General features: G+C 45.7%; 1 protein-coding gene, 1 long non-coding RNA gene and 1 other non-coding gene across 8 annotated transcripts; 2 read left to right on the top strand and 1 right to left on the bottom strand.

Moving 5' to 3' along the window:
* The first annotated feature begins 30,373 nt into the window (after positions 1–30,373).
* On the top strand, positions 30,374–59,955 carry LOC120681644. Of its 6 annotated transcripts, none has more exons than XR_005677981.1 (4): positions 30,375–30,681; positions 32,603–34,232; positions 40,708–40,757; positions 40,871–41,129. XR_005677981.1 is itself a non-coding variant. In XM_039963235.1 (2 exons), exon 2 carries the CDS (start codon positions 32,728–32,730, stop codon positions 33,910–33,912), a length of 1,185 nt encoding a protein of 394 aa, XP_039819169.1. In that variant the 5' UTR covers positions 30,374–30,681; positions 32,726–32,727; the 3' UTR covers positions 33,913–34,553. The 6 variants fall into 6 exon arrangements, 1 of the variants encoding a protein (XP_039819169.1); XR_005677980.1 differs by having other exon boundaries at positions 40,647–40,757; positions 40,871–41,053; XR_005677984.1 differs by lacking the exons at positions 40,708–40,757; positions 40,871–41,129 and adding an exon at positions 59,940–59,955.
* Positions 49,753–52,054, bottom strand: LOC120681645. Its single transcript, XR_005677986.1, has 2 exons — positions 51,199–52,054; positions 49,753–50,537 (listed from the first exon to the last, which is right to left on the bottom strand). It is a non-coding gene; the product is annotated as an uncharacterized LOC120681645 (long non-coding RNA).
* A 2,610-nt stretch (positions 59,956–62,565) lies between the features above and the next one.
* On the top strand, positions 62,566–62,672 carry LOC120684138. The gene has a single exon (XR_005679120.1). It is a non-coding gene; the product is annotated as a small nucleolar RNA R71 (small nucleolar RNA).
* Positions 62,673–72,089: the final 9,417 nt, after the last annotated feature.

Here is a 72,089-nt window from a genome sequence, read left to right as displayed (position 1 = left end):
GCTTACCGATTACCATATTTCTCGACATGTGGCTAGTACTTTCAAAAGCTTAACGAAATGTGCCACACACCACGACCTTAACATTTTTGCCACTACACAGACAGGGAATCACAAGTACCACATCCCTGCCCGTGGTCCTTATATTATTGCAGAATGTAAAATCATTTCAACTCCTATAATCTCGCGACTAGCAGGAAACTACTCGACTTTTACCGGTCCTATTAGCCATGCATCTAGTCGAGATAAACCGATTAAACATTACATCGGGAACCTAGGAACATGCATCTAAGGTTACAAACAACGACTGAAACTTAAATGCGCAGGTAAATAAATTATTACAACACATATATATACATGAATGAATAGGTAAAAATAATAGGATTTAAATGTACCAGGGATTGCCTTCTTGAGCACCGTTAGCCTTGGGCTCTTCTGGGACTTGGCCTAGGTCTTGATTCAAGACAGTACAATTAAGAGAAGCACTCTCCGAAGTGATAATGTTCACGGGAACCAACTCGTAATCACCGTCGATTAGATTTACCGTTTCTATATGCATGCAGAGATGATGTGTTACAACATGATATAACTTGTTCTTTCCTTCACTATAAAAATGTAATCCAACAAAATAGTTGATTTCAGTGATTAACTTTTCAATTCAATTTCCTGGGCAATCATTTATGGAGTAGTAATTATATTTACTTTATTTCATAAAATGAGCTGTGTTGTGGTTTTTAATTTTTCTAGACTAGAAACATAAAAATATGTATAAAATTCACAACAGAAGCTATTGACATGAACTGTTGCTGCAAATTTTACATCTAATAGGTCAGGTACTGTAGAGTGCTCAGTAAAAATTTCAGCACATAATAATCATGTATCTAAGCATGAAAATTCATTAAGTTAGAAAATGCTAGTATGATCATAATTTTGTACTGACAGCTATGCATGGATTCTGGAGCTCAAAATTTAACAACAACAACTAGACATGATATTCTCAGTATTGTAATGTTTCCAGAATTAATCAAAACATATAACAGAAGACATAAAATCGACAAAGTTAACATGCAGTTATCAAACTTTAATTCCACAGAGAGTTCTTCAATGTTTCTGGGCGTCAAATTTTTACCAGATCTTAGTTTCTATCTAAACATGCTTCATTAAAAATATAAAGCATTATAACCACCAGTACATTTACTTATGAATAAGACTATGCATGAGCCTGTATAAAGATTCGAAAAATGAAAAGTCTAGTATAGCATATCAAACTTTTTCTACAGCATCTAGTTATACTTGTTAAGCATGGAATCAAATATCAGGGGCATTCATGCATGATTTTAACCATTTGTATCTACTGTTCTGTTCATCAAATGGATCTCAAACTTTGCAAACATGAATATATAACAGAAAGGAAGTGCTACAAATATTTTCAGATTTTTCCAAGTTAAAGAGCTATTTATCATGAATAAAGCTTACTCAACAAGAATTAAATCAAATATATAGCTAACTAGATCTAAAATTTCTCAAACTTGCGCAACAGTAAGGTTTTAGTGACATGCATGCACAGAAAAAGTTTCAGATCTAGAACTCTAATATTTTTACCAGCATTAATACATGAACAATACTAGTAGATCTGAGAATCTTGGGGTTTTGATCTAGTTACTGAGGTTCAAATGGGTTCAAAAATTTTCCAAGGTATAGAAACAGTACAAGTTACAATCTAGCCAAAAACCAGCTATAGTTACGGAGCAAAAGTCCTAGAACAAATATTCTCGTTTTAAGCTTCTATTTAACCTAGTGATAAAAATATCCAGAATCTGTCCATGGGTCTGTGGACAAACTTGTAGTTCTTGTCACAAGGATTCCAAAACATACAAGTTTGCATTTTTTCGATTTGTTTACGATTTTATAGGCATTTTTTATGTTCACATGATTAAATCAAAGAGTGTTCATGTACTTTTGCGTTCAGGCCCTTAGAAAGTTTTGAAAATGTTACAATCGGGTCCCTGGGAGCAGGGGCCGTGGCCGTCCCGGCCAAAATCCAGCGGTGGTGGTCGCCGACGGCGAGGGGGAAGTGGGGCAAAATGTTCATGGGTCTCCAGCAAACCTCTGGGTGGTCAAGGCTGGGCCGGAGGTGGTCGAAGGAAGCGGTTCGACGGCGGAGCAGTGGTGGCGGCAAGGGTTGGCCGGCTTTGGCGCGCTCGTGCTGGCATGGCGGGGTCCAGCAGCTTCACTGGAGCTCGGGGAAGAAGGGACGAAGCTCGGCTGAGGCAATACGGGGGCGGAGGGAGCTCGTCGGCGTGGAGCAGAGCTCGCCGGCGATGGAGGAAAGGGGCGGAATGGCGGAGGAGGCTTGAACGCACGCGAGAGGCCCTGGGGTGGTCTTTATAGGCGACAATGCTTAGCGTGGGGGGTAATGCAAGCCTGGGGGACGCTAGACCGGGGCTGGCATACTCACCCGGCGAGGTGGTGCCGCAGGGAGGCCCGGCGACGGCCGGCGAGCAGCGTGGCGGCTTGTGGGGTGGTCGGGGATGCGTGTAGGCGCGAGGAGGGGCCAGGGCGACGTGCCTGGTGGCGAGTACGGGCCCTAGGGGTCCAGTTGGCCGTGCCCGCGCGGTGCAGGAAGTCCACCGGCGGCATACGGCGCCGGCGAGTGGAGGCAGGTGGGAAAACAAAGCACCGGACTTAGTTGTAATTTCTAATTTTTCCAGGGGCCTCACTATAATCTAAAATTTTCTCTAACTTAATGGACTCAAATGAAAAACTTTTCAATACCAAAGTTGTGTAATTTTTCAAGATCTACAACTTTTGTTTCAAGCACATTTTTAACTATTTTATAAATTCAATCTTGCATAAAAGGGCTTCATGTTTCGCGTAATATTTAATTGATTTTGGCTGAAAGTTCAATTAAGCACATGTCATTTAAAGCACCAATTTCAGCCTACTAATATTTTTGTACATGGTTTGAATCATGCTTTGAGTTGAATTTGAATGTTTTTGCTCTCACATAAGCTATTCAAAATTGTGTTTTTAATTTAATTTCACCTTTATTACTTAATTTAAAACCTTACCTTCACCTTTATGTGGTATTTTGAATTGGCTTTAATAACTTTTACATTTTAAACACCTAGGGTGTCACAACCGCCTTCGCATGGGAGTCTAGCAGGTTTGTCCACATCGTGATTCTGTGTGTTTTCCATTTTTGTAAGTCGGTCTAGTCTGTCTTGTGGGCCCTCTTTGTAAGTGTGACGCAGGATGAAGTCTTTTGTGTGTTTCCGTTGCGTCTTGTGCTTGTTTTCTCCTTATGCCGCATATGGGTGACTGCAAACCAAGAATCACCAGAACTCATGGAATTGATTAGAATTAAGTCCTACAACTATGTTTGGTGACTGAATGTTATGAAAAGGTGTAGGAGTTGACGGTTTCATTTCTGACGTAAGGACCGTCAACAAGCAGCCATCACCATCTCAAGTGCACTAAGAGCATCTCCATTCTTGCAATTCACGTTTGTTACTCTTGGAGCTTACTACTAGACGGTTTGGCATCGCCCGTGGAGCACCCTCTCATGTGTGAGTGCCTCGCGAAGTTTGTATCACCCTGTCCTTTGTGGACAAGAGCTAGTAAGTACTCAATCCTCCTAAGTGGTTGATTGGGTGATGAAAAGGGTTATAGGGCAACCCGGCTCTATGTGAGCTCCTCAACGGAGACGTATCTTCCTTTGTGGGAGTGAACTTCGGGAACAAATCGTGTGTCACTTGTTCTTCATATTCATATCTTGTTCTAGTTGACCTTTGCGCTTGTTTTATTCCGATCTACGTCTGTGTAGTGTTTCTTTGTACAAGATCACTTGCAGGTTGCTCTAGGACACATTTGTGAACTTTTAGTTCAAACACAATCCTAGGTTTCTCTGAAAACTTTTGAATTCGTTCAAATTATTATCCTTGTCAGAACTTCCTTCAGTGGGTCGAAAGTTCTGACAGACTAATCCGCTGTGAAAAATTTTAAGATTTTTCAGGTTCGCCTATTTACCCCCTCCCCCCAATGTAGGCATCACCAAGACTGGTATCAGAGTCTAATCTCTTGATTAAGACTTAACCATTAAGGGATTTCAATGTCTCAAAGTGCGGATGGCGCCGACACTGTCGAAATCGCTGCTCAAGAAGTGGCGACAATTCCATGGGTCGTCAATGCCGGAGCTGCTGGTAGCTCCTACAACCCTTTCTCCGGAAGCCGACCTCTCTCCATCCAAAATGCGGAATCAAGCGATGATTCAAGCTCAAGTGATGAAGATGAAGGTGAGATGTCGGAAGCACGGAGAAGAAGAAAAGAAAAGATGAACGCCAAGATTGAGAAGAAGGCAAGGAAGTTGATGAAGGAAAGAATCAAGGAAGAAAAGGAGAAGCATCCTTTCTTCGGCATGCATCAAGTTCCTCACAACTACGAACAACCACAGTATTCTTCTTCTCAATTTCAATCCATCCACTTGGGATGTGCTCCGTACTTTGATGGGACGGACTATCCCAAGTGGGCCTTTGATATGAAAATGCACCTCTACAGGCTTCACCCTTCAGTATGGGAGGATGTGTGTGTAGGTGTGACTTCACCCGTCAATGGTGTACCCACGGCCGAACAAGCACAAGATTACTTCCGCAATGTGCAAGCTGTGAGAGTCATCACCAGTTCCCTATGTATCCAAGAGTTCAACGAAGTCCGCAATGTTGTGATTGCGAAGAAGATTTGGGATACATTGAAGGAAGCTCATGAGGGAACGGATCAAGTTCGGGAAGGGAAGAAGGATTTATTGCAAGGAGAACTTAAGAACTTCATCATGAATGATGATGAGACCGTGACTCAAATGTATAAGAGGCTCATGGTTCTTGTTTCAGACATTGCCGCTCTTGGAAGCACTGAATGGGATGATCACAAGGTCACAAAGAAATTGCTTAGAGCTTTCACTCCAACAAATCTAACTCTTGCAACAATGATAAGAAGAGATCCGAAGTTCAAGACCAAGACACCAAATCAACTTCTTGGTGAAATTCTTTATCAAGAGCTAGTTGAGAGGGATGTGGAAAAATCACTTAGCCACAAAGTAACCAAGAGCATTGCACTCAATGCAACTCCAAGCATTTCGGTTGAATCAAGCTCCAAAAGCCCTCAAGTCAACCAAAGAAGTCTCAAGTGATGAGGGTTCAACCGATGAAGAGATGGCGCTAGTCATGATAAATTTCAAGAAGTTCATGAAGAAGAAATTTCACAAGAAGGATGGCTATGACAAGAAGAAGCCAAACCATAGAAGATACTATGAGTACAAGGAGTTGGGCCACTACATTGCCGATTGCCCAAAACTCAAGAACAAGGAGAAGAACAGAAGAAAGATAAGAAGAAGATCAAGGACTTCAAGAAAAAAAATCAAGGTCGTGCTCATGTTGGTGAAGAGTGGGAGTCAAGTCATGAGGGCTCCGATAAGGAAGGAATGGCATCCCTTGCCATTCCCAAATCCACAAGGCAGCTCTTCAACAACATCTCTGACGATGAGGATGATAGTCACTTTTGCCTCATGGCAAGAGGCGACAAGGTACAAGCCACATCCTCCACCTCTTCTTGTCCTTCCTCTACATCTAGTAGTGTAGAAAATGATTTTGAGAATGAAGAAAAACAACATAAAGCATACATGATTAAAGGATTTGAAAAGAAAGGTTTTAAAGAAATTAAAAATCTTATGGAGAAATTGGAGAAAAAGAAATAGACACTCGATAGGCAAGAAGACTTGCTCATCCAAGAAAAGAAGAGAAACCTTATTTTAGAGAAGTCCCTTGCCGAGGAAAAAGCTAAAATGGTGAAGTTATCCATAGACTTGTCTTTGGCTAATGACTCTAACAAGAGGTTGATGAAGGAGAACATCGTGGCTAGTGATTCTCTAGCTTCTCTAAAGGCCACTAATGGTGAACTTCAAGATAGCTTATCAAGCTTGATGGTTAAATACAAAGAACTTGAAGTGAACTATAATGTCCTTTGGGAAAGCACAAAAACCCATTCCAAGGCAATTCCCAACTCCAATGTCTCCACAAGTGAAGCTTGCTCCAAATGTTATAAAATTGATGTACAAGCTTGTGTTACTAACTTGGCAAAGCTAGAAGAATTGGTCAAAGCCAAGGATGTTGAAATTAAGAGGCTCAACATGATGGTCAAGAATGGCTATGAAGGTAATGTGAAGTCCAAGCCCAAGGTCAACTACAAGGATGGTAGAGATCCTACCATAAAGGACGTGCTTGGTCATTGCAAGGGAGCCAAAGTAATTGAGAGAAAGGTGGTCAAAGGCAAGGAAGTTCTCTTGATGAGGACATGACATCTTCGGACATGACCATTGATTATAAGGTGAGATCGTTCCTACATGTGCATGGTAATTTCTGGTATACTTCACCTGGTTCCACATGTACATATCATTATTTGATTGTAGGTACAAATGCATCTCAAAGTGCAAATCCATCAAAATTGAACATTTGGTTCGCCGGCAGCCCGATAGTACTTCATTGGGAAGGGGATAACTCTTTCATCTGGAGTGAGTTTGAGGTCAATGAGAACTTGATGGAAAGATTATTTGATAAGCTTTCCAATGCATCTAATATCATCTCAATATCACATTGGGAAGGACTCCAAATCATCAAGATATGTTGCTGCTGTTTCTGGTGGGTGCTACGACATCGTCGCGGACATGTTATTCACACTTGGGACCCTGGCCCAAGTTGGAGAACGCCCCAAAGATTTTGAGAGGAGTTTAAAGATGCCCAAGAACATCCTCCTCCATGGCCACCATATTAGGAGACCTGCAAGGCGGTCCAAGTCAAGTTGGAGGCCCAAACCAAGTCGACTTCGAGTCCGTTTTGGAGTCCAGGAGCAGTCTGTACTAAAACGGGTGCCAATCTAGAGTCATTGGTAATTGTCCGAACAAGTCAACGTCCAGAATCTGTTCCGATGATGCGTCACTGTTTTTGGGCCGATGGTCCGTCTATCATGTTGAAACCCAATAGGGGTGTATCCAGGGGTCCCTCCACGACCCTAGGGTCTTCATTAACAGCCGCCGCCACATCATCTGGGCTTGGGTTTTTGTTTAGATTCATTCTATCTAGAACAATTGTCGCCGTTCATCGGTTTGTGAGACCTCAACTTGAGATTAATCTTTGATCTGCAGAGTCACTTCAATTGAGCTGCATTCTTTCGAGTTCTTGCTTGTGTTCTTCATTGCGCTTGCAGGGATTAGCCTTATTTGCGAGGTCAACCGGGTTGTGACACGGTCGATAACCAGAGGAGTTGTGGTGCTAATATTGTTGGATTCGGTTCTTAGGATCTGAAGCCGGATCGGTGTGTCGTGCTCCGCCTGCAACGGGAGTTACCTAGAACCTGACAGAAGATCGGGAAACCACATCCCCACTATTTAGTATCAGAGACTCAGGTATACCATCAAGTTCGCATCTTATCATAGTTTGAGTGCTTTCGCCTTCATCCCATAGTCCACCGCCATATTTGTTTCCTACCTAAAACCATTAGTGCCATAGCCTTTGCATAATTTAGTTTCAGAGTTCGTAGTGTTGAGTTTTTATTCTAAGTCAAGGTCTTGTTGCTATTTAGATCGTGTTTCAGTCTAATTTGTGTGATCCCCCTTTGTTTTCCATCAACCCTTGCCATCACCATCTACTAGATCCACATCTTTTGTCCATATAACATCCTGGTTCGAATACCTTCCATAAAACAGTCATAACTTTTGCGTCCGAACTCAAAAAGGTGCAAACTTTATATCTACGGAAAACTACAAAAAATTTTGCGTCCAACCTCAAAAATGTGCAAACTTTTGCTAGGTTCACAAAAATTAGAATTGCGAAATTCGATCAGAAAAACTGAGTTTCGATGCCGACAAGTTTGGCATGCATTTGAGAGCACAATTCTGATTTTGTATAGACCACATCTTTTATCCAATTGAGCTCACATTTGTTTGTGGTTTGTTCTTGTGTTCTCCTTGCTGAAAAAAATATATATCAAAAGTATAAGAGCAAAGAAAAAGGTTGAGAAAAAAATAGTGAATGAAAAGACAAGAAAAGAGGAGCACATATGCAACAGCCAATAGCTCTATTTATTTGTGGTGCCTTTTGCCTTGTCCTTGTTCGTTGCTACCTTTCATACTTGTTTCCCTCTCTTGTTTATCACAAATTGGTGCTAGGAACACGTATAGACCAGCTACTAGGACAAGTGCTTTGGACATTTATTCAATATTGCTATCTGTGACCGACTTGTGCGCTACATACAAATATTTTTGTTCCTTTGTGTGCCTTCCAAGCTCCACATATATACGTCAGATCAGAACAGCAAAGGACCCATGCAATCTTGGTTCCACTCCCTCTTGGTAAGTATCATGAACCAGCCACTGGTTGTATCATCTCTTGCTTTGTGTTAGTAAGAACCTTGTAAGAGCTTGGTAAGACGCTTGAGAGTGTGTGCCTTTTGTATAACCACATCCTAGTAGATTATAGGAATGTGTTTTCTTGTTTTCCACTAACAATGGCAGGTTACACAATTTATGGAGATGGAAGAAAGATGACGAATCAAGGCCTTTCAAACATTGCAGCACCAAACCATGTAAAACGAGGTACAATTCATATTTCTATTCCTTCTTTTGATGGTGATTGCAATTATTCTGAATATGCTAAGTGGGAGCTTGAGGTAGAGAAGGAATTGCTTTCAATCAATAATGTTTCTGAACATGAACGAATTAGAGTCATCACTAGTGCTTTCACAGGGTATGCTTTAACATGGTGGCAGTTTCATTGTGAAAATTATGAGACACCTAAAACATGGATGATGTTGAAACAATTTTTAAGATATGACTATGTGCTTATATACCACTCTATTTTGTGTGAAGAACTTCAATTTCTCCAATAAGGTAGCAAATCAGTGAAGTCATATTATGAAAAAAATGCAAGCTTTAATGTTACGATGTGAAATAGATGAATGCGTAGAAGCAACTGAGAATAGATTTTTGCATGGGCTTCAACCTGAAATTTAGAATGTTCTTATTGATCAGTATTACACTTCTCTTTCACAATTATTTGAACTTGCTTGTATGGCTGAGAAACAACTTTTAGGTGATGATAATGTGTCAAAATTTCATGCACTTATTTGCAAAGATGAAGAGCAACAAATAGAGGAGCAGCGTCTTGTTGTACCTCCATCTATGCCTAACATTTTGTAGGACTTTGGAGATTACAAGCAACATGAGACAAATGAGGATGAAGATGTACACATAGTTTTTGGTGAAATTTCGGAACCAACACTTCCACTTCCTTCCACTGAGATTGAGCTCATAGGTGAGGATCCTTTTTCTACTCTACCTATGTCACAAGCTGAGGTGCATGATGTTTCTTGTGATAAAGAAGAATTGTGTGACAACGATACTGTTGCTCATGTGTCACAACTAGTCCCTGCACCTGATATCATTACTTTGGAGCAAAATAGTTGCGTTGAAAATATAATTTTGCTTCCCATTGCATCTGAAAATGATGAGCTCAAATTGTTATCTTCTTTAAATACTTTGGGTGATATATAATTAGACAATCTTTGTACTCTAAGTAGTTTGAAGGAGGAATTTATATGCACTGAATTGCCATGGTTGCACAGATGTATATATCATTTCATTGGGTGATGTAATTGTAAAAGAGAGTATATGGTGCATCGTGTCTATATGTGCTCAAATCTGAAATCTCCTTTGGTTGTGCAAGAATTTGATCAAATAGAAGGTTGCAATAACAATAATCATATCTTGTCGACATCCCCTAGTTTTCTTTTAAAGAAACATGTTAGCTTTCAATAAGGGGAGCGATATTGGTTACTACCTACAACATGTCCACCAACTAAGCTCAAACCGAGGATGGTTTGCAGTCAAGAAGGGGAGGATGATGAGGACATGACATCTTCGGACATGACCATTGATTACAAGGTGAGATCGTTCCTACATGTGCATGGTAATTTCTGGTGTACTTCAATTGGTTCCACATGTACATATCATTATTTGATTGTAGGTACAAATGCATCTCAAAGTGCACGTCCATCGAAATTGAACATTTGGTTCGCCGGCAGCCCGATAGTACTTCATTGGGAAGGGGATAACTCTTCATCTGGAGTGAGTTTGAGGTCAATGAGGACTTGATGGAAAGATTATTTATAAGCTGTCCAATGCATCTGATATCATCTCAATATCACGTTGGGAAGGCCTCCAAATCATCAAGATATGTTGTTGTTGTTTTTGGTGGGTGCTACGACATCGTCGCGGGCATGTTATTCACACTTGGGACCCTGGCCCAAGTTGGAGAATGCCCCAAAGTTTTGGAGAGGAGTTTGAAGATGCCCAAGAACGTCCTCCTCTATGGCTACCACCTTAGGAGACCTGCAAGGCAGTCCAAGTCAAGTTGGAGGCCCAAACCAAGTCGACTTCGGGTCCGTTTCGGAGTCCAGGAGCAGTCTGCACTAAAACGGGCGCCACGGTCGCATACGGGCTCGGATTTGGGTGCACTTTATATTTGAGTCGTCAGAAATTGTCCGAACAAATTGACGTCCAAAATCTGTCCCAGTGCTGCGTCACTATTTTTGGGCCGATGGTCCGTGTATCATGTTGGAGCTCAATAGGGGCGTATCTAGGGGTCCCTCCACAACCCTCGGATCTTGATTAACAGCTGTCACCACATCGTTAGGGTTTGGGTTTTGCTTAGATTCATTATGTCAAGAACAGTTGTCACCGTTCATCGGTTTGTGAGACCCCAACTTATGATTAATCTTTGATCTGCAGAGTCAGTTCAATTGAGCTGCATTCTTTCGAGTTCTTGCTTGTATTCTTCATTGTGCTTGCAGGGATTAGCCTTATTTGTGAGGTCAACTGGGTTGTGACACGGTTGATAACCAGAGGAGTTGTGGTGCTAAGATTGCTGGATTCGGGTCTTAGGATCTGAAGCCGGATCGGGGTGTCGTGCTCCGCCTACAATGGGAGTAATCTAGAACCTGACGGAAGATCAGGAACCCACGTCCCAATTATCCCTCTTTCACCAAGGGTGGTAATCTTGATGAATTGATTGACATAGCACATAGAGTGACTCCCTTGATCTCTACTCTAGCCATGAAGAAGGTGGAAGCTCCCATCAAGCACAAGAGCACCATGCATGAACTATCACCAAGCTACACTACGGATTAGATGGTGACAATGGACCACAATGGTAAAATTATGGTCAAGTATGTTGGTGCCTACACAAAGAAGAAGATTCTAAGGAGTGTGTGGGTTCCAAAAATGTATCCATCTAACTTACAAGGACCCAAATCTATTTGGGTACCTAAATTTCAAGCATAATTTGTTTTGTAGGCATATTCCTCTGGTGGCACCGCATGGTTGCTTGATAGTGGATGTTCAAATCATATGACCGGAGAGAAGAATTTGTTCACCTCAATTGAATATGACAACATTCCAAAGGAAACAATTGTCTTTGGAGATAATAGCAAGGGTGAGGTAATTGGATTGGGTAAGATTGCTCTAACTCATGATAATTCAATTACTAATGTCTTTCTTGTTGAAACTTTGGGGTACAACTTGTTGTCAGTTTCACAACTTTGTGGAATGGGCTACAATTGTCTCTTTACTAACGAGGGTGTGACCGTCTTTAGAAGGGACAATTCCTCTATTGCTTGTACGGGTCAATTAAAGGGCAATGTCTACATTGTGGATTTTTCAATGGAAAAGGTTGAGCCCAAGACTTGTATGGTGGCAAAATCTGACATGGGTTGGCTATGGCACCGCCGACTAGCCCATGTTGGAATGAGGAACTTGGCCAAGCTTCAAAAGGAAGGGCACATCCTAGGACTAACCAATGTTGTCTTTGAGAAAGTTAGGTTGTGTAGCGCATGCCAAGCCAGGAAGCAAATTGGTGCTCCACATCCCGCCAAGAATATCGTAACCTCAACAAGACCTTTGAAGCTTCTACACATAGATTTGTTTGGACCCATTGCTTATATAAGCATTGGTAGTAACAAATATGGTCTTGTAATTATTGATGATTTTTCCCGCTTCACTTGGGTTTTCTTTTTGCAAGATAAGAGTGAAGTTCAAGGGATAGTCAAGAAATTCATTAGAAGATCCCAAAATGAATATGAGTTGAAGATCAAGAATGTTAGGAGTGACAATGGCTCGGAATTCCGGAATACAAATGTAGAAGAATTTCTTAATGAAGAAGGAATCAAGCATGAATTCTCCACTCCATACAGTCCACAACAAAATGGCATTGTGGAGTGGAAGAATAGAACCTTAATTGAAGCCGCAAGAACCATGCTTGATGAGTACAAGACCCCGGATATCTTTTGGGCCAAAGCAATCAACACTGCTTGCCATGCAATCAACCGCCTCTACATCTACAAGTACTTGGGCAAGACTCCATACCAGATAATCATGGGTAACAAACCCAAGGTGCATTACGTTAGAATTTTTAGTTGTAAGTGTTTCATACTTAACAAGAAAAACAAAACCTTAAAGTTTGGACCAAAGGTAGATGAAGGCTTTCTGCTTGGTTATGGTACTAACGAATATGCCTATCGTGTTTTCAACAAAACCACTGGTTGTGTTGAAGTCACAGTAGACATGAAATTTGATGAATCCAATGGCTCTCAAGTAGAGCAAGTTGAGAAAAACCTTGTAGATATGGAGGAGCCACCAAATGTGTCAATCATGAGGATGGGCTTGGGTGAAGTGCAACCACGTGAATCAAGCACTCAAGCCCCAATTGAGGAAAGCAACAAGGATCAACCATCATCATCAACAAGAGTTAAACCACCAAGCTCTCAAGTCCCTCAAGATCAAAGTCAAGCTCTTGGTGACGATCAAGTTCGTGGCAATGATCAAGGGGAGCACAAGAGGAAGCAACTCAAGAAGAAGCACCTAGAGTTGATAATGATGATGGTGGTGGACCAATTTAACCTCAGTCAAATGTGCCACACCCAAGAGTCCATCAAAGCATTCAACAGGATCATCCCGTCGACAATATACTTGGGAGTATTCGAAGAGGGGTAACTACTCATTCACGTTTAGCTACATTTTGTGAGCATTACTCTTTTGTCTCCTCTTTGGAACCTCTTAAGGTAGAAGAAGCACTTGATGATCCGGATTGGGTGATGGCAATGAAAGAAGAGTTGAATAACTTCACAAGAAATGAAGTATGGGAATTGGTGGAACACCCCAAGAAAAATGTGATCGGCACCAAGTGGGTCTTTAGAAACAAACAAGATGAACATGGTGTCGTTACAAGAAACAAGGCAAGGTTAGTTGCACAAGGTTTCACCCAAATTGAAGGTGTGAATTTTGGTGAAACCTATTTACCCGTAGCCAGCCTTGAGTCAATTCGTATATTATTAGCCTATGCTACTCACCATGATTTCAAGCTTTATCAAATGGATGTGAAGAGTGCATTTTTGAATGGTCCCCTATCCGAGTTGGTGTACGTTGAACAACCGTCAAGTTTTGAAGATTCCAAGCGTCCAAATCATGTGTACAAGCTCCATAAGGCACTCTACAGGGTTAAGCAAGCTCCTAGAGCATGGTATGAATGTTTTAAGGATTTTCTTCTCAAGAATGGCTTTGAAATGGGAAAAGCCGATTCTACCATCTTTACTCACAAAGTTGATAGTGATATATTTGTGTGCCAAATATATGTCGACGACATTATATTTAGCTCAACTGACCAAAAATTTTGTGAGGAGTTTAGTAGGATCATGACCAAGAGATTTGAAATGTCTACGATGGGTGAATTGAAGTTCTTCCTTGGGTTTCAAATCAAGAAAATGAAGGAAGACACTTTCATATGTCAAACCAAGTATGCCAAGGATATGCTTAAGAAGTTTGACATGAGTGATGCAAAGCCAATTAAGATACCCATGGCTATAAATGGTCATCTTGATCTCAATGATCATGATTGGCTCTCTTCATTACTTTTGTGCATCTAGGCCCAATATTATGCTTAGTGTGTGCATGTGTGCAAGATTTCAAGCCAATCCTAAGGAATGTCACCTAGTGGTTGTTAAGAGAATTTTAAGATATTTGGTACACACTCCTAATCTTGGCTTGTCGTATCCCAAAGGCTCCACTTTCGATCTACTTGGCTATTCCGATTTGGATTATGCCGGTTGCAAAGTAGATAGGAAGAGTACAATGGGGACGTGTCGATTCCTTGGCCATTCTCTAATATCTTGGAGTTCCAAGAAATAAAATTCGGTAGCTTTATCCACTGCCGAAGCCAAATATGTTGCAGCAGGTGCTTGTTGTGCCCAACTTTTGTGTATGAAGCGTACCTTGAGTGACTTCGGTTGTGAGTTTAGTAAGATTCCACTCTTGTGTGGTAATGAGAGTGCCATCAAGCTAGTGAACAATTTGGTGCAACACTCCCGAACAAAGCACATAGATATAAGACATTATTTCTCATGGGATCATGAGGCTAAGGGAGATATTTCTTTACATCATATGAGCACCAAACGACAACTTGCCGATATCTTTACTGAGCCTCTAGATGAGCAAAGGTTTTGTACTTTGAGGAGTGAACTGTCAGACCCGGGACAGCGGGACTGCTCATAGGCATAGAATGTTCTAGGGTAAGGGATAGCGCATGGATGTACCTTACCACTTTTGTAACTACCCATATAGGTGTAGAACTACCTGTAGTACATGGAAACTACCCGACCAGATTGTAGTAGGACTCCAACAGTACTTGGCTAGGACTTTCCATGTAATCCTATTCCCCCAAAGTATATAAGGGCCGGCAGGGACCCCCTCAAAACACATCAACACCTAAGGCAATGCAAGCAGCCACACAGGATGTAGGGTATTACACACCTCGCGGCCCGAACCTGTCTAAATCCTTGTGTTCCTTGCACCATCGAGTTCCAGAGCTAGTCGATCCCTTGCCTACAATCTACTGCTAAGGGTATCCCTGAGCAGGCTTGATGGCTAAACACAGACAGCTGGCGTGCCAGGTAGGGGATTCGGCGAGTTCATCGCCGAATTCGATGGCCGAATCAAGCAACGCCAACACCGTGCCCGAAGGCACAACCCTTGTTTTTTGTTCTTGGGCCTGTACAGCTAATGTATCGGGCAGTTTCTCTAGCCACCTCATTATGCCCAAGGCAACAGAAGCGAAACCTGACAACCAACCCACCGAGACAGACAACGCTACAGAATTCGGCGGGAACCAAGCTCCACCCGAGCATGATTCAGAAACTATCGAGAACGCGTTAACTCCAACTCACCCTCACAAGTTAGCCGAGTCCGATGCAAACTCCAATTCTGAAAATTTCCAATTTTCTGAAACTTTTGGAAAATACGTGGCTTATCTCAAGTCAATCAAACGCCCCAAGATCGTCAACTCAGAACTACTCGATGGAGTAGATCGAGTTTCTCAATCAATCGAAGAATGCATCAAGCTTGCAGAATCTGCTCTCGGCTCATCCAAGACACAACAGAACCCAGAAACTTCAAGCACACCACAAGAGAGGTTGGGCGACATGTTCTCAGGGATCGATTGAGTTGATTCCACGCTCATCGACTGCATCAATGCAGCTGAGAACACTCTGCAACATAAAAGTCAGGATTCGAGCGAAAAATCCTACGGGAAACTCAAGAAAGAAAACCCCCACCCTGAATGGATGGGACCGCTTCTCTCAGGGACACCTCAGGACTCATCAAAGCCTGTTCACAAGTGGACCCGTGAACCAATTGATATCTCTGATCCCCTATTCGATCAGGATTTCGATCAATTCATGGAAAGTCTCGACAACCTCGAACCATATGATGAACTCGAGGACTGGTCAGACAATGTCGACTTGTTTATGGATGCCATGTCTCACACACCACACATGGCAGACATCCTCTGGGAGGAAGTCAACCTTAAGAAGCAAAAAGGAACTTCCAAAACCTCAGAAAAACCAGCGAGTCGATTTTTGACAAACCATGGACCAGAGATACAGAAGGATTAACTCCTACCCAATCCTGGCTACATTGGATGAACGAGAACGCCCTCCGAGTAGAGATGGGCATCTCGCTCCTCGCTCACCCAAAACACACATACTCCAAAATCGGTGGTCTAACCGACTCCGAGTACTCCTACGATTCGGAGGATGAGCTGGATAACCTGATCCAGTATAGCAAAGAAGTTGAATTCAACTCGACTAAGAATTCCAAGTCCAATCAGAACTCCTTGCCCAACTTGGTCATATATGCGACACCGGAAGGGCGGACGGTATGCCTAGAAGAGCCGGGGCTCAAGAATCAATCTGTAGAGGCCTCCAGCCCTAAGGTCGACGAGGTCCCATTCCAGGAAGGTGCCTCGTTAGATCCACTGGGAAGTAAACAAGACCAAGAGGTCGAGAACCTCTACTGTGAAATCCTTATGGTTCGCATTTTTGAGCTCCACGAATCAGATGATGATTCAATGGAGCGGCTCAATCTCGACGACTATAATTCTGATGACTACGATGAGTATCTCTCCGACAACATAGAAGCTACTCCCTCAGTGATCACAGAAGTCAAGAATACTATTAAGCAAGACCCGCCCTTAGCTCCACCAGCTGTGACGGTGACCGTCCAGTTGGAAGATGAGCCTGTGGCGGAGGATCTCTACGAGCGCCGTCGCGTGCTCAATCAAAAAAGGGCGTTCAGACGCCAACGTAACGCCAACTGTCAACAAGAACAGTAGGGCGGCAACTACGATTACTCCAACATTGATTTGCGCAACGTGATTAACATTGGGCGTGATTGCGCAACGTGATTATCTCAAGAAAAAAGGAGCGTGAGGAAATTGAGGCTTATAGCCCTTCTTCCAAATACCGCATCCCAACACACAACTCCGTATCTTTCAAGAAGTGCAAGCATGCGAGTACCGATCCTTAGGACAAGTCCCATGGTCAGCACCATGCAGAAGCACCTATTGGAGGAGACAAGATCAACAAAATGCTACAACACAAGTGCTTCATGTACCCAAAGAGCTCCCATACAGTCTTCGAGTGCAACACACTCCGTAAAGCTCTGGGAGCACCTCTGATGAGCAAAATTTTGCCAAAAATCTAGTCGACTACCTTGTCGAACTAGAATTATCTCTAATTATTTCATATTCAGTCATGTAAACCATTGCTCAAGTATTCATTATTATGAGCAAGGGGTAGGTCTTAAGAGTCAGAGTCTGTCATTTTACAATTCTTGTAATCGCGATAGTTATTAATAAAGTTGATTTTCGTATAAATCGACTACTTGGCTCCCTTCCACAATTATGACCTACACCCTCCTGAGGAATTACTTCAAGTCCCTTGCACCCCTTAAGACATGGGGCAACTATCGAGTAGTTCTTAGGCTACGGCCTAGATTTGGATATCTCCAAAGTGAGTCCCACTTGGGTAACCCAACGGGGTTAATCCTAAATGGTCGACTTTTGAGGTTACTCCAGTCCTTAAGTTGGGCCCTACTCGCTGGCTCGAGTAGGTTTTGGATATCTCCAAAGTGAGTCCCACTTGGGTAACCCGACAGGGTTAATCATAAACGGTTGACTTTTGAGGTTACTCCAATCCTTAAGTTGGACACCCTACTCGCTGGCTCGAGAAGGTTATGGATATCTCCAAAGTGAGTCCCACTTGGGTAACCTGACAAGGTTAATCCTAAACTGTCGACTTTAGAGATCACTCCAGTCCTCTATTAGGACACCCTACTCTCTAGATCGAGTAGGTTTTTTTGGATATTTTCAAAGTTATTCCCACTTGGGTAACCTGATGAGGTTAATCCTAAACGGTCAACTTTGGAAATTACTCCAGTCCTTAAGTAGGATGATCTACTCGACTCTCGAGAAGATCTCAAGGCACTGAACTTATCAAAGGGTTTGCTGAACAACATACACGACCGAGTTCATAGGGTGTTACACTCGTTCTTGGTACCCCGAGTAGTTGACGGGAGTCTCCCACTTGCCTGGACCACCGAGTTCGTAGGGTATTACACTCGTTCTTGGTACCCCGAGTAGTTGATGGGAGTCTCCCACTTGCTTGGACCACCGAGTTTGTAGGGTGTTACACTCGTTCTTGATACCCCGAGTAGTTGACGGGAGTCTCCCGCTTGCTTGGACCACCGAGTTCGTAGGGTGTTACACTCATTCTTGGTACCCCAAGTAGTTGACGGGAGTCTCCCGCTTGCTTGGACCACCGAGTTCGTAGGCTGTTACACTAGTTCTTGGTACCCCGAGTAGTTGACCGGAGTCTCCCGCTTGCTTGGACCACCGAGTTCGTAAGGTGTTGCACTCGTTCTTGGTACCCCGAGTAGTTGACGGGAGTCTCCCGCTTGCTTGGACCACCGAGTTCGTAGGGTGTTACACCCGTGCTTGGCACCTCGAATTTGAGGCGCTATGCTCCTGCGCTTGGTGCATCGAGTTGTCTTGTGCTCGCAATGGCTATACCCATGAGCATTCATGCTATAACCTTTCAAAGTGCAAACCCAATTGGGAAGCTATATAAAACATTTCCTTTTAGGTTACGGCTTGACTATTCTCCTAGTGCTTTTCCCACTTGGTTAATCTCATCAGATTCAATCCTAACCGGTCAACACTAAGAAGCTTCTCTAGGTTCTGATACAGAACAATTTACTCAATGGACATTCGAACAAAACTAAAAACTTTGGCTCTACCCTTATCTAAGGAATAAGCCAGAATACACTACAAAATGGTTATCAGACGACTGTCACCAAATCGAGTAGGCACGTTGCTGCCAAACTTAAAAGTACTTGCCCAGAGACATACGAATACTACTCGACCTTCAAGGAATCATCATTCCTTAAAAATATCAAACAAATACTCAGTGCAAAGCAAATACATTTATACAGAACATAAGAGTATTTGGGGCTCCAGAAGCCCATTACATCATCCCTTCACATAATTAAAAGCCCAGAAGATCAGGCATTTCCCAGGCTGTCCACTATCCTATCAGCAATTGGCGAGACTTCCAGGAGGTATTGGTCGAATTGCTCTTCACTACAGTCTGACTTCATACCCTCGCCTAGTGGATCTAGTGGCGTTTGTGGTCAGTAGGACTTCACCAACCCGAGCACGTGCAAAACATACTGTCGGGTGGTCGCCGAGACATACTGCAACACGCCTTGTGGAACTCTCCGAAGCTTCTCTACCAAGGAGAGTGGCGCCTCTGCATTGTCCTCGGGTATCTCTACCATGTCCACCATAGCCTGGGCTGCAACCTTCAACTCATCGAGTTCTTGTTGCAGTGCGGTGTTGGAATCCGACAAGTTCTTCACTTGTTGTAATGCCTCAAGCATCTCTTTGTCTGAATCCACCTTGATCTTCTGAAGCTTTCCAATTTCATCTGCATTTCGACAATAAAGAATCGTTAAATCAAGCACTGTGCTCTCCTGAATCTTTAACGATTTCTGGAGTGCTGCGTATTTGGTTAAAGAAAATTCTTATAAACACCATATGCTTAAAACTGGTCAATTGCTTTATAAAGGCAGACACTAACCTCTTTTCTCTTTGGAGATCTTCTTATTTTTCTCCACAAGAGCAGCCTTCTGGGCCATGAGCTTGGACACTTGTTCCTTCAAAGTGAGTAGCTCTGAATTGTCCTGGGGCCTGCTGCTCCCCTGCTCCGCTAGCTCCTAAAAACACAAAAGCCAAAGATCAGTATATAACTACTTGATGTATAAAAATTAAGTACTCGATTCATCGATTACTTACCACCAAAAGCTTTTGCACAAGACCTACATGCTCTTGCGCAAGCTTTATCCTATCTACCAATGGCAGGGCACTTCCCGATGGGGCAACAGAAGTGTTTGCCCCCACCACAAGCGACGCTTCCACATGCGCCGTTTCTCCAACTTTTTCCATAGAATCCTCTCAATTGTGAGAATCTAGGAAAAATGTTCGATTAAGAAGCTGAACAAAGGAAGAAAACCTAAATTCAGAGGGAAAGGCACAATAGGCTTACCTGTGGGGATTTCCTCCTGTCGCCTCCGTCCTTCCTCCTCCGCGTCTGGAATTGGCGAATCCCTTAGCACAGAGTTCGCCATCTCCTCCACAGCGAGGGTGTCCAAGTCAGTGGCACCCGCAAGATCCTCGCTCGAAGGCTTAGGGGTGGTGGAAGTACTCCCACTAGTATCCCCCAGACCCCAGGATCACGTCACTACAAACATGTTAGTGTTAAAAGTACTCAACATATAGACAAAAACATGAAATCAAGTATCAAAAAACTTACGCTGGGGCTCTCTTCATGGAGAGCTTCTTCGGCATGGATAACTTGGGAAGGACCCCGACGACTAGTGCCCTACTCCCACCAGCGCCGGCGCCACCTCCTTCGGAACTACCCGCTGGCGCAGTCTTCTGCGGTGGGATAGTTTTTGTCCCCTTTGACGGGTCCACTGGGGTGGAAGGGACTGTTGATCCCACCCCAGCATCATCCCCAGATGCTGAAGTCCACGGCATTTTGCCCGCAGGACTTAAAAAAGAAAAGCAAAGTAGCTTAAGCAAAGCAATTCGATGAAACTCAGAAAAGTACTCAATTGCAACATAAGCTAACTTACCTGTTGATGCCGGACTGCGGTTAGGCCCGACGCTTCCACGCTGTCGTCCGAGCACCTTTTGGATGGTCAACCCGAGTTTCATCCTCGCCAGTAGCTTCTCCAGCTTCTGCACGACCAAATTCACTATCAAAACTATCTATATAACTCTCTATAGATAAAGATTCTTCTGGATCCGGTTTTGGTGGTGCATTAGTTCTCGGAAGATGATGAAAAGGATGAAAAATGCCTGGCAAAGGAGGACTACTTCTATACACATCCATGTCCTCCTAAACAAAAGCAAATTCTATTAGAAACTTGCTAAAATAAAGCTTTACAACAGTTTAGACCTGCACACACACCTCCTGGATCTCCTGGACGAGGACGGCTGTAGCTACATCGGCCTAAGGCTGTTACAAAGCTCCAAATTTGTTATTCCCACTAAGGGAATAATGATATTCGTATCCTGGGAGAAAAGTTTCAAGAGCAAGGTGGCAAATTACAGTAAGTGCCTCACAAGTCCTCTTCTTGCATCTTGAAAGGGAAATTCCCCTTCTCCCTGAATACGTTGTGACAAGATAAAGTCTCCTCACCAGAGATGTCAGTTCTTGGGTACTTCCATCATGGAAATACCAAGAGCATGACACAATCAAACGCAACCAGTCCACAGAGAACGTCCCTCCAGGGTAGTTGCAGGGGGAAGATTCCCATAACGGATCTGATGAGGGCAGTGGGGTTGCAGGGCATGGCAACAGAGACTTCTCTTGTCACTCGCAAGTACTCTTCTAGCATCTTTTGTTGGAGGATATTACGCAAATATTAGGAGGGCGAGGGCTTTCTAAACAATAACACCAATTGTGAGCCATGACTTCAGTAGTATTGGTGCTTCTGGCAAAGCCTCTTGCCTGCCTTTTATAGCCACATGGGCTTCACTGAGACGCAACCCGTGACACTACAGACGCAGTAGTCATGGGTGTAATAGCACGGATTCCCGCACAGTGAATCTCCACGTGAATGTACAGTAAAGAGATAAATATCCTGGGTTTTATTCTTCAGGAAATCACAGGTGTAATCAGTGTGGCATATCTAATCGTATCATTTTTCTGGGATATTACCCAAAAAAAAGATCTTTTCGGATATCGGATCTGATTAAACTTGCTGGTATTTTTTGGAATAAAATTAAGATGCCACGAATTAGATCCTTAATTCTAAATTTTGGCTCGGGGGCTACCCACTGGATACAGGATTTTGATTTAAGGCTCACGTTGCGGGATATGTGGCATCAGAGATTTATTTTTATAAAATTTTGGAAAATAAAAGATGACAAAGACTGAAGTGACTCTCAACTTGATTCTGTGATTCAACCTAAGACTCAGGGGCTACTCCATATGGAGCGCAAGTACTTCGCGCACCATATATGATCAAGATTTCGGAGCTTGAGCACCTCACAGCCTCGAAGCAACCAGAAGAACTTGGAAGACTACTCGATGTACTCGAAGGAAGGCCCAGAAGCAACCAGAAGGATGTTCTAACTACTTGAAGTACTCGAAAATGACTCACCAAGTACTCGACGCCTGCAGGAGTCGGCTACGAAGAGCTCGGGGGCTTGTCAGACCCAGGACAGCGGGACTGCTCATAGGCATAGAATGTTCTAGAGTAAGGGATAGCGCATGGATGTACCTTACCTCTTTTGTAACTACCCGAATAGATGTAGAACTAGCTGTAGTACATGGAAACTACCCGACCAGGTTGTAGTAGGACTCCAACAGTACTCGGCTAGGACTTTCCATGTAACCATGTTCCCTCAAAGTATATAAGGGTGGGCAAGGACCCCCTCAAAACACATCAACACCTAAGGCAATGCAAGCAACCACACAGGATGTAGGGTATTACACACCTCGCGGCCCGAACCTGTCTAAATCCTTGTGTTCCTTGCACCATCGAGTTTCAGAGCTAGTCGATCCCTTGCCTACAATCCTACTACTAAGGGTATCCCTGAGCAGGCTTGGCGGCTAAACACTGACATGAACTAAATATCTTGGATTCTCATAAGTTGGCTTGATTTGTTGCACATACATGTTTGTTGCCTAGATAGGAAAATTGAATTTACTTGTGTGCGTTTTCTTGAAAGCCTTGGATTTTGATCTTTGGATCAAGACTCGATTCTCATGATCATTGTTTTGTAATGTTGATTGCGGCTGCTCACGTTGAACAAGTTGTCTTATTTATTCACAAGCAATTCCTATCAAAATCTCCAAACTAATTCTATCTTAATTTCTATCTTCACTGGAGCAGAAATCGTCTGGTCGGAACTTCCGATGTGCTGTCGAAACTTCCAACCCACATTGGAAATTTTTGACAACTTCTGAACAGACCCTCTCGGCCACCCTCTTCCATTTTTTTGGAACTTCCGACGTTTCGTCGGAACTTCCAACCCCCTACGGAAGTTTCCCGGGTCGTCGGGAAACCAAGTTTGAGCCGCATCGAAACTTTCGACGTCCGATCGGAACTTCCGACAAGGCTCGTTCCTATATATACCCAGTGACCGTTGCCTCAATCCCTAACCCACTCCTTTCACCGCCGCCCCCACTATTTCTTCCTCCCATTGTGGTGATTTGGTGATTCAACCGTGGGATTTTGAAGCTTTGGGGTTCTTTGGATTCCTCAAGCATCGGAGACTCCGATCCCCTCCATCTTTCCTCCGTAATTCATTCAAATTTCCCGTCACCCGATCTCTAAATGTAGAAGGACTTAGATGGATTCCTTTAGGGGATAGGCTCCTAGTACCACCTAGAAGTCATGCCTAAAGTTTCATTAAATTTGGTGGGCAAAATCCCATGGTCCTAGGTTTAGAGTTCTTGCTCGTGCTCTGTCAGAAGTTCTGACCCCTGGTCAGAAGTTCCGACGGGCACACATTCTACACGATCAGCTATGGTTCATTTTGTGCTTTCCAATCAAAATCTTTATTCCATCCTAATATTCACTCAAATCCTGTCAGATGGCACGTGATAAGCAGGGCAAGGCCAAAGCGGCATCTCCAGAGATTGAGTCTTCTCAATCCTCAAATTTTGAGGAGACTCATGATGCTCCTCCCACTCGGGTTCAACCAAAGAGGAAGGCTGTGGCAACTAAGGTGCACAAGCGTGCTCAAGGGAGAGGACGTCCTGACCCTCAAGCCACTTCAGGTCACGGCTCTAGGGCTCGCATGAAGAGGGCATCTGCACCTGGTCCCCAAGGAGATGATGATGGGGAGTCATTGCAGTACTTGTAACAGATGATGCTCTGTATTACCAGACCTTCAAGGCTTACCCATCCTTCATACAATGCCCATAGCATGAAGAATTATAACAAGGGCAAGCACAACCTCTATGACCTTAGGTATGACAATCTGAGGGATTATCCTAAGGAGATGCATGGTGATCAGAGGTTTTGGCTTTGGTTTTAGGCATATTGGTATGAAATAGTCATCATGACCAAGTCCAAGCCTATCACTGAGATGAAGTCTATTGATTGGCAGCACTTGGAGGATCTAGAGATACCTGTTGTCAGTAAAGCCATTGCAGCTTGTGGAAGGATGAATATGCATGCAATCATGGACTTCAATTGCAATTGGAATGATGAGGTGATTGCTCAATTCTATGCCATACTCCACTTTGATAGAGAACGCAAGACCCTTCAATGGAGCCTTCAGGGAAAATCTTTCTCAGTGGGATATGCTCAGTTTGATGCCCTTCTTGGTTTTCCAGGCAGTGATCTCGATAGGCCTAAGATTCAAGATGAAAATGTGCTAGAGGACGGTGAGATGCATTATATGTATGACAGAGCATATGGAGATGTTGATTATGCTACTACTTCAGGACTCATTCCCTATTATAAGATGTTTAACCAACTCCTCCGCTTCACTGTCACACCAAAGGCCGACAACTCAGACAAGATCTCCAACATGTCCAGGAACCTTCTTGCTAGATTGGGTCCAAATCAGCCCGAGTTTAGTGTGTTTGATTTCATTTGGGAAGAGATCATCATATGCTCAGTCTCGCCAAAGAAGGGATGTCACAATGCCCCTTACATCTTTCATATGATCACAGAAGTGACTGGACTGGACATTATGACTAATAAGAGTCATCAGGTGAATAGGCCTAGCAAGGGCACTTTGGATAGGCTACTAAAGATTGGTGCTCATGCTCCACCTACTTCACCTGATGCTGATGCACTATCTGGCCCAGCTGATCCCTCTCTTGCTGGTCATTCTAGCTCTCGTGGGCCTCGTGGAGCTTCACACCGTGCTCTAAAGAAGAAGGGGATTCTTAAGTTTCTATCTCAAGGCTTATTGGCTTGTTTCAATGTGGCAAAGCACAATGCATAGGAGATTCATGCCCACAAGAAGCATGTGGATGAGCAGCTCCTCAAGATTGAGGCCTGCCAGAAGGAGATCATGGCCAAGAACGACATCCCGTATTCACCGCTTAGGGCGCCCATGGATTTTCCTCCACCACCGACGTTCTACAATCCTTGGGAGGAGATGGGTGGGCCCTCCATGATGTTTGGTGCTCCGCAAGCTGCTAATGATTCAGATAATGATGATGAGGATGAGGATGATGTGCCTGCCGCGGACACTCCTACCAATGAGGATGGCGGCAATGGAGGCGACGACGACGATGAGGACGAGTAAAGCCTTCTTCTTTTTGGCGCTTGATACCAAATGGGGAGTGATATTCATGAGCGACTTTATCATTTGTCATTTGGCTCATCTTGTATCAGCTACTTTATCTATCTAGGTGCTTGTGGACTTGTAAGACTTTGTGTTATGCTTGTGGTTTGTGGTGGTGTGCCAAGTGAAAATTTAAATTTGTAAGACTTATTAATATTCGTGCTAGTGTGATTTGAACTCTATATGATTGTGATGCTCATGATCTTGGTATGATGTTTTGTTTTCACCTTATTCTTGTGATATATCATGTCATATGCATCACAGATCTATTCATGACACTTTGCACCCCATTGAAATTCAGTGATATAGGAGGAGCTCTTTTCAATTTGTGCAAATGGCATTTGAGGCCATTTTTGGAATTATTAGAACCATGCACAAATTAAGGGGGAGCTCAACTATATCATTGGATTTAAATGATTTTATTGAATATATTGTAGCCTTAATTGTGTTGTCATCAATCACCAAAAAGGGGGAGATTGTAAGTGTATTTGGCCCCCTAAGTGGGTTTTGATGATAATGACACGCACAATTAAGGGGCTAACGTGTTTATGAAGTTATGGGCAAGATCTAAAAACACCAAAATGAAAAAGAGCAACTAAACGACGCTTTATTTGCTAAAGAGACGATGCATGTGCTTCAACGAGGATCTTTTATAATTTTCTAGTTTGAATTTGAGTACAGGATCACCGTACTATTAAGAGGGACGCGGAAAGATAGTGTGGAGATGCTAAAGTGCTTAGAAGGACTAATAAAAACTTTCAAGTCACCACACAAACTCCACAGTTTCATCCCTGCAAAATCTATAGGGGACGAAATTTCCGACCTAGGGTCGGAAGTTCCAACCCCCCTCGGAAATTCCCTGTTACTTCCGTGAAAATGCTCTCGGCCGACAGTTTTTTAATGTATCGAAAGTTCAGACGTGGGGTCGGAAGTTCTGACCCCCTCTCGGAATTTCTGTGCTATTTCCGACAAAGGGCTCTCGGACAAATTCCTGACTAACTGATCGGAAGTTCCGACCTAGTATCGGAAGTTCCGATAAGTGCATAAAACGCCTAGTAACGGCTAGTTTTTGGGGCTCGGGTATGTATACCCGTCAGCCCCCCCCCCATTTAGTTGCTGCTGCTTCTCCCGACTTGAACACACTCTTGAGCCTCCAAAACCTCTCTCCACTCCCCACAAGAGCTAATCCTTGAGTTGATTCGAGCTATGGCTTGGATAAGAGCAAGATTTGAGTGTGAGCTTGAGCTTTGACTTGTGTGAGCAGCCATCACCATCTCAAGTGCACTAAGAGCATCTCCATTTTTCGATTCGCATTTGTTACTCTTGGAGCTTGCACCTAAACAGTTCGGCGTCGCCTGTGGAGCGCCCTCTCGTGTGTGAGTGCCCCGGTAAGTTTGCATCACCCAGTCTTTTGTGGACAAGAGCTAATAAGTACTCAATCCTCCTAAGTAGTTGATTGGGTGAGGAAAGGGGTTATAGGGCAACCCGGCTCTTTGTGAGCTCCTCAACGGAGACGTAGATTCCTTTGTGGGAATGAACTTGGGAACAAATCATGTGTCACTTGTTCTTCATATTCATATCTTGTTCTAGTTGACCTTTGCGCTTGTTTTGTCCCGATCTACGTCTGTGTAGTGTTTCTTTGTACAAGATCACTTGCAGGTTGCTCTAGGACACATTTGTGAACTTTTAGTTCAAACACAATCCTAGATTTCTCTGAAAACTTTTGAATTCGTTCAAATTATTATCCTTGTCGGAATTTCCTTCATAGGGTCGGAAGTTCCGACAGACTAATCCGCTGCGAAGAATTTTAAGGTTTTTCAAATTCACCTATTCACTCCTCCCTCCCCCCTCTAGGCATCACCAAGATCCTTTCAGCCAGTCAGCCTCCCCCTAGACCGGCCGGCCTCCGGACTCCCCACATGGCCATTTGGCGTCGTCCAAACAGGAGAACGCTCCTCTCCGTTCAAATGTTTGAACTCCAAAAGATTCGGACGAGGAGCGTACATTTAAAGCGAATGGTTTCATCTCCAAATCTCAGTTCATCCTCCCATTTTCATCCACAAAAATCCAACTCGAGATCACAACCACGGCGACCCAATCCTCCCACAAAACACCCAAGTCAGGTGCTATGGCCACACCCACTCCTTTGGCACCCTCCAAATCAACCAACAGCCTGGATTCTTTGAGCAGCCTGCAGATCATCGAACCGGAGGCACTGGCGGAGCCATTCTCCTCGCCGCGGCTGGCTAGGGGCATCGGGCGACCTCACCTGGTGGCTGGTCACCTCGCGGCTTCGCTAGGCGCACGGTACAGAGTCCAGGATTAGGGGCCAATGCGCGCTTGCATGTGCGCATGCCAACTCGGCCAACCATGGGGATCCTTGCCCCATGGAAGGTCATCGGCAAGCGCGTCATGCCTTCCTCTGCCGGAGGGCATGCATGTAGGCCGCTACGCTCCAGATGGTGCAGCCTAAGTCGCTAGAGTACTCCCCACTAGCCCTAGTCTACCACACCATCGTGTGGTTGAATCATGATTATGCTAAACTAAGATCCTGTTTATGGTTAATTTGTTGTAATATTTTAGTTTCTTTATCTAAATAAAGCTCAAAGGGACCTGAAGAGGACATGTATGTGTCTAGGGTACTTAGCACATAATTCATGAGATACGGCGACCTGTTTACCTTTCTAACCACTAACGTCTCCGTTTCGAATTATATTCATTCAGAAGTAGTGCATATTTAAGAGAATACAAAAATCCGCGTATCTAGAGAATATAAGATGACCTAAAATTTAAATAACGGAGTGAATACTTTCTGAAATCTTACTTCCATAACTCTTCAGTTACTTGTGAGTCTCCTATGATGCATATGTTATTTGGGTTATGTAGCATAACCTAAAAATGTGTGAATATGGTCTCAAATTCCTTCGCGTTCCCTCGGCCAAACATTTCAGTCTTATGAATGCAGTGCTATTGACGCGATATGATTATGCAGAACTTGTTTGGATATTATGGCCGCTTTTAGATCTTTACACCCTTTTAGATCTTTACACCCAAAATGTAAAATTTTTGTAAATCGCTTACATGGTGTACTAAATGTAGTCGAAAAATAAACCGCATTATAAAAATCACTACTACAGAAAAGGCCTTTGTTCCAAGCCATTTGTCCCGGTTACCTTTGGGCCCGGGACAAAAGGTGGCTTTTGTCCCGGGTCCAACGGCTAGCCGGGCCAACAGGGGGATATGGGCTTTTTGTCCCGAGTGGAGCCACCAACCGGAACAAAAGGCCCTTTTGTCCCGGTTGGTGGCTCCACCCGGGACAAAAGGCCCAACCCTTTTATCCCGGGTGGTAACACTAACCCGGACTAAAGGTCCAACCCCTTTATCCCGGATGGTAACACCAACCCAGACTAAAGGGTGACCCTTTTGTCCCGGTTGGTGTTACCAACCCGGACAAAGGGCCCCTCCACGTGATAGTTCAAAAGGAAGTTATTCTATACTGAGTCACGTGTACTACTTAGGTGAGTTGGCAAGGAAACCATGCGCTAGGCAAGAGGTCTTGGGATCGAATCCCGTGGTGTGCAAAAAAAATTTTAACGTCAGGCATCTTTTGTCCCGGTTCTGCCACCCGGGGCAAAACCAAAACTGGGACAAAAGCCAGTTTGGAACCGGGACAAAAAACTGAATCTGTAGTAGTGAATGGACCGTAAATCGCGAGACGAATCTAATGAGCCTAATTAAGACGTGACTAGACATTAAATTGTTACAATAATACTACAGTAAATGATGAGGACACCACGAGTACGTCTACACCAGCAGCATCTTCTCCAGCGTCTCCAGATGCACCTCCACCCCCAGGCGCCACCTTCTGGGCCAATCACTCGGGCCCGTGCAAGAGAACTGAACTTCGTCATGCTACTGAAGAATGAAGGCCCAGAAGAATAGAAGCTAGCCCAACAGAGGCCCTTGTGTGGGCGCCTAGGGCTGCGCCCTCCCCCTTTGCCCTGGACACCAGGGGCGGCGCCCCCATCTCCTGTCCGCCCTTCCCTAGGGGCTGCGCCCCCTCTCCCTCTATTTAGAGAGATGTTTCTTTTCAATTCAGACTCGAGTTTTGTTTTACATCTAACTTTAGCTACTCTTGAACACGCGCAAATCAGCGTTGTCCTCGTGTATTCAGAACTCCACCTTCGAGAGATAATCAGATTGCTCGCATCCTTTTCTTGTTCGTTCTTCGATTGCGGACAGGAAACGATCTTCGTGATCAGGCTGATCTTGCATCAACAAGGTCGGTAACCATAGGGAGTTGGTTCAGCGATTGCATTGGCGCTTCGGGTTCGCTCGTCGTAGTCGGATCGTGAGGGTCATCTTCCGCCAAGTCGAATTTATCCCCACTCACCGAAAAATCGGGCACTCCGGCTCTATCAGTAAACATGCTCTAATGATTCTCTAATTATGATTATTAGATTTGTCTCGTAGTTTACAGACAAGATCTGTAATTAGTCTACATTCAATACTTCAAATATTGAAGATTCTCTTAAAAAACATAAAAACACAAAATGCAAAGTTACCTAAACACATACATTTTCTGCATCGGCGTAAGTGCGACAGAACTGATTGGTCTTGCGGCACTTTCTTTGGAGTTTGGATCATGTGGATTGGAGATGTCTACATTAAGACTCCGTTTGGTTGCAGTCTGTAAAAATTTTGAAAAGGCATCTTTCTACATTTGAAGTACTAAATATTGACTAATCATAAAAATAATTACAGAACTGGTCTGTAAATCGCGAGACGAATCTAATGAGACTAATTAATCTGTCGTTAGAGGTTATTTACTGTAGCATTACTGTAGCAATTTAGCATCTAATTATAGCCTAATTAGGTTCGTTAGATTCGTCTCGGCATTTACAGATAGCAGTCGCAATACGTTTTTTATTTCGTCTAGATTTAAATCTCCATGCAGGTGCCGGAAAAAAATTTGAAATTTGGAATTACGCAACCAAACACGGGCTAACTTGTTACTTGTGGACATAAATTAGCGAACAAGTACAACAACATCGAGACCGAGACGGAACGGAGAACAGCCGCGGCAACAACACCAAGCCCAACCCAACAGCTGCCAGCAACCTCGCACCACCACCACCTCCTCCGCCGCCGCCGCCGCAGCAACAGGCCTGCAGCCGCCGGCGCCGGCGCCGTCGAAGACTACCTGAACCCCCGCCGTCCTGACCCGGCAAGCGGAGCGTCCCGCGAAAGCCCGCCTCGGCGGCGCCCCGCGACAGCTGCAGCAGCGCGTGGAGCCTGACGGGAGCAGCAGCAGCAGCAGGGCCCGATCGCTCCCGCCTCGGCCTCGCCCGCGCGCGCAGCAGAAGCAAAGGTGAGAGCTCACCGCCTCCGACCCAATCCCCCCGCCTCGATCCGTCCCCACGCGCAGCGGGGCCGCGGCCGGCAATGGCGAGCCAGCGGCCAATGGCGGCCGCGCAGCTCGCCGGCGCAGCGTCGGCCTCACTATTCGGGCACAAGGGAACTCGAATTCGGGGGCGGAAACATCGGTTTGGGTCGGAATTGGGGGTCGCCCAGACTGGATCAGAGGGGCCAAGCTGGGGATTTGGGAGTTTGAGCTCTGTACCGTTCTCGTGGCGTGGTTTGGTGCTGCGGTGGAAGTTATTAATTATGATACGGATTTTTTATTTCCCTCTGTTTCGTCGATGGGCCCTTTCTGTGTGCATGGGTTCGAGCTTGGGAGTTTGAATTTCGTGCCAAACCCTAGCCTTTGTTGTCTCTTTGATTCAGATGATTAGGATTGGATCACCAAAGCTTGGGTTCATCGGAATTGGAGATATGATTTTAAACTTCAGCACTGTGCTGTCCGAAATTTGGTCACTCTAGAGCTTGCGGTTAGTTTTCTTTCTGGTGGGTGTTTGGAAGGTTCTTTTATTCCACCCTTTGAAATTTGATTATTTCGTAGGATCAGACTTACCTAGCCTTGCCTCTTTCAGCAGATGGCCCAGCCTTTTGTTTGTAGGTTCTGGATTGGAATGTTCTTGGTTATCTATAGTTGGTTATGAAATCTAGGCTTACAAGTTTGAATTTTGTGCAGTGTGAATAAAGGCAGCTTTGGTCACATCTGGGAAGCATGTGCTGTTCTATTTTAGGTTCAGTTTCAGTGTTGCTCTCCTTCTAGTTTAGAGTTGATCTGGGCATGCCATTTAATGGAATCGATAGTGGGAGTTATTTTGTATGTTATTGATTGTCTAGATGCTTTGATCACAATCCTTTGAAATGTAGTGCCTTTTTTCCTGTAGTTTCTCTTATTCTATCTTTGTTTGGCTGTTTTAAGCTTATTCCCTCTGTTTTAAGTATTTAGTAATGGAGTTGATCTCATTTTGTCAAAGACAATGTCTTTGCGAGAGAAAAATTTATATTTTGTAAGGAACATGCTTCAGGAACTTGGTTGTTTGCCTGTCCAAACTGAAGATCATTTGAAAAGGTGCCACAACCGATGCCTTCTTTTGATCTCTAAGCATGTCAATAGGACTGCGGTTGATTGTGCATTGGTTTAGTGGATGTTTTAGATCTTATGAAGGCCTATAAAGTATAAACAACCAAAGATTTTAATATCCTGCACATTTTGCTGAAGTAGCTTTAGATGTTGCCAAATAGTACAACGTAGTAGGGATTTGATGCATACTGCTGGAGGTGTGGACTATACAATATGTTAAGAAATAAAGTTTCATGTCATAGCACAGTATTGACATACTATGTGAAGCATATTTTCAGTTTGCCAACTGTAGGACCTAGGCCCACAGGAGAACAGTTTGTGGCAACCTATGCATTTAGAGTAATCAATTAGGCCATTTTTATTCTATATTAGATCAATGTTAGATAGGAGATGGAAACATATTTTACTGATTTTTTTTATGGAGGTCACTGGTAGAATCTTTGTTTTTTTTCTTTTATTTGGTCATTCTTCTGCTCAAAATCCTTGCTATCTACATCTGTGCAAGCTATGTTGGCCTTTATTGGATTGCAATAGTTTGTATCACTACGACTTCTTTGGGTTTATGGATAGTCATTTGTCCCATCGAGGGTTATTTGTCCCACACTCGCTAGATACCTCAATTCCAATTCCATCTCCAAACCATATGCAAATATATCTTTAGTATTCATTAGTTGGAGAGAGAGAGAGAGAGATTGGTCTTGGGTAGGCCATTGGCTACAGGCTGCATGTTTTTTCCATAATTTTGTTGTTACATTACATTGGTTTTATTGCTGAATCGCATAATTGATCATTGCAGTGACTTTTCCAGTTTGGCAGTGTATATCAGAGTTCAGATTGGAAAATTAAAGTTTTTACTGGGCATTTTTGTGGGTTTCTACATTTTGGTTCAGCTGTATTTATATGGAATCTCTTTCTTTAGAAATGCCATCCTCTACACCACCGTCAGGGCAACCAGCAGCACCAAGCTTTCAACCATTACCATCATCTGCAGTAGTACAGAGTACTCGTATTGATGTTTGTGAGATCAAGTCCAAGATTTTTAAAAGGATTGGTCCTGAACGAGCAAGGAAGTACTTTCAGCAGCTGGAGAGGTTCTTATCTTCAAGATTGAGCAAGAATGAATTCGAAAAATTGTGTATTGTGGCACTTGGCTGTGAGAATCTCCCATTGCATAACCACCTCATCCGTTCTATCCTACATAATGCCAGTAGGGCATGTGGCCCACCAGTAATCAATGACCCTAAGTTGGTCAGAGGTGCCACCAGTTCTGGCCATACATTTGTTCGTCCTGCCTGGGACAATGCTGGTGCTTTGAACCAGAATTTCAAAGAGAACAAACTAACAAGCAGAAGGGAAAATGCATTATCGCAGAAGTCATTGCTGAATCATTATGAGACTATTATTCAGGAGAATGGTGTTCATCATTTGAGTGATCTGAAGGGATGTACACAACTTCAAAAAGGTGACCATCTGGAAACACTTATCAAGCGACCGTGTGTCGAGAAGGAACCATTCAGTTTACACTCTCTGCATAGCAATGGGTCTGCTCTGCCTTCATGTGAAAACCTGGGGAAAGAAATTATACACCAATCCCATGGTCCAGTGCAAGCTCCACTTGGCATTCAGTTACGCCCTGATAGTATTATAGGGGCCCGAAAACCTTTACCCCTTGCTTCTTTGAGCTCAAAGGATACCTCTGATACCTGTATTGACTTTGGTGAACTATGTGATACATTGTCAGTGAAGAAGAGGATGGACCAAATAGCAGAATCAGAAGGGTTAGAAGGGGCGTCAATAGAGTGTGCCAATTTGTTGAATAATGGTATAGATGCATTCATTAAGCAGTTGATTGGATCTTGCGTTGAATTAGTGACAGCAAGATCTCAACTTGGCAAACTAAGAAATCAGGTATTGAAGCAGCAGCTGCGCCGAAAGCTAGTAAATGGTGTATCACTGCAAAATCATATTCCTGGGCAGGGTTGCATTGTACCTTCAGAGACAAATTCCATATCCATACAGGACTTAAAGGCAGTGATGGAGTTAAACCCTCGTTTGCTTGGGGTTAATGCATCACTACTACTTGAGAAAATCAATTCGTATGACTAGTGGGATGGAGCGAGTTGGATTCATGTCGTCACATGATTCTACGATCTTGATGATGTGTCTTGCTCCATGGCTGTAGTAGTCAGGCCATAGTTTACTGATGGGTGGTGGAAAAGGCAAGCGAATTCTGTGTAGTGTCCTGATTGTTTTCCATCTCAGCTCCAGTGCAATCTTCTAGAATAAGCAAAGCTCTGCTTATCTACTGGTTGCCGTATTTTATGACATTTCATGCACCGATTCACCACTATGGGCAAAGTGCTTCAGAGAGAACTATGGTGCTGGACTCCAAACAAATTTGAGGAGCCATATCACAGATTTGATCTGTAAGTTTATATCGCACCAATATGTGCTTGTGCATTTCAACTTTTACATTTGTAGCGTAGATATAGCAGTTCCTAATGATTTATTTGCACTGAGTTTTGTTTCAATATCACTAGAAATAGAATTATTTGTCAGGCATATGTTGGCAACACTTTTAGTGTTGATGTATGAGTATATTTTCATCAGAATTGGTGGAAACATGGACTAAACTGACAGTAGTTGTGTCAAATTATTAAGATACCACAGTTCTTTTCTGAAAGATCAACAGTGGAAACAACCTTTTGTTAGATAGTTTCTTCTATATTGGACTCTTGGCCCCTATATGCCATTAACATTTTTTCCCATTTTTTGTGTTGTGGTACTTAACACACATTTTCCATGTAGTTGTCTGCTGTTTTCTGAGACAATGTAGTAATCCGGTATCGATCATGTTGTTGGAGTATATTGAGCCCATGTATAGAGGCCCATGTATAGGACCTATATATCCCACCCTTCTAGGGTTTGGAGGAATACAAGCCATTATTCTCTCTCTTTCATGGTATCAGCCCTCCCTCTTCTCTCCATGGCTGTCGCCTAGGCTCTGCGCTGCCGCCGCCGCCCATGGCCGGCCGGCCGCCGGCCTCCTCCTCCCTTCCCCTCTCTTCTTTGCCTCCCCTCCCTTCGTCTGCTCCGAGCCCTGCCTGCGCTGCCGCCCCTTCCGCCGCCGCTTGGTACGCCTAGACCCATCGGGGTCCCCTGCCTGCCGCCGTCGGTCCTGCTGGGGGCGCGGCCATCGCCTTGGCGGTGCTCACCCCTCTGCCCAGCGCGGATCCACCTGCTGGGGGCGCGGCGGGCGTCGAGGCCGTCGCCCTGGCGGCGCTCTCCCCTCTACCCGGCGCGGATCCCGCCTGCTGGGGGTGCGGCGGGCGTCGCTTCGACGCCTCCCCTCCCCTGCGCAGGTGAGACAGCAGAAGGGGATGACCCGCCCCTTACTGGGCCGCCCCTTCCTGGGCCGGTGCCCCCTGGGCTTCCTCCCCGTGGGCCGGTGCCCCCTGGGCCGCCGCTGGCCCATCCTTGTGGTCGCCGTGAGCGCCGCGGATGCCGCGCGCGCCGCGGTTGCTACTGCTGGAGGAAGCGCCGAAGCTGCCGCTTCTCCTCCTCCCTGGCCGGCGTTCGGCATGCCCCCCTTGGACGCGTCGTACGCCGCCACTGCCTTCCGCCAGCAGCACGTCGTCTGGATGCCCACGGACGACGCCGGCAGTTTCCAGGCCACTGCCGCCGCTGCGGGTGGCACGGGCGCCCCCCGCGCGTGCGCATGGCGCCGCCCCAGTCCCACCCGCCGCAGTCGACGCGCTGCGCGGTGCCGCCTCGCACCTCAAGACCTACGAGCGCATGCAGGAGGAGTTAGGGGACCTCGAGGCCCATCTCGAGCGGGCGCACGCCGCGCAGGCCGTCGCGCCCACCGCGCATGCCGCGCGGGCTGCCGCCTCCCTCGCCGCCGCGCACGTAGCGTAGTTCGCCGTCACGTCCGCCGCGCAGGCTCAGGCTGTCGCGCCCGCCACACACGCCGCGCAGGTCCAGGTCGTCGCAGGCCCTCGTCCTCAGCCCCAGCCAGCAGCCATGCTCGCCGCTGCTGCTCCCCTGTTCGCGCCGTTCTGGACACCGCCCGCTCTACCCAGCCAGCAGCCGACCTGGCCTGGGGGTGGGACTAAGCCGCACTGGCGCAGTCCTTCAGCGCCATGGGGCGGACGCCGCCGGTCTGCACCGAGTGGATCGCAGACTCGGGTGCCTCCTTGCACACCACCCCACATGCCGATATCCTCTCTTCTGTCCGATCCCCACACCCCTCTTGTCCTTCTTCCATCATGGTTGGTGACAGATCTTGCCTTCCTGTCACCGCCGTGGGTTTTGCTCCTGGCTCTTTTCGTCTTTCCAATGTCCTTGTTGCTGCTCAGATGGTTCATAACCTTCTTTCCATTCGTCAGTTTACAGCTGACAATTCTTGTTCCATCGAGTTTGATTCTTCTGGCCACACTGTAAAGGATTCGGCCTCCCGGCGTCCGCTACTCCGGTGTGACAGCACGGGGCCCCTTTACACCCTTCGCCTTTCTTCTTCCGCTGCACCACTCTCGCCTTCTTCTTCGCCCTGGCCGTTTTGGTCTGCCGCTTTTGCCGCAACGCCGTCTTCCACCACCTGGCACCGCCGTCTTGGTCACCATGGCCGCGACATTCTGGCTCAGCTCAGTCGTAGTACCGATGTTCCTGGTACTAGGGCTTTTGCTGAGCCCCTCTGTCATGCGTGCCAGCTCGGTCGTCATGTTCGGCTCCCTTTTTCTTCTTCTTCGCATGCGACGCATGCATTTGACCTTGTTCACTGTGACATGTGGATCTTTTTCTTCCTCTACTTAGCCTTTCTGGTTATAAGGACTATCTGGTGGTGGTCGACGACTTCTCGCACTACTCTTGGACGTTTCCTTTGCGCGCCAAGTCTGAGACCTTCCCCACCCTCCTCCACTTCTTTGCCTGGGTGTCCACTCAGTTCGGCCTCACCGTTAAGGCCGTCTAGTGTGACAACGGGCGGGAGTTCGACAACTCCGCCTCCCGTTCTTTCTTCCTCTCTCAGGGTGTTCAGTTGCGTATGTCTTGTCCGTATACCTCTCCTCAGAACGGTAAGGCTGAGCGGATGATTCGCACGACGAACAACATCATGCGCACCCTTCTGATCCAGGCTTCTCTGCCCCCCGCGCTTCTAGGTTGAGAGCCTCCACACCGCCACCTACTTGCTCATCCGTCTTCCGTCCACTGCTTCTCCTGCTCCCACTCCACACCACGCTCTTTTCCGTACCCCTCCTCGCTACGACCACCTTCGGGTCTTCGGGTGTGCGTGTTACCCTAACACCTCCGCCACTGCTCCTCACAAACTGGCGCCCCGCTCGACTCGTGTGTTCCTTGGTTACTCCCCTGGCCACAAGGGGTACCGATGCTTTGACCTCACCTCTCACCGCGTCCTGATCTCCCGACACGTGGTCTTTGACGAGTCGGATTTCCCCTACTCCACCTCCTCCACACCTTCTCCTGACCTCGAGCTGGAGTCTCTGTTTCCGAATGACCCGGTGGTTCAGCCACCTTTTCCTTTCTGTCCTTTACCTGCAGGTTTTTCCGGTACACCGACACCATTCCTGGTGATTCCCGCTACGCCGAGCGCGGCCCCCGTGCCCGCAGTAGCGCCACACGCGGCCCCCGAACCTCCGATTGAGCCGCGCACGGACCCGGTGTCTCCTGCTGCGCCACGCGCGGCACCGGTGTCTCCTGCTGCGCCACGCGCGGCCCCGGTGCCTTCCCCTGCACCTGCACGGTACGCTCAGCCAGTGCAGGTATAACGGCTTAGCCGGTGCAGGTATACCGGCGACGTTCGGCGCCGACACCGGTGCCGCAGCGGTACGCTCAGCCGGTTCAGGTGTACCTGCGTCGTTTGGCGCCGGCACTGGCGCCGCCTCTTGCTCCGGAGGCTCCTGCGACGCCTACACCGGAGCCGTCGCCGCCGCTTCCTCCTCCGGCTCCCTCTCGAGCCATGCCGGCGTGGTACCATCCGCCAGTCATCCATCGGGATCCTCGGCATACTCATCCCATGGTGACTCGGCGGATGGCGTCTCCGGCCGCGACTCTCTCCGCCACCGAGGGAGAGCCGCGGGTCTCTCCGATACCCACCTCTGTCCGCGACGCCTTGGCGGATCCTCACTGGTGTCGCGCGATGGAAGAGGAGTACGCGGCTCTTCTTGCCAACTTGACGTGGGACCTCATGCCACGTCCGTCTAGTTGCAATGTGGTGACTAGCAAGTGGATCTGGACGCATAAGCGTCGGGCTGATGGCACACTGGAGCGCTACATGGCTCGCTGGGTTCTCCGGGGGTTCACTCAGCGACCTGGTGTGGACTATGACGAGACTTTCAGCCCAGTGGTGAAGCCCGCTACGGTGCGCACGGTCCTCTCGCTTGCGCTCTCGCGCTCCTGGCCTGTGCACCAGCTGGACGTGAAGAATGTATTTCTTCACGGCACTCTCTCAGAGACTGTATACTGCTCTCAGCCAGCAGGATGAGACTGCATATCTACTGCTCTATGTCGATGACATTGTGCTCACAGCCTCCAGTCAGCAGCTAATTCAGAGTGTCATCTCCTCTCTGCAGCAGGAGTTTGCTATGAAGGATTTTGGTCAGCTCCATCACTTCTTGGGCGTCACTGTTGAGCCTCGCCCATCTGGTCTTCTTCTTCACCAGCGGCAGTACGCAATTGATATTCTGGAGCGAGCTGGGATGACTGATTGCAAGCCCTGCTCCACTCCTGTCGACACTCAGGCGAAGTTGTCTGCTGATCTGGGTGATCCGGTGGCTGATCCTACTGCCTACCGGAGTCTGGCCGGTGCTTTGCAGTACCTCACCTTCACCAGGCCGGACCTCACCTACGCTGTCCAGCAGGTCTGTCTCTATATGCATGATCCCCGAGAGTCACACCTTGCTGCGCTGAAGCGTCTCCTCCGGTACGTCCGTGGCACTGTGGACCTCGGCCTGGTACTTCACCGCTCGTCCTCTGCTGAGCTGGTGGTCTACACTAACGCTGACTGGGCTGACTGCCCGGACACTCGTCGCTCCACTTCCGGCTACGCCGTCTTCCTGGGCGGCAACCTGGTCTCCTGGTCGTCCAATCGGCAGCCGGTTGTCTCCCGCTCCAGTGCCGAGGCGGAGTACCGGGCTGTCGCTAACGGCGTGGCGGAGGCGTCCTGGCTACGACAGCTCTTGGCGGAGCTCCACAGCCCGCTCGCCAAGAGCACTCTCGTCTACTGCAACAACGTCAGCGCCGTGTATCTCTCCACCAACCCCGTCCAGCATCAGCGGACGAAGCACGTGGAGATCGACCTACACTTCGTGCGCGACAGAGTCGCCATCGGCGATGTTCGGGTACTCTATGTCCCGACTACCTCCCAGTTTGCTGACATCTTCACGAAGGGACTGCCCTCGTCGACCTTCTCGGAGTTTCGATCCAGCCTCAACGTAGCCGGTGGCTAGTTGTGGCTGCGGGGGGGTATTAGCCCTTTTTGTGCTCTACTTGTACTCTCATCTTGTCCAGTCTTGAACACCGCTGCGTCGGTTGTTCAGACTGCGGGGGGTGTTAGCTTTCTTGTTGTCCAGTCTTGAACACCTCTGCGCCGGTAGTTCAGACTACGGGGGGTGTTGGAGTATATTGAGCCCATGTATAGAGGCCTATCTAGAGTCCCATGTATAAGACCTATATATCTCACCCTTCTAGGGTTTGAAGTAATACAAGCCATTATTCTCTCTTATTCTCTCTTTCACATGTATACTTTCTTCTTTCTCTCAGGTGCCATATGTTGTAGTCATGCTGGCATGTGTCTTGTATCATTTGCCGTTGGCATGTGGATTTATTCCTTACTAAGGCCAAGATGTCCCTAAGTGGCCATTATTCTTTAGGAGCACTGCTGACCAACAGGATCCTATCAAAAACGGATATCAGCCAGCACGAATTTCAGAAAGGTGTTTCTTCCAATAGATTTTATCCAAGTTTCCTAGAAGTTCCATCGAAGTCGTGTCAGTGATTTTTTTTTTGGTAGTTTCGAGGAGGTTGGTCATATGGTTAAGGGATCATGTTTCTTCTTTACGTATCATAAAATAATCAAACTAATGAACACCTTTTAAGGATGTAGAAGCTGTTAATATACTGGAATCAAATGAGGAAAGGGTGAAAATTTCTGTGGAATAGGAGGGATCCACTTGAAAATAGGTTTGAATAGCTAAAATAAGTAAAACAATAATAAACTCTATATGTGAGGTCTCTATTTACTGAAAAGCTGTGAACTAAATTATTTGTATTATTTGTACATTTGTCACTTTCCTGTAAAAATGTCAATGAAAACCCCAATTTATCAATGCAATCTAGGATCTTCAATCCTAACACATTTGTGGTGCAATGTGCATGCTGTCAAATGTTATTAATTGGTTTATGGATTAGGGGGCAAATATTGTCATGTGTTACGATTGCAGTAAAGTCTACACAAGTATTCATTATAGTACCCACATTGTTTGTGCAAGAGTGAAGAGCCACATCACATTGTGAGTTGAAAACTAAATATAAGTTAGTTCTGATGTTAGTTTGGAAGGTTTCTTTTCTGATATATTCTATGTATAAGGATTATGTTTCTTAAGTCTAGAAATTGTTTCTCACATGTGAGGTTGGCTCATCCCTAAACAGAAAAGTTTCATGCCCATTATGAATGATTCAACAAGGAGTTGGTCTTATTAAAATTCTTTCAGCCAATATATGTTTCCCTTACAATAACCAAAATCATTCAAGCATGTTGTCTGGCCTCTATCTGGTAGTTATCCCATTGCACATGCGTTGACAACATCTGCAAATAAAAAATGCAGAGTTGTCACTGGATTTCTGGCATGATATAATACATATTGAGATCTTAACACAATGTGATAGGGCTCGCGCTCTGGATGGTTTGATGACTATCCAGGACTCCAGGTTAAAAGGTAAATCTTAATATGGCACCGTTGCTTCCTGCTGAGCAAACATTAGGCAGTGTCTTACGAGTTACACTATAGCCACGATCATTCTGAGGAACTTTTCGATCTCTTTGATGCAGATAGAGATGCAGCCATGCTGATGATGGCAATTTGTAAATGGTTGTCTTGTCTCCAGGAGTGAGAGCCCAACTCATCTGCAGCCTGCAGATACCTCTGCAAGTGATACGACCATAGGATAGTGCGAAATAAAAGCTGGGTGGCTGTTTCTTCACATTGTTTGCCAGAGTGTTGGCAAAAAAAAATGGTAGGCTTGTCATCTCATGACAGAAAATTCAAGATTTTGGTGAGAAAGGCATAATAAAAGGCTTTCATGAGAAATGATACACATTTAAGCGATCCGAGAGATCATTCAAGAAACTTCACATTTCTTTTCAAAAAAAAACTTATAAAATCTCCGAAATGATGGTCGAACAAAGGGGTGAGAAAATGGTATTTTGCAAGATCGTTCTAATCCTCAACTGCTAAAGATACGGTAATGCTAAAAAGCCCCACAGGAGTAAGGTGAAAGGAAAAAAAAACAAGACCAGCTTATTCAAAATCATGGTAAGATCATTTCATTGCGCCTTGGGCATAAGTCAGGAATGCAATATTGTAGCGATTCTTAATCAACAACCTATGTCTGAAACTTTTCTCAAGATGAGCAAAGAGCTAGCTTGAGGGAGTTTTTTACGGTCCATTAGTGCAAAATATGGCCGCCAACTATACTCAATAATAAAATAAAACTATAAACCTTACTCTATACTCAATAATAAAGGAAAACTATAAACCTTACTTGCATATTTGTATCACTGATTGTCGGTTTTTAGCCGCCAAACCTGTTCAAGGATACCATTAGCAGTAGGATTGTAGGCAAGGGATCGACTAGTTCTGGAATTCGATGGTGCAAGGACAATGATTTAGACAGGTTCGGACCGCGAGGTGGGTAATACCCTACGTCCAGTGTGGTTGCTTGTATTGCCTTGGGTGTTGTTATGGTTGTCTCTGTTTTGAGGGGTCCTGCGCGCCCTTATATACTCTGGGGGGACAGGGTTACATGAAAGTCCTAGCCGAGTTCTGTTGGAGTCCAAATACATCCTGCTCGGGTAGTTGTCTTGTACTACAGCTAGTTCTACGCCTATTCGAGTAATTACAAAAGAGGTAAGGTACATCCATGAGCTATCCCTTACTCTAGAGCATTCTATGTTTATGAGCAGTCTCGCTGCCGTGGGTCTGACAAACCCTCGAGCTCTTCATAGTCGAGTCCTGCAGGCATCGAATACTTGTAGAGGCAACTTCGAGTACTTCAAGCAGTCAGAACATCCATCTGGTTGCTTCTGGGCCTTACTTTGAATACTTCGAGTAGTCTTATAAGTACTTCTGGTTGCTTCGAGGCTGTGAGGTGCTCAAGCCTCGAAATTTTGATCATATATGGTGCGCGAAGTACTTGCGCTCCATATGGAATAGCCCCCGAGCCTTAGGTTGAGTCGTAGAATCAGGCTGAGGGTCACTTCAGTCTTTTTCTTCCTTTATTTTCTAAAAAAATGAAAAATAAACTGCTGATGCCACATATCCCGCAGCCCTCGAGCCTTGAATGTAAATCCCACATTTAGATTTGAGGATCTAAAACTCGTGGCAAACAAAACTTATTCTAATGGTAGCCATGAACCACTCAGAATTGGTTTAAAACAGAGGATGTCTTTCAACCTTCAAAAAATTACTAGATTGCCACCCGTAAGGTTATTTAACTGTACGGTGACCCCTTAGGGTTTTACCCTTTTCACTTCTGGCCGCCGTCACTTTTCAGATTTGAAACTGCCCTCCTCTCACTCCTCTGCTTTCCGCTTCCCGGAGCCCCTCCTATAGCCCCCGAGCGTCATTTGGAAGATCCGCTCATGACGTCCAGGATGGCTCCCGGGAAGCCCAAGGAAAAGCTCAAGTTGAAGAAGTTGCCAATCTTGCCAAGGGCTAGAAGAAATGCAAGATGTCGGTCTCTGATGTGCTGGAACTAGAGAACATGAAGATCCTGCAGAGTCGGTCTATCATCCAGTGGCGTGAAGCAAAGGGAGAGGACCGCCCATACGAAGGTACCCATGAAATCGTTATTTTTCGCGATTTTGTGGAGCGCAGTCTTGCTATTCCTGTTTTGGATTTCCTTCAATCTCTTCTGCGAATTTGGGGGATCCAATTGCATCATCTGAACCCTCAATCTATTCTTCACCTTTCCATCTTCACACATTTGTGTGAGGCTTTCCTTGGCGTCAAGCCACATTTCCATCTTTTCCAGCACTTCTTTTTCCTTCACCCAATTCCAAGCGCCAGCAAGCCCGCTGAAGTGGGCAGTGCTGAACTGGTGCTCTGTCCGGAAAACAAAAGCGAGTACCTTTCCTACCGCTCCTCAGGTAAAGGGGTCAAGTGGAAAAGTTACTGGTTTTACGTTGGAAACTTTGAATCTCCTCTACCAGAACGCACTCCAGGAGCTTGTTGAATCTCATAGGAAAGTCCGCAAGCGCGCGGAAATACCATTGTAGCACTTCACCCGGGAGTATTAAGGGTATCATATTTTCCACGAGGAACGGGGGTGTAATTATCTTCTAACTATATTACACTTGGAAGATAAGATGTAGAAAGGCCTTAGGGTAGTGTGGTTCTAATCTAAAAGATAGGCTCAAGGAAAGATAAACTCGTGCTTTCACTCGTCTACTTCGAGCACCAGTCTGACCCTGGTCTGCCAAGGACCACCGGCTATTACTCTACTGCCAAACCCGAACGTCGGGGAGTGCACTAAACACAACACAGCTGTTATGCCGGATGGACAGGGTTGTCACCACCTGCCGTCTACCCCAGTCACACTGTGGAGCTTAGAGCAAACAAAGGTAATCTAAAGCCTAGACACCACATCTAATCCTTCAATTAATACTCTAGCGGCGATCAGGGTTCACCCATCTTTATCAGGGGCCCTCTACTAGAGTATCCACTACTAGAACAGATGATGATCCCCTAAACGAATGAAAACAAAAGAATAACTTTATTGAGAGCTCATCGATTAGACGAACCGGATCCGTCGAGGTACAAAGCCAAAGAGACACCGACATGTCCTACTCTTTTCCGCACTCTCACCTTCACACACTCCCTAAGCTAAGGATACAAGTGGTGGAGCCTCCCTACTCTACTTCTTCCTTGAATAAATGGATTCTATGAGGGGGTGAGGGAGGACCCTTTTATAGCCCAAGGAGGTCAGTTTCCCGCCAAACTAATATGGAAGCACATGGGCACCGACTTCTATAGGATAAGATCAAATCTCTCGCCAAACTGCACCTGGACGGGAGCTCGTCTAGGTTCGAGCGACCCTAGGGTCGGCCGAGCCCAGATGGCACTCCCCCAAGCCCTCCTTCCTCTGGCTGGCTGACAGGTGGGTCCTGGTTTTATCCCTTGGGTGCATGTGCCTTAGCGCGCCTGTTTTCTATGGTTTGTGGGCCCTTCTTGTAAGTGAAATGCAGGATTGGATCATCTGTGCATTTCTTTGTGTGTTCACTTGTGTTTATGCCCGGAATGCAGCTATGGGTGCCTGCAGATCATAATTCACCAAAACTCATGGAATTGGTTAGCTATAAGCCCTATATCTAAGTTTGGTGCTGAAAAGTTCCGAAATGCTGCAGGAGTTGACGGTTAATTTTAGCACTTAAGGACTGTGCATACAAGTTATTCCAAACTTCTTTCAACCCTTGTGAAACTTTTTGAGTGGCTACCATGCTTTCTTGGGTAATTGAAGAATGGAATAATGCAGATTTTAGGTTCCTAGCCCTTCTTACTTGGAAACTTGGGTTTTTTTGTATTTTGAAATAAAAGAGATAGCTTTGCACCTCAAATTATTCTCTCAAGTCACTCTTTTTAATTGTGTATAACCTCACCAAGGCAAAGTTATTGTCGTCTTTACTCTTACCAACTAGTCAGGCTTTATCTGGAGCTCTGGGTAGGAATGAAGCGGCATGTTTGCTTTGCTTATTTTGTTAAGTTAAAAACAAGATCCAAGTAGAAACAAGTCATACACCTTGATCAAGATGTGCGAATGTGTGGATGTTTTTAGTATATGATGGATGAAGCTCCTTGTCATGAACCACATCTCTCCTTTTCTTTTTCTTTCAAGATATGGGCTATCTTTTCTTTTTTTTACATGCCCTAAGAGCATGTGGCATACCTTCTTTAGGTATGCATCTTTTATTTCGACATGCCTTGTGAGCATGTGGCATACCTTCTTTCGGTATGCATCTTTCTCTTATCATGCTTTCTCGAGCATGTTCCTTATTTCTTTTTGCATAGCCCATATCTTTGATGATGGTTTTTGAGAGAGACATGTCATGACATGGAGTTTATTTTGTATGGATGACATGTTTTGCGCGACTTCCAATGTGAAAACCGGCATGTATTTGTGGAGTGTACGTGATCTTGATCAAGGTTCTAACAAGGGTCAAAGAATTTGACAAAACTCAAAGCAAAGTCAAACAACATTTGCAAGGTTTGAACATGAAGAACGAACTTTGGCTCTGGTAGGAATTTATATTAATTTGAGGAGGCAAGCTATTGCATTTTTTTGAAAAGGAAATCCCAAGTTCTTTGCAAAGAAGAGCATGGTTCCATTCATCTTAATCATATCAGATTAATCAATTACTTAGAGAGCATGGGGTCCCTATGAATATAATTTGTTCACAAGGACTAGAGAATGCAAGGAATAAAGAGTATGCAAATTTGTTCATGGAAACGCATGGAGTGCATAAGGTGATTGCCAAGGATTATTGAGTTCAGGTTTAGTGATTAGCATTAAACTCAATTAAACTCAAAGATTTTAGGGAGTATGAAGAGTGTGTTTGCACTAACTATCGTTTGAAGAGGAAGAAGAGGGAACTGAGGGAAATCAGAGTTAGTTTGGTCAAACCAAAGGTTTGGCCATCCTTCTCTGGATCCCATCTGTCCTGTTGTTCAGCGTACTAGACCTTCGATGTTGTGCAACATGTTGGGGAGAGATCTCAAATGAGTTTGCAATTGGTGTCTTTGAAAAATCTCCCCCACACTTATTCCTATATCTGCTTTTATTCAAAAGAAAAACAAAGTGGAAACATGCAGGGACTTTGCCGGTTTTGAATCACCGGGGAGTCAACATTTTATTGAAATGCCTAAATTTATTTTATTTTATTTCTATTTTTTTATTTTATTACTCACATATTTTTTTCATGGCAAAGGCATGAGGGGTAACTTAGCAGGGTGGAAACATGATATGAGGATGCACGAGTTGTGGGATTACTTACTTGACAGAATTCACCAAGCATGAACGATAATGCAATAGCTAAGCTTCGTGAAGCAAAGCTTTGCATTTTGTTCTGCTTAGTCCCTCGTGCTTCTGTCCTCCATGGAACTAGGGAGTGTTGTATGAGTGTTTCGTTGTTGCATGATGCTCCTTGGTCGTTTTATTTTTATTCCCTGCAAAAGATTAGTGGACAACAAATACTCGACGTGTATTTATAGAATTTTGAATGGATTCTATCATTTGCCTTGAGATTAGTTGTTCACATCCATGCTTATGGAAGATCAAATTCGAAAGTTCAAAAAAGCATGGATCCCAGACTGCTTGCCATTTATAAATATATAATTTTTTAAGAGAGATTTTTTTCAAAGTGTATTTATTTTGTTCACCACATTTTGATTCATTTATTTATTTCTACAAACTCAAACCAGGCCGAGATAAATTGCATGAACATAAAAGGGAAATTTTGACAGTATACTCAGTGCACCTTGAAAGGTGATTCATGCCTCCTTTGTACGTTGTGCAAGGATTTGTTTTTGAACTGTCTCGTGCCTTGATTTACCTCCAGTTTAGCTTGAGTTACCCATTTATTTTAAGTCTTCCCTGCAGGGATTAGTCCGCAAAAGAATATACATCCAATGCCTATGAAAGTATGAACTCAGATGGTTCATTAATCAAATTCGACACAAGTCTCATTTGATTAAAGATCCTAAGCACAAGGCTTAAGCCAGAGCATACCAAAAAATAGTCAAAGGTTGCATGCATTTGTAAGATCAAGCTATAATCATACTGAGGTAAATATGAGTGAACTAGTGGTGAACTCGGGATTGCATACCTGAGTACACTTACCACCTGCATGTAGGATGGATCTCATGCCATTGTTGCAGCAGTGACCGGGTCATGCTTGGTTGTCGTTGACTCCTCCATTTTTGATGCGAGCTGAAGTAGAGGACATATAGACCATGCTGACTCAGGTGACAACAAGGCTAGGTTACACACACGACTAGTGTGCAGGAACCCCGGGCCTTGGTGGCATGCTCCATTGGCACAAGGAGTGGAGGCACAAAATACATCTTCTTTTGTGTGTGTGAGCGGGTGCCAAATGGAGTGGAGTGACAAAGCCTCGGACTAGAAGAGGAGCATTCCTCTGGTGTGTGAGCTCAGCTGCTAGAGTGGCGCTTTGCAAAGCTAGAAGTGGATAAGGACTATGGCTAAGCTTTGCAAGCGTGCGTGAGGGCAAGGTTGGGTTAAGCCAGGCGGCAGAATATTTTTCTGCTGAAGTGTAAGGCCATAGCTTGAAGGCATGCACACATGGCGGCATTTTGACTTGTGTAGATCTTGATGGCTCATGCTCACTCCCTTCTTTGCTTACTTTATCTTTTTTTCATCTATCTTCTTTTTTTCTTTTCTTTTCTTTTTACACTCTCTTTTTTTATTCTTCCTTTTCTCTATTTTGTTTCATCATTTTTTCTCCTCTTTTTTTTCTCTCTCTCTCTCTTGAAATACAAGCCAACACAAACCTTGATACGGATGGATCTTATTGTGAGGTGCTTGCCAATCTCCCCCACACTTGGACCTTTGTATCTTACGACACAAAATCAAGTGTGCGGTGTTGGTTCCTTCTTCAGATTGTACTCCATCGCAAAAGTACCAGGTTGTTGACGGCGCTCCCATGTTCTCAGACATCATATGTCCCATGTCCTTCTTAATCTTAACCTGCAATGGTTACAGCCAAGAATACCCGAAGGTGCATACTATCCGAAAAACATGTACTTGCTCTTATTATTTATTTACTTTTTGAAGAGAAGGTTTTGTTTTGATAATCGGGTTATCTCCCGATAGTGCTTTGTTTATGGTCATAAGCTTGACCATGGGAACTTCAACCTAAAGCTATTAGTGGTGATGTAGTCCCCACCATTACCACCATTTGTCAATTGTGCTAAAGCTGCAAGGTTAGTGCGATAGTGCATCCACAAAATGTACAATGCTTATGATAAACATAGGCGTCTACAATCATCCTTTAAGCGTTTTGTTAGAGAGAGCCTTAAGACGGTTGCAGCTCGCGAAAGCATTCGTGAAGCAAAGAGTGGCCGACTCTGGAAGGGTGTTATATGAGCATAGAGATGGTGATTCAAGGATGAAGCTGCCATGCTTATCTACAAAGTCCTTTCCTTTTGACTCCAAGGTCAGTGCCTCACCAGATTCCCTAGCCCGATGGTTTTCTCTCCCAAGAGGTTCGACGTGGAAGATCGTGGTTGTATCTCGATCATGATCGAGTACAACAAAATGTGGACTAATGGGACGAGGCTTGAACTCGATCGAGGATGATGAGGTTTGCTCATGCATTATTTTCTCGAGCGGGTTCTACTTGGGACAAGGCTTTGCCAAAGGATTTTCTAAAGTCAAATTTCCAAAATTTTCATAAAGGCTCCCTAGTGATGCATGATAAAGGTTTTCTAGTGGGTAGCCTATGAGGAGATCAAAATCGAGGATATCAAAGATGTGGAAGTCTGAGTTGACCTTGATTTTGTCTATTGTGACTGGCACGGCACTTGCGACCCCCTGGCATTCAAGAGTTTGTCCCTGGGGACAACTTTCAAAGAGCTTGCCGGATGGCTTCAACGCAACACCACCCAAAAGGGTGTATGCTAAGTGCCATGGCATGATATTGCCCTCCATATTGGGAATAACCTGAGCTTCTACGGCAATTTACCTTATGGAACATGGAATGATCATGGAGGGTGAATTAATCCAGACTGCTTTGGAATAGTGTCTTATTCCGTTTGACAATTCCTCCCTGATGACCTCTTCCCGGACGAAAAGTTCGACGTCTTCTTCCAAGGAGGGTTTAGAGGAATCGATGGGCATGACTAGCAACACTTCCTCGAATGATTCTTCCTGGTGTGTTAGCTCAGCCAGAGAGTTTTTGGATTGGCTAATAGGCAAGGTGTAAGATGTTCCCCCAAGAGAGACATTTATCATTTCTAAAGCAGAAACATCCAGGAAGAGATTTTCTACGGGATGCCCTATCAGAATGTCAAAGTCTTAGACTTCGAAGACATGAAAGTCTAGAGCAATCTCCGATTTTGTGTACCAAAATTGGTACATTGTGCATAACCCCGATCGCTTTTATTATGGAACGTGGTCCAGTTGAGGGATTTTGTAGTTGGAGTAAGACGTCTTTCTCCCGAGTAATCGGAAGCAAAAGAGCTGGACATGATGTTTACTCAAACCGTGGTTATAAAAGGCTGTGACTGCAGTCCCTTTTATGAAACATGGAATCACTACTCCAACACCCCCCATCATCGCCGGTTCGAAATGGACATCACCAACGGTTCGGGTGGCGTTGGATTTATGTCGATGGTGATGGGAGGGGCTATCACCGCCAGTTATAGAACCGGCGGTGATGGAGGGTCTCATCACCGCCGGTTCGAGAACCGTTGGTGATGTTAGCGCCAACCGTTGGTGATGAGTTAGCATCACCGCCGGTTCCGGTTATGAACCGGCGGTGAAGGCCTTTTTCCCATCAAAAAAATATATTCACATATTAATAATGCACCATTTGTATAGCATATATAATATATATAATTATAGCAGCAGAATTCAACCATAAGATATTATACATTGAAATTAAATAAAAGAGTCTGTACATAAAGATTAAGAACATAGAGTCCAACATCTAGTCCATGCACCAAATATTTTACAATGTTTGGCAATAGCAATACCATCTATGCATTACACCTAGACTAGTAAGTTGGCCCGTGCTAACGCTACGGGTAAAAAAAACACATAGATGGAATTGCAACATATCAAGCAACAAGGAATTACGCTGTGAAATTCTAAAAATACTACTTGCACTATCAAAAAAAGTAACCTAACAATAAACACACAAAATGTGGCATTTGTATCAGACTATCCAAATTCATTGTCACTATCCCAGATTGCAGACTTGCAGTCAATCAAATAATATGTGCAACGCACTGTCCCTAATCCAAAGGCCAAGTAAATTAGCAAATAAAGGGCAGTACAATCACCATAGAACAAATCAGCAAATGGCCTTACACGCCGAAGCTAACAAGCCTCGATTATATAGAAGCTTCAGTCACAACTACTGCCTTCCAGCTGAAGACTAAACCAAGTTGAATAGAGTATTAGTCTTCCTATTTCAGGTGGGAAGTAATTTTCAGGTGGCATGTAGCACTTTCAGCTGGCCATGAAACCTTATTATGACAAATTAAAATAGCTATAATGATCATGTGCTCATTGTTGTATGCCCTAACATTATTGACTCCAGTTTAAATGGTAAAAGAAACTAAACTACTGTGAATCACAATAATTTAGAACATACAGTTTAAAAGGGCGTGTTGAAGAAGTGATACCTCCCTCATAATTAAGAACACACTGCTTCGCAAAAAAAAATTCAGAACACACTAAAGGAACATGTAAAATTCCTGTTGCAAAAAAATATGAAATTAGCAAATTAGATTACTATAATTCTTTCAAGTGAGATACAGAACGAGATTTTTCGTACAAAAGCACATGGTCTATGATGGTCTGTCTTGCACTGAGGTGTCAAGAAGGCCATTGGCGGTCGTTGGGCACATACACATAGGATGTAAAATTCTTGACAAACGTTTCAAATTTAGCAAATAAGACTTTCATCCATGTAGGATAACAATACATTTACCAATATGTGTTAGTGGTAATCTGTCTATGCCAGCCAATGATCCTACTCATAACTACAATAATTTTTATACCAGAAAATTCCAGGGAGATATTCAAGGGGCAATGAGAACTTATCTTCAATTCTTTGCCGAAGCAATGGGGAAATGCTGTAATAATCATGGACTAATTTAATAAAAGAATAAAAGAAATACTGGGGACAAAGGCTATTCCTCTTCCATTATCCTCATTGTAAGGCAAAATTCCTAGAACCTATGCGCGACATCACACTGCTGGATCACCAGACAACGGCCAATCACAATTCGAATCCTCAAATGGTGGCAGACAAGTTGTATCAGAAGGGATGAATGGCGATAGCATGAATGGTGGCAGACAAACAATGAATTCAGATCCATGTCACCTGCAGCACAGGTCGGATATTTGACTCACCGGCGGCGGCGGAGGGGGTCGGTCGAGCGGCCGCGCCTCCACGCAAATCGAACTCTGGCAGCCACTGATCGGACTCCGCCTGCCACCGATGTGGACGCAGCTCAGTCTCCGGCGGCGGCGGAGGGAGGGGGTGGTCGAGCGTAGGAGTTCTTCTAGCGGCCGCGTGTCACGAAGCTCGGTCTCCGCTGGCCACCGGTGCGCGAGGATCAGGAGGTGTCGGCGTCGTCGCCACGGCGCGGATGGAGGAGGCTGAGGAATAGGAGGTGGGGTCGTCGGGCGGAGGTGGTCCGCGGCGCGGTGGGGCACGGCGTCGTCGCGACTGGGCGGTGCGTCGTCCCGAGGAGCGCGCGCCGCACGGCGAACGCCGGAGGCGCCTTACGGTGGCAGGTCAGGCTGGCCGCGCAGGGCGAGCCGCACGGCTCCCACCCAGGCCGGAGGGCCACGGCGGCGGCGCAGGGCACCGCACGCGCGGCGAGGCGCACGGCTCCCGGCCAGGCCGTGCGCCCACGGCGGAAGCTTACGGCGGCGCCGGGCACCGCACGCAGGGCGAGGCGCACGGCTCCCACCCTCGCCGGACGCCCACGGCGGCCATGGACGCGAGCCCGCTTGGCCCACCCCTAACCGCCCAGGCCGGCCGCGGAGCGCGGCACGCCGGCCCGCCCTGGACGCCGGCCGCGGAGGAGCTGAAGCGCGGCGGGGGCGTGGCCGGGGCGCGGCGCGGCGGAAGGCGGCGCGGCCGGACGCGGAGAACGGCGGCGTTGCCGGGGTGATGCGGAGCTGGCTGCAGCGAGCGGCGCGGCAGGGGCGACGAGGCGCGGCGGCGGTGCTCCGAAATTTTGGAGACGAAGGGCGCCAATCCAATGCGGCCGGGCGGGGGATTGGGGCTGGGTGCAGCGCGTGGGCGTTGAAGCCCTGCCGCCGCGTGTTGAGGTGGGTCCTATCACCGCCGGTTTGTGGTACCAATCGACGGTGATGTGTTCGCAGGTCATCACCAATGGTTCGTAACATGAACTGGCAGTGATAGGCAGAATCACCGCCGGTTTCAATAGCCACTACGACCACCTACTCTGCACCCAGCGGTGATGCCTCATCACCGCCGGTTCGTGTTGAACCGGCGGTGATATTCCGTTTGCGATGACCGATTCTCTAGTAGTGAATGGGTTCGGAAGGGGCATGAAATTGAATTATTGTAGGCGAAGTCTCCCCTTCTTGAAGCCATTCGCTATTCATAACAGCAGCTACCCCTTTTATAGTCTCTTTAAAGGAATCCTTATCAAGATCGCAAGGCGGGTCTTTAGGGACTAGAGGCCTTTTTTGGGGGATATAATGTGGTATTACCAAAGTCATAGAATATATCCTCCTCGATGTGGCAACGGCGCCAGAAATGATTGATGGTATTTCTTAATTCTCACAGAGAAGGCTGCAAGCGTACGGAAATACCGTTGTAGCACTTCACCTGGGAGTATTTAGGGTACCGTATTTTCCACGGCGAACGAGGGTGTAACTATCTTCTAACTAGATTACCTTGGGTTGCCGTCAAATTTCCACCGCCTTCTTGTGGATGCTCCTGATCCAATCTTGAGGTCGGCAATAGTTGCATAGCTCTAACGGTGATAGTTAGGGGTCGGCCAGCCTGGCTCTGGTTCGCCTCGGTCGTCTATTGTTTTGACTTGTTTGGAGTCGGTTGCATGTTGTCCCATAAGTCGGGTCGGGTCCCATCTTTTTTGTTAGGCACTGCAGGTGGGCCCAATTGGACTTGGTGTAAACCTTTCAGTCTTAACTTGTGTCACTTGTACAAGCCACATGTTCTTTGCTTGATCTTGAGTTCAGGACCATCACTGAGAAGTTGCATGACGAGTTTCGACGGGTTGTAGGCCGGCCGGCCTGGCCTAGGCCGGCCGGCCTGGGAATTCTCCCATTTTGGCTCATTTTCATATATTTCGTACCTGAGTTCAAATATTTACCAAAGCTCGTGGAACTCGTTAATGTTAGTGATAATCATAGTAATATGGTCCTGAAAGTATGAAATCCGAAGGAATGTTGGCAATAAAACTCATCGAAATCGACCGCCAACACACCCCCACACTTAGACTTTGCTCGTCCCGAGCAAAAAGAGTCGACATAGATCCTGAGGATCAAGCAAAGTCTAGAGTTCATGAGCTCGGGTATGCATAAGAGTTATTTCAAAGCTTTCCTTTCATACCTTGGATTTTGGGTGGCTAACGCCCTTACGTTCACCTATTGGTCTCCAAAATAAATCAACGAAGATCATGACCAGCTCCTGCTTCCCAGTACTTGGAAGGTTTTTTGTTTTTAAATAAATTCAAGGCATACTAGGCATACTTCTTTGCTCAGGTCACTCACTCACTCAATCTATTCAAAACCTCACCGGCTCATCAGAAGTTATTCCTATCTAGGTGTATGTGGAGCTCAGGTAAAGGTTGTTGCAAGTTCAAACCTAGTGTCTCCTAGCAGTCAAGATGTTCATCATTCGGGTCAAGTGCAAGTGTGAATGGAGATACATGTCCTTAGTGGTTTTGTGTCAAGCATCTTGCATCTACCCCTTTTCTTCTCTCTCTTTTTTTACTGAACTGGCATGAACATCGTTCATATTTTTCTTTTCTTTTCAGAGGGATGAAGAGCTATTTTGCGACCACGATTAAAGGACTTTGGAATGATGAATGTGTATGTGAATGACCCGGAGAGATAAGCAATCCAAACTTTCTTCGGAGGCACTGACGTTTGAACAAGCTCACAATGTAGAAGATAGCTATAGGTTTGAACTTGTATGTACGTGTAAATGGCTCTGGAATGGGTATTGGCAAAGTTGAGCATAAGAGTTTGCCTTGTTTTGTGTTTTTGAAATGAAAATTTCCAAGACTTTGAATTAGGAACTTGCATGCCATCATGTCATTATATCATAGAGAACAATAAGTAAATGATCAAGCAATCCTAATCATGAGTTCCAGAGATATTTCGATACTTGCATAAGAAATAAAACTTAGCAAAGTCCAATCTCATGAAAAGATTTCAACTCTTCTTAGTCATTTCATTCAAGGATTTTTATTTGAAATTAATCAGGATGAATTTGAATGAAACCAGGAAGGATTAGGGAGGAGAGGTACCGAAGCATCACTTCGCGAAGTGTTGGCATTTCTTAACATCGCTACTAGGAGGGGTTAGTTCCTAGCAACGCTGCCAAGGAATGCCGGGTTGGTATGTCTTAACGATTACAGAAAGAATTCGCATGGGATGGCGAGGTTGTGTAAAGATGTTTACTAGTTACATAACCATGATATTATGAAATAAGGTGCAGACTGCTGATTATATAGGGGTAAGTGATAATAATGGATAATCAGGGGTAATGTGACACACACACAGAACAACCAACTCTCATGAATAAAGAATAAACAAGCACACCTAAGGTTAGTGGGAGCATAGACAAACAGATCCTAGTATACTATTCGTGTTAGCAGATAAGTTACGTTAGCCACATGCTTAGAGCTGCAGGTACCAAAAAATTAGGGACATCGTGGAGAATGACCCGCACTAGAGAACATCCAGCCCCGTTTCATCTTTGCATGAACTCCTACACAATACCCAAATGTCGGGGAGTACGCTAACCGAGAAGCAGCTTCCCGACGGACCAACAGGGCTGTCACCACCTGCGGTCTACCCCAATCAAATTGTGGAGCACCTTCATATCCGAGGGATCCCGCATACCCGGGCACCATGCCCGCATATGAGGTCACTACCTTAGCACCCCCGGGTCCCCCACCCTTTGGATGGACAGATAAAATGCTAAGGTAAGCCCGAAAGCACAACAAACCGATATCCTTATCTAGATCATCTGGTCTAAGTAAGCAACTAGTATAACTTAATAAAGCACAGATCAAGACTAAGCAAGCTAAGAACATAGCAAGATAACCAAGAACGAACTCAATATGAATAGCATAACGAGAGTCGGAATACAAAGCCATACCAGAGGCCGAGGATTGCTCGCCGACCCCGAGGACGACTAAATTCGCTAATGAGATAAAGTACTAGCCTAGCTCCACTACCCTAAGGAGTACAAATCACAAGAGAGTGTGCGAGACAGGCCTTCAAGTGGTGTGTGTGTGGAGTGTGTGTGGAGGGAGGCCCCTTTTATAGCTCCTTGAGGTCGGTTCCCGCCAAGATAAACATGGAAATGTTCGTAACCGCCTTCTGGAGAATCAGAGTGATCTTCCCGCCAAAATGCACCTGGACAGGTTTCTGTCCAGGTTCGGCCAAACCCATGGTTCGGCCGGCCCCACTTTGGCAGCTTCGGGCACCGCCTTCCTCTGGGTGACTGCCTGGTGGGCCCTGATGTTGGTACATCGATGCCGGGGTCTGGTTAGTCGGTTTGCTCTGGTTTGTGGGCCTCTTTTGCATGTGTTATGCAGGACGCGATCTTCTGCGACTTCGTCTGCGTATTCTTCATGTTTTCTTCTTATTCTGGACTTGTGCTCCTGGGAACATAAATCATCAAAAACAACTATGGAGCTAGGTTAGTGATACAAATATGCGAGTAAGAGATATGGTTTTCCTTCTTTCATGAGTATAGTCGACGGTCATATTTTGCACTTAACGACCGTCAACACGAAGGCGCTTGGAGTATGGCTGACAGGTGGGGCCGGCTGGCCTAGGAGAGGTCGGCCGGCCTGCACCTGTGGCAAAACTTCGGGATCTGTTCATAGGCGTGCAGGCTCAGTTTATGCTGCTCCGGAAAACTTGCGTTGGTTGAGATGGCGACGATCTTAGGCCGGCCGGCCTGGTGTAAGCCGCCCGGCTTTATTTCCGTCCTGAATTCGTTTCGTTTTCTCGGGAACGTATGTAACATCCTCCTCATTTGAATTTGCTGCGCACTTGACAGAACATCAGAACAGGGGTGTGGTTGGCACACATGTGCACCAACCACAAGGATCACAAGGAGGAACAAACTTTGTTTTTTATTTTATTGAATTCAAATTGGGGGTGCTGCTAATTACAATCAAATTTAACTAAACAAATGAAAGAATTGAAAGGGAAATTCAGCACCCAACCTAAACCTACGACTCGATCTAGACCTAGCACCTATTTCGGTTCCGGGGATCTGTAGAGATCCTTGTTCCCGATCGCCTTCGCAAGGCGTTTGATCTTAGAACAAACAGCCTTGCAGAGGGTGTCGACCTTATCCCCGAGTTCCATTCTATCAATCTCGGTCTCGGCTACGCGCTCATCCATGTTGTTGAGGCATAGTCGGAGGGCGGCAAGCTGCTCGCGGAGAGATGTGACGTCGGTAGGTTCCTCTTTCTTGACATCATCATCGTCGATGGTGTCGTATAGGCATGGATCTCCGGTGGACCATGGATCGGTGGCAGCCTGATGTGGCGTCACACTGAGTCCGATGGGGAGTCCACACCGCTGCGATCTAGTGGAGGGGTCAGCACCTTCCCTCTGCCGACCTTGGCCCCTATCACGCGGTAGCGTGGTGGGCTAGGACTGGCGGGGGAGTACTCCGAAGAGTACGTGGACGAGTCCAGCTGCACTACTTGGAGTGCAGCGACTTGTGCGACACGTGCACCTCCCAAAGACGATCCCACATGCTTTGTCACAACTTTCCTAGGAGAAAGGACCCCTGTGGTAGGACGTGTCAGACTGCGTGCACGGGAACGCACAATGCCCCCTGATCCAGGGCCCTGGACGGAGCTCTCCACAGAACCGGGGGGATGATCGGCCTTGGGGTGAGGCCAGCCGGCCTGAGGCTGGTGCCCCTGGCCAGCTGGCGGTGGCGGCGAGAAGGCGGTGATCTCCAGAGGCTCCAAAATCCTAACGCTGCTCGATGATGTGCGAGATTGGTTGGATTTGGAAGGAGCTCTTGGGGTGGATGTCACCATGGCCTCAGACTTGGGTGTTTTTGGTGAGGATTGTGAGGCCATGATGGTGATCTCAGTGGAGGAGAGGAAGGATGAGATGAAAACTGGTGGAAGGATTGAGAATGAACAAATGGGTGAGGCCTTCAGGTATAAATCAAGGCTCTTTGCCCCGAACACTTAGGAGTAGAACGTTTGAACTGAGTGTGACGTTGCATGAGCGGATGAGGGCGAACGGGCTCAGAGCCAGGCTAACCCGCCTAGGAGAGGCTGGCCGGCCCCATCTTGTTAGGTGGAGGCTCCGGTCTTCTGGAGAATTCATCCTTCGTCTTTCCTTTTTTGGGTTTTTGGGTGCTTTGGTCCAGAAAGGGAAAGCAAGAATGGGGGAAAATAGAAGAGATATCTAACCTAAGATACAGCACGTTTAAGGTATGACGATGACCGTAGATGAGTGTTCTAACTCGAATAACTCATAGTCATCTACTTCTTCGAGTTCCGGTATTTCAGGCTCGAGGAATATTTTCAATCTTTGGCCATTGGCCTTGAAAACATTTCCGTCATCATCCTAGAGGGTTATGGCACCGTGGTCGGCGGCGTTAAGTACTAAAAAGGGACCTTCCCACTTACTTCTAAGCTTACCATGACCAAACAAACGAACGTGAGAGTTGAAAAGGAGTACCTTATCTCCCGCTTTGAAATGCTTGATCTTGATTCGCTTATCGTGCCATCTTTTCGTGCGCTCCTTGTAGAGTTTAGAACTGTGGTAGGCCTTCTCCCTCCATTCATCCAATTCAGCTAGTTGGATTTGTCATTTGACTCTGGCTGATTGGAGATCCATATTCCACCTCTTGATTGCCCAATGGGGCTGATACTCAAGTTCAACTGGTAAATGGCAGGTCTTGCCATAAACCAGTTGACACGGTGTTATTCCTATCGGCATTTTGAAAGCCGTCCGATAAGCCCATAGCGCCTCGGTGTTGGCGCCTACCAACGCCACCTAGCGATGACGCCCGCAGACGCCAATTTAGGACGGCAGTATTTCATGAACCACGATTAGATCTGCAAGCGCATGGAATACCGCTGTAGCATTTTACCCGAGAGTATACCGGGGTGTCATTTATATTTCCGTAGGGAAGGCGATGAGTCAGAGAATATATAGATCAGTTGGTGAGCTCTATCTAGATTGGATATTCTCATGCATAAATAGGGGGTAAGATAATAACATGGTAGGAGGTAGTGTGACACACATACAAACTACTCTCTTGGATAAAAGAATAAAGGTTACTTTAGGCCGGGAGTAAGGTAAAAGTCAGAGCTCGAGTCAGCTGTGCTAGGCTAGCTATATTTACACTTTCTCATTAGTTAGCTCGTCGAAGATTAAACTACACAACAGGGAGATCACTATCGAAGTAATGGGAGGAGCCCGTATACCCCGGCGACTTTATGTACCTCCTACCCTTCATACCGAATGTGGAGGATTACTAAAAGGCACGGACAGGGCTGTCACCACCTGCCGGCTACCTCTACAAACCGTGGGTATAGTTGACATCTAGCACTCTTAGTTAATCTAGATACCATGTCTACACTGGTAAGGGATACTCCAGTGTCCCACGCGGAGCCCCCACCCTCCGGATGGACAGACATCACACTAGAGCAATCATACGAATACTAGAGCAGTTGATAGAGTTCTAAGAACAAAAGACTAACCATTTCCAGAACAGGGCGATCATGCAATGTAAGCATTGAATAATAACGCAACCATGACAAGAAGCATATACTCGATAACTCAGAATATACTTCAAGCAGATATCGGTAACCATAGTCTAATTCTATTACAAATGACCGAATATTACAAGAGAGAGCTAGAGATGGACCCATACCAGACTCTCGAGCAACTCCGGTGACTCGATGACGCCTAGATTTCTCCTAAACTCCACTGAACCTAAAGACTATGCAAGGAATGCAAGAGAGGAAGAGGTGTGTGGTGTGTGTGTGTGTGTGTGTGTGTGTGTGTTCTATTCTCTACCCCTTCTATTTATAGCAGGGAGCCACCAGCCGCAGCACCCCAAACCGACATTGTGAGCCAACAGGGAAGCGCCACGTGCCTTGGTTGAGACGGTGGGGCCCACAGGCCTAGCCGGCGGACCAGGTAGGTCGGTCGGCCTGCCTGGGCCGCCAACCGCACCCAACTTCCTGGAGTGGGCTTGTCTTGGTCTCCCCTTGTCCTAAAGTTGAGGCACGGCCTGCCCCAGCTAGGTTTGCTTCAGTTCTTGGGCTTTACTTGGTCCATTTGAGCTTGAATCGGTACTCTGATATTTTCTATGATTTTGTGTCGGACCAAAGTGTGCTTGTAACCTGCATATTAGCTTGAAAACACAACTTGCATATTGTAAAAGGTAAAGTGTGATTTAGGAACTTTATTGGATAAGGATGCGTGTAAGAAATGCAAACTATCATGATTTTTTGATCAAGTTGACGCCTAGAAATGGTCGTTAGTGAGCGTCAAAAAGATCCCCCAAGCTGTCCTTTGCTCGTCCCGAGCAAAGTAGGACAAATCTGGTTGTTGATCAGAAAATCACTTTGACTCGTACCTTACCTGTCATGTCATAGTCTGAAGCAAAGAGATTCATCTATAAACTTAAATAAGTTGGTTAGCATACCTTTGCTCAATTACCTTACTCCCTCATGGGGCTTTCTAGCTGTCTCCTTGTCTTGGGCTGTTGAGAGTTAGATTGGAGCATAAAGTAGTACCTACTTGTTCATAGATCCTCAATCCATCTGGAGACACTTTTTTTGAAAGATTTTTGAAAACATGGCAAAGCTCTAGGATAACTCTCTCAAGGCACTCATCTTGTATTTCCTTACCAGGGCAGTGTTTTCCTTTGATCTTCCCTACTACTACAAGCCTTTGTGGAGCTCAAGGTAGGATAAGAACAGGGCACACTTGTTTTCTATTTATTGTAAAGTCAAAGAGAGGATCCATGGAGAAACATGTCATGAAATCTCGATGAAAAGGTGCAAGTGTATGAATGGATGGATAGATGGATGAATATGCTTACTCCTTGAGGTAATGGCTTTTCTTTCTCGAATCATCCATGTCTCTCTTTTTTTTAGACATGGTTACCCTCTTTTTCTCTCCTTTTTTTTGGGTCATGCTTCTTTGGCATGCCATCTTTTCTCTTCTTTTTAGGGCAACCATAATCTGACTTTATTTTATTTCAGGAATGTTCTACGAGAGAGATCACCAAGACATGGAGCATTTATAGATGTGAAGTGGATGGTGGTGCTAATTCCTAGTGTAGGAATATAACAAATGGATGGGACGTGTACGTGCTTATGATCGAGAAAGCATGAAGAGCATCTTACTAGGGTCACCCAATTTGACAAAACTCAACAGAATATCAAGCAGCATATGGTATAAGGGTTTTTCATGGAATATGACATATGGCTCTGGTAGGACATTGCATATCGCTGGGAAACTTGCCTTTTAATTTTTTTTCGAAAACAACTCCAGACTTCAAGCATCACTAGAACAAGCTTGCATAACCTTATTTACCATATCTAAACTCACAACAACTTTGACTCGGATCAAGCATATGCAACCCACATAACTTTCAGGTTTATTGGCAACATATTTGGATAACCAACGAATATAAACTCAAGAGAGCTCTTATTTTCAAACTAGGCACAACAGACATGATAGAGCAAAGCAAAACTCATCCTTTCAACTTATCAAAAGGGAGTTAAAACATTCTTACCGCGCATCATGGAAAAGGGAGATAAAGCAGTAAATTTTTATTTTGTTTTTGGAAGTTTTTATCAATTTTTATTGAAAGCAAATAAAGGGATACAGTTGACTTAGGGGAGGGAACCTCCCCCAAGCTAGCTCTTAGTTTAGGGTCAAAAAGCAGGACCTTTCTCCATACCTGATCAGGTTGAGGTCGTTTCGTCCGTACCTGGAGAAGTAGTAGCAGTCGATGACGTCTTGTTCTTCTTGCGCCACACCTTCTTGGTCTTCTTTGGTGGCGTAGGCGGCGCAGGAACAGGATCCTCGGGTGTTGGATAGACGATTTCTAGATCTTTCCATACTGTATTGGTGATGAAATCAGGGATCTTCTGATCATATTCCATTGGCTTGGTTGGTGGAGTATGGATTTCCCAATCCTCCCAAGCTGGCTTGGAAGAGGGGTATAGTCTTGATCATCCCAACCGGGCTCTGCCCGTAGCCCTTGTTTCTCACTATCCTCATGAATCAGGAATACCTCTTTCTTATTTTGAAATTTAAATTTCATGGTCTTTCCCATGATACGGAGGCTGATTCTTCCTCTCCCCACATCAATTCTGGCATTTGCATCCTTGAGGAATGGTCGCCCAAGTATGAGCGGAATTCCAAGATCTTCTTCCATATCAAGAACTATGAAGTCCACCAATATGTAGGTATTCTTGACTTTTACCATTAACCTTTCCACAACTCCTTCTGGATATCTTATCGTAGAATCTGCTAGCTGAACACACATAGTGGTAGGGGAAATTGATGGATGGCCTAGCTTCTCGAAAGTCACCTTGGGCATGATGTTAACGCTGGCTCCAAGGTCACAAAGGGCGTGATCAAATTCATAATCAAAGATTGAGCGGCTGATCACTGGGGTTCCGGGATCTTCTCTTATTATGGCTGCCAACTCGCCCCACACACCTCTTCTTGGGCGTGTGAGCTTCTCTGCATAGCTGAGGGATGTCCTGCAAAGGGGCTCTTTCCATATAGCATTGATGACAGTCACACTTTCTAGAGTTGATTCGGGTTGCCCCAGAATCTTCCCTAGTTCAGCAGCAGGTGTAGCAGCAGCTAGTTGAGCCAATTGAGTTTCTAGCGCCTTATTGAAACTCAACTAGTTCTTCATAGCAGTGGAGAATCCATCCATCTTGGCATGGATTGTCTCCATAGATTTGTCTGTAGCGGCCAAGGGACTCATTGATCTTTGCTTGGCCGTAGACAAGATCTCTCAAGGTAGGCTGGTTAGGACCGAAAGAATTCGAATTCCCATTACCTCCTTGGTAATATGGGCGTGGTTGATTCCACCCCTGACCTCCTTGTGAACAAAACCCATTGCCATTGAGGAATAGAGCTTCTTCTTGGGTTTCTGGGCAATTGTCGCCCGAATGTCCAACATCCCGCAGACCTCGCACATCATGCGAGTTTCCAAGGCTTGAAGTGTTTGCATCTGAGCCTTATCTTTGGAATAATCCTCAAATTTCTTGAGGAGGAGATCAATCTTCATAGCGAGCATGTCGGCCTCCTTGACGAAGTGCATACCTCGCTGGCGCGGTTGGAGGCGATCATTGCTCCAACCTTGGTTGGAAACCATCTTCTCGATTAATGATGTAGCTCTTTCAATGGTCAGCGAGAAGAAAGCTCCACCCGCAGCGGCATCCACATGATCACGGGGATGATTGTGTCAACCCATTGTAGAAGTTCTGTAGAATGAGCCAATTATCCATTCCATAGTGCGGACACGCTAGAATATACTCCTGAAGCCTCTCCCAAGCTTCCAAAATTGACTCATTTGATGCCTGTTGGAAGTTCGAAATCCGACCACGAAGAGCATTGGTTTTGCCCGTTGGGAAGAACTTCGAGAGGAACGCCTTGGCACATTTGTCCCAAGTATCCACAGCAGCCTTGTTAGCATAAAACCATTGCTTCTCACTCCCCAAGAGAGAGAACGGAAACAGACGGAGCCGGATTGCATCTTGTGATACACCCTTGATAACAAAAGTACTGCAGAGCTCCAGGAACTGCTGGAGACGAGCGTTGGCATCCTCATTGGCCCTGCCACAAAATGGGTTGGCCTGCACCATCGTAATGAGACCCTTCTTGATCTCGAAATTTTCTCCTCCGGTGTTAACCTCGGGTCCGGTCGGGACCTGGCTAGCAGACGGAGCAGAGTAATCACGGAGTGTCTTCTGGGCCATAGCTCTAGGAGCTGACGATGATGCGATGACTGGATCAACTGCCGAGAGTGATCTCCGAGGTGATATGAGACGAGCTCGCAGTCCTCCTCAAAAGTGACTCTGGATCGGAATGAAAGTTTTGCGGCAAGTCGAAACCGGTCATACACTACCCTATTTTCATATCAACGAAGACAAGAAAACAAAGCCAAGTTAACCTGTTTAGCAAGCGAATACCAATTTCGATTTTGTTCACAACTTTGCCTATATATTTCACTCTGTGCCTTCCCCGGCAACTGCACCAAAAATTCTTGTTGGTGCCTACCAACGTCACCTAGCGATGACGCCCGCAGATGCCAATTTGGGACGGCAGTATTTCATGAACCACGAATAGATCTGCAAGCGCACGGAATACCGCTGTAGCATTTTACCCAGGAGTATACCGGGGTGTCATTTATATTTCTGCAGGGAAGGTGATGAGTGAGAGAATATATAGATCAGTTGGTGAGCTCTATCTAGATTGGATATTCTCATGCATAAACAGGGGTATGATAATAACATGGTAGGAGGTAGTGTGACACACACAAAAACTACTCTCTTAGATAAAAGAATAAAGGTTACTTTAGGCCGGGAGTAAGGTAAAAGTCAGAGCTCGAGTCAGCTGTGCTAGGCTAGCTATATCTACACTTTCTCATTAGTTAGCTCGTCAGAGATTAAACTACACAATAGGGAGATCGCTATCGAAGTAACGGGAGGAGCCCGTACACCCCAGTGACTTTATGTACCTCCTACCCCCCATACCGAACGTGGAGAATTACTTAAAGGCACGGACAGGGCTGTCACCACCTGCCGGCTACCTCTACAAACCGTGGGTATAGTTGACATCCAGCACTATTAGCTAATCTAGACACCATATCTACACTAGTAAGGGATACTCTAGTGTCCCGCGCGGAGCCCCCACCCTCCGGATGGACAGACATCACACTAGAGCAATCATACAAATACTAGAGCAGTTGATAGAGTTCTAAGAACAAAAGACTAACCATCTCCAGCATAGGGCGATCATGCAATGCAAGCATTGAATAATAACGCAACCATGACAAGAAGCATATACTCGATAACTCAGAATATACTTCAAGCAGATATCGGTAACCATAGTCTAATTCTATTATAAACGACCGAATATTACAAGAGAGAGCTAGAGATGAACCCATACCAGACTCTCGAGCAACTCCGGCGACTCGATGACTCCTAGACTTCTCTTAAACTCCACTGAGCCTAAAGACTATGCAAGGAATGCAAGAGAGAAAGAGGTGTGTGTGGTGTGTGTGTGTTCTATTCTCTGCCCCTTCTATTTATAGTAGGGATCCACCAGCCGCAGCACCCCAAACCGACGTTGTGAGCCAACAGGGAAGCGCCACGTGCCTTGGTTGAGGCGGTGGGGCCCACGGGCCTGTCCGGCCGACCAGGTAGGTCGGTCGGCCTGCCCGGGCCGCCAACCACCCCCAACTTCCTGGAGTGGGCTTATCTTGGTCTCCCCTTGTCCTAAAGTTGAGGCACGGCCTGCCCCAGCTGGGTTTGCTTCAGTTCTTGGGCTTTACTTGGTCCATTTGAGCCTGAATCGGTACTCTGATATTTTCTGTGATTTTGTGTCGGGCCAAAGTGTGCTTGTAACCTGCATATTAGCTTGAAAACACAACTTACATATTCTAAAAGGTAAAGTGTGATTTAGGAACTTTATTGGATAAGGATGCGTGTAAGAAATGAAAACTCTCATGATTTTCTAATCAAGTTGACGCCTGGAAATGGTCGTTAGTGAGCGTCAACACACGGGTAACTTGCTTTTCCATCCCTTCCCCATGGCATTGACCGTCTATTGTAAGATATTCTTGAATTGCTTATTTGACGTCTCTGCCTGACCACTTGTTTATGGATGGTATGGTGTGGCAACCCGGTGGTCTACTCCTAGCTCACTGAGGCACTTCCTGAAAGATTAGTCGATGAAGTTTGAGCCTCCATCATTGCTCACGACTCTCGGAACTCTGAAGTGAGGAAATATGATTTCCTGAAACATTTTCTTAGAATTCTTTGAATCGGCCGCAACACAAGGAAGTGCTTCAACCCACTTTGACACATAGTCCACTACTACCAAGATGTACTCGCACTGCTCTGACATTGGGAAGGGACCCATGAAGTCGACTCCCCAAATGTCGAATATTTCCACTTGAACATTGCTCTTTAGTGGCATTGCGTCTCGGGAATTGATGTTCCCATGCTTCTGACATCTTGGGCAACGCCGCACAAATTCCTTAGCATCTCCATACATGTTTGGCCGGAAGAATCCACTTTGCCAAACTTTTGCATGGGTTCGGAAAGCTCCGTAGTGTCCTCCATAGGGTGAGGAGTGACAACGCTCAAGAATCTTGCGGGTCTCACATAACGGGATACAACGGCGGAGTAAACCATCAGCACAGACCTTGAATAGGTATGGGTCATCCCATAGGTGAAATCTGTTGAGGTGTATCAACTTCTTCTTGTCTTCTCCTGGAGTTATATATCCAGTCACCATGAAGTTTACCAAATTTGCATACCATGGACTGGATGTAGTGACCTTCAGGAGAGTATCATCTCTCAAATAATCATTGATCGGTAAGTCCGACCCTTGTACTTGCACTCTTGAGAGATGATCTGCCACGCAATTATCTGCTCCTTTTTTATCTCTTATTTCCAAATCGAACTCTTGGAGGAGCAGAATCCAACGGATGAGTCGTGGCTTGGCATCCTTCTTGGTTAGGAGGTACTTTAGTGCTACATGGTCCGTGTATACAATCACTTTAGCACCAACCAAGTAGTATCTGAACTTATCCATGGCGAATACCACCGCCAGGAGTTCCTTCTCCGTTGTGGCATAGTTGAGTTGGGGTCCGGTTAATATCTTACTGGCATAAGATATGGCATAATGCTGCTTATCTCTGCACTGACCCAACACTGCACCCACAGCATAGTCGCTTGCATTGCACATGATCTCGAAAGGAAGTTTCCAATCGGGAGGCTGAATGATGGGTGCGGATACGACTGCCTTCTTTAGGGTATAGAAGGCTACGAGGCATTCCTCGTCGAAGTTGAATGGGGCATCTTTTGCTAGTAAGTTTGTCAGGGGCCTGGCTATACGGGAGAAGTCTTTGATGAACCTCTTGTAGAAGCCTGCATGACCCAAGAAACTTTTGACTCCCTTGACATTCATCGGGGGTGGCAACTGTTCGATAACATCGATCTTTGCCGGATCCACTTCTATCCCTCTTTCAGACACTCTATGCCCGTGGACAATTCCTTCTCTGACCATGAAATGACACTTTTCCCAATTAAGGACTAAGTGTGTCTCTTGGCACCTCTTGAGAACTTTCTCCAAGTTCTCAAGGCATTGATCGAAATCCTTGCCATAGACTGAGAAATCATCCATGAACACTTCCATGATGTGCTCAATCAGGTCCGAGAAGATCGCCATCATGCATCTCTGAAACAAAGCTAGTGCATTGCATAGACCAAACGACATTCGCCGGTAGGCGAACGCACCATAGGGGCAGATGAAGCTAGTCTTACTCTGGTCATCAGGATGAATAATTTGATGATAACCAGAGTATGCATCGAGGTAGAAAAAGAATGAGTGTTTTGCCAACCATTGAAGCATCTCATCAATGAAGCAGAGAGGGAAGTGATCTTTCCAAGTAGCCTTGTTGAGCATCTGGTAATCGATACACATTCTCCATCCAGTCACTATCCACTGAGGTATGAGCTCATTTCTCTCATTTCGGACAACTGCCATTCCTCCCTTCTTCGGGATGACTTGAACTGGGCTGACCCACTCACTGTCTTGCACGGGGTATATAATACCCGCGTGTAGTAGCTTTAGTACCCCTTTCTTGACTACCTCCCTCATCGCATCATTAAGCCGCCGTTGATGTTCTCCTGACGGCTTATGTTCCGGTTCCATAGGGATGTGATGGGTGCATAGGTTGGGGCTGATCCCCTTCAAGTCTTGGAGAGAATATCCAATGATGGATCGATATTTCTCTAAGACAGCAACGAGCCGCGGAGTCTCACTCTCAGTCAGCTTATCACTGATGACAATCGGCGTGGCTCTGTTGTTGTGGAGGAATGCATACTTCAAACCAGGGGGCAGCGGCTTTAGCTCAGGGAGAGGAGGTCGTTGTCTCCTCTTTGTTTAGCTTACTCTTGTCATCCGGATTTGTCTCCTGGGTGAAGTGTGAGACATCTTCTTCAAGAATAGGCCGAGTTTACTCTTCTTGACTGATGTTCACTACTTCCTCCAATGGGTCTTGCTCCGGTCTAGCCTCTGCAATAGTGTTGCATGAATGGACTAGACAGGCCGGGATTCTTTCTTTACCAACCTTGACCTCGCAGGTTGCTCGGTCTCTATTTATGTTGACAAGTGGCTCTATTGGCTGCCCTACCAAGACAAACTTGTCACCTTCCGGGATATCGAAGATGTGGAAGTCTAGGAAGACCTTGCTACGCCCCATTTTTAGAGACTTAGCATAAAGAATTCCCTTACTTTCCACTATCTGGCCGTCGATCCACTTCAGGTGTTTACGCGAGAAAGTCAGGGGTTCGTCTGAGACGTGATCTGCCAAAGTCTTGGACATCACATTCACCCTGACCTTCGGATCGTAAAAGGTCTCTTGTGGGTCAGCGTCCCCAATAGTGAAGAGGAGCACTCTCGGATCGCAGTAGATCTGGATGATGCTACTGCTGGCTTTCGCTTCCTCTGTCCATTCCTTGCTTATGATCGCAGAAAGACCCTCAATCTGCGATGAAGCTTTGGGAATGAACACCTCAAATCTTGAGCATATGCACTTATGCTCCTTCAGCATGCTTGCAACATTACCGAGTTCCAGGTACTCTTCTTCTGTGAAGAGATCGGGTATGAACATAGGCATATCTTCAATGAGGGGCTCATGATCTGGGGAGTTTGGTGGTTCGGTGAATTCCTCTACGTATGGTGGAGGTGGAGAGGATGCAGCTGATAGAACCTGAAGTTGCTGCATCTCACTGGGCTGCTCCATTGGCTGTGGCGAATCGTTATAGATACCGGTGTACTGATTGCTGTTGAGAACCTTCTCTAGGAGGGTCCTGACTTCAGCCACTATTTTGCACATGACGGATCCCTCGGAAGACACATTCATGAAATGTGCACTTTTCGGCTTGAGGCCATAGATGAAGTGCTGCATAAGTATCTCCTCTGGGATGTGATGTGGCAGCCCGGAGTCTACCAAATGCATGAATCTAGCCCACGCTACTCCAAGTGATTCATCGCCTTGCTCGAATGATAGCAATTGTTTCCGATGAGGAACCACTTTGGAGACAGGGTAAAAGAACAAGTAGAACTCATCCTTCAGTTGTATCCAATCTCCTCCAACTTTCCGTGCAGTCCGGTTGTACCAAATCTTGGCTTCTCCCGTCAAAGAGAACGGGAATATCTTCCACCGTAGGGTGTGTTGGGTCATACCGGGTATAATCAGAAGAGAACAATTCTCTTCGAAAGCCTGCAAATGAGCATAGGGGCATTCATCCTTTCTGCTAGAGAAGGACTGTGCATGAACCATGGCTACGAGACTAGGACGGATCTCGTATCCATCGGATAGGATGGGGTGACAAGATGATGGTGGTTCCAAATACTCGCGAGACGGAACCACCAGATAACTAGGAGAGAACTCCATGTGGAACGATGGAAAGTTGTACGGCTGACTAACTCTAAATCTAGTGTTGCTACCGTTCCCTGGCAACGGCGCCAAAAAGCTTGTTGGCACTCCTTAGCCTAAACGAATTACTCTGCAAGCGCATAGGGACCGATTGTAGCTTTCACCAGGGAGTATACTTGGGATATTGAATCTAAAGAACAGTAAAGCTTTGACCAAACCTAGAACTATTCAGCCGGACACACCCAGGGAGAAAAGGTAAGAGGGAAGAGGGCCTAACTCCAGATAACCTACTAATCTGCCTAGTTGACAAGCTAACTAGTAACCTGATCTGCTTCGGCGTCTGGAAGAGGAAGGACTTCAGAAAGGGGTGAGAGGGAAGTCCAACGGCAACCTGCAACTACTACTATGAAAACACCCGAACGTGGTGGACTACGAGGGACGGACAGGGCTGTCACCACCTGCCGCCTACCACAACGGTTCCGTGGGGTGGAACACAACCTGAGATAGCTAAACAAGCTTGGGCACCTCCCCCGCATCTATCAAACTACTTGCTCCTACAATGTACTTAGATAGAAAGCAACCTCAAATAAGTAGAACTTGCTACTTGCGCAGACTTAGGATCCCGCAGATCAAAGAAAGTAACTAAACAATTAACTAAGGCAGAAAGTAAAGCTAGCGAGAAACTAAAGTTGAGACAAGGAACTTACTCAAGATATATTCCTCTAAGGTGGATACAAAATATGGAGTAAGACCGAGAGAACTCGAGTCCGCTCCTTTAGCTTGGTTTTCACCGAAGCTCTCACCTCACTCTCTCCCTATTCTAATACAAAGGGAGTAACAAGTGAACACTCTTCTCAAGTGGATGGTGTGTCTTGGGAGTGAGGAGTGGAGCTCCTTTTATAGGGTCTTGATGTCGGTGACTCGGCCGGAGCTTCACTTGTACGCAAGGATATCCTTTGCTTGACTTCCACGCAAAGAAGGGAGGTGAGTAGCTGACATGTGGGGCTGGCCGGCCTCCCCTAGGCTGGCTGGCCTGGGGTTGTCGTCAAATTTCCACTGCCTTCTCGTGGATGCTCCTGATCCAATCCTGAGGTCGCCAACGGTTGCGTAGCTCTAACATGACAGTTAGGGGCGGGCCGGCCCCTCCTAGGCCGGCCGGCCTGGCTCTGGTTCGCCTCAGTCATCTGTTGTTCTGACTTGTTTGTAGTCAGTTGCATGTTGGCCCTCAAGTCGGGTCATGCCCTATCTCTTTTGTTAGGCACTGCAGGTGGGCCCAATTGGACTTGGTGTAAACCTTTCGGTCTTAACTTGTGTCACTTATGCAAACCACATGTTCTTTGCTTGATCTTGAGTTCAGGACCATCACTGAGAAGATGCATGATGAGTTTCAACGGGGGTAGGCCGGGCGGCCTGGGAATTCTCACATTTTGGCTCATTTTCGTATATGTCGTACCTGAGTTCAAATATTTAATAAAGCTCATGGAACTCATTAATGTTAGTGATAATCATAGTTATATGGTCTTGAAAGTATGAAATCTGAAGGAATGTTGGTGGTAAAATTCATCGAAATCGACTGCCAACAGTTGCTCACTTGCTTGGTATTGAAAAATCATACTGGCCTCATGCTATTTTGGCTCCTTTGGCTTCTGGAATCGCCGTTGACTACTCGGAAGAAGATTTCCTCTGGTATCGCGATGAAGCGAAGCCACTAGCTGAGGAGATCATCAAGAGCTTAGAAAGTTAAATTCTTGTAGATCTCTTGGATTTGTGTAGGGAAACATATGTTATTGATGTATAAATCAATTTTTTGCCCTATTGATGCATTTATCAGGAGCTTGTTCTGAAATCATAGGACTTATGAATTTAGTAGTCGAATCTACATAGGACATAGACAATCCTGTAAAGTAGATGCTTTGAGGTGTATCAGTGTAAAACTGATGTACCTATACTTGGTCTGCGCCTTGGAAAGGGAGAGCAAATTGTCAATAGAATGAAAACCCACTAGGTATAGAGACCTAGTACTACTCGACTCATCTGTGTCCTGCCAAGGAATGAGTTTGTGAGTAAGGTGTTTTGTTAAAACACTGGAGTAACCTCCAAAAAGTTGTCCAGTTGGAAATCCCGTCAGGTTACTCGTGTGGGAAAAACTATTTTGGAGATATCCCAAAACCTACTCGAGCGGGCGAGTAGGGTATCCTACTTGAGTACTGGAGTAACCTCCAAAGTTGACCAGTTAGGATGAACCTCGTCAGATTACCCAAGTATGAAAAACTTTTTGGAGATATCCAAAACCTAGAATTGACCGGTTAGGATGAACCTTAAAAGGTTATCCAAGTGGGAAAAAATCCTGTAAAGTTTCTCAAGTTAGGCCGTGGCCTTAAGGCTACTCGAGCTACCAAGTAACGTGACATGTTTCAAGGACAAGGATGTAACCCGTATAGTTATCCGGTTATGATGAATCTTCATGAGATTTCCCCAATGGGAAAAACTGTGTGGGTTCTCCATATTGGGTTATCCAGGTCGGAGTGAATCCCTTAGGATTACCCTGGTTGGAAAAACCCTTTTGTTTTGACTTTGGAGTAGTCAATCTTGTCAGAAAGTGCCTTATAGGCTTCAAGATATCAGCTTGGATGCTTCCTTTAATGTAGTCGATAGGTATTGGAAACCAATACTTTATTAAGGAGATCAACTGACATGAAACGAACCGGGTTTCCCAAAGGAGGACCCGACTCTCTGTATCATCGTGACAGTCCCTGGATCAGTAGCTATCACATACAGAACTCATTTCAATCACATATCATAGTTGTACAACGTCTTAGATACAAACACGAGTTTATTTATTACATAAATCTTGAGGATTTGTGATACAATATTCTGATACAAGCCTCTTGGGCTAAACGGAATCAAGCAGAAATCAGAAGGGCTAACTAAACTTCTGGGCCGTCCTTCATCTTGATGACTCTTCTACACAGGCAAACTTGAGCGTAGCGCGAACCGTCCTTAACTTCATACTTCATCATCTGGCCTGATCTTCGAGTCGGATACCAACTAAAATGTCAGATCCCCAACTTCGTTCTTCAGCGTCAAACTTGGTCTCCACGTCGGATCCTGTATCTAACAAACTATCCCCAAGGACGGGATAGGTTCACGTCACCATCCGTATACAACTTTAAGTGGATGCAAGGGTAAGGAAAGTACTCAAGGATAGGCCGGGGTTTTCCTATGCAACAACAGCATGCTCAAGCATCAGCCAAACTCCTGATGCGGGCCGTTCCGGCATCCCAGACTCTTGGTCAACACTCCTTCAAACACTCACTCACTCAGTGGGTATGAGAACTCCCACTCCTCGCACCTC

This window comes from Panicum virgatum, chromosome 7N (assembly GCF_016808335.1).
Source record: "Panicum virgatum strain AP13 chromosome 7N, P.virgatum_v5, whole genome shotgun sequence".
NCBI classification, from domain to species: domain Eukaryota; kingdom Viridiplantae; phylum Streptophyta; class Magnoliopsida; order Poales; family Poaceae; genus Panicum; species Panicum virgatum.
The sequence above is the reverse complement of the archived record's forward strand: the minus strand, read 5'-3'. Positions and strand labels throughout refer to the sequence as shown.

Coding starts and splice junctions, on each gene's coding strand:
- LOC120681644 (XM_039963235.1), top strand. CDS start 32,728: ATGCCATCCTCTACACCACCGTCAGGGCAACCAGCAGCACCAAGCTTT.